General features: G+C 41.1%; 4 protein-coding genes across 5 annotated transcripts; 2 read left to right on the top strand and 2 right to left on the bottom strand.

Annotated features, from left to right (window-relative positions):
- The first annotated feature begins 1,266 nt into the window (after window positions 1-1,266).
- On the top strand, window positions 1,267-20,108 carry LOC308284139 (branched-chain-amino-acid aminotransferase, cytosolic-like). 2 transcript variants are annotated; one of them, XM_080724687.1, is made up of 18 exons: window positions 1,267-1,538; window positions 1,643-1,681; window positions 2,081-2,178; window positions 2,846-2,912; window positions 3,032-3,123; window positions 3,291-3,395; window positions 3,496-3,563; window positions 3,667-3,763; window positions 9,510-9,581; window positions 10,133-10,333; window positions 12,211-12,321; window positions 14,338-14,457; window positions 14,789-14,952; window positions 16,084-16,226; window positions 16,519-16,604; window positions 18,716-18,856; window positions 19,728-19,802; window positions 19,973-20,108. In XM_080724687.1, the coding sequence occupies exons 1-18, from the start codon at window positions 1,448-1,450 to the stop codon at window positions 20,012-20,014; spliced, it is 1,812 nt and encodes a 603-aa protein (XP_080580813.1). In that variant the 5' UTR covers window positions 1,267-1,447; the 3' UTR covers window positions 20,015-20,108. The 2 variants fall into 2 exon arrangements, with proteins under 2 accessions (XP_080580813.1, XP_080580814.1); XM_080724688.1 differs by lacking the exons at window positions 1,267-1,538; window positions 1,643-1,681; window positions 2,081-2,178; ... (3 more) ...; window positions 3,496-3,563; window positions 3,667-3,763 and adding an exon at window positions 7,886-7,940.
- A 9,276-nt stretch (window positions 20,109-29,384) lies between these two features.
- On the bottom strand, window positions 29,385-39,799 carry ifi35 (interferon-induced protein 35). The gene is made up of 10 exons (XM_080723600.1): window positions 39,757-39,799; window positions 39,422-39,465; window positions 37,841-37,918; window positions 36,217-36,375; window positions 35,210-35,326; window positions 34,238-34,385; window positions 32,923-33,032; window positions 31,952-32,138; window positions 31,160-31,269; window positions 29,385-29,814 (listed from the first exon to the last, which is right to left on the bottom strand). The coding sequence occupies exons 2-10, from the start codon at window positions 39,434-39,436 to the stop codon at window positions 29,611-29,613; spliced, it is 1,128 nt and encodes a 375-aa protein (XP_080579726.1). The 5' UTR covers window positions 39,437-39,465; window positions 39,757-39,799; the 3' UTR covers window positions 29,385-29,610.
- A 3,883-nt stretch (window positions 39,800-43,682) lies between these two features.
- Window positions 43,683-46,817, top strand: rpl27 (ribosomal protein L27). Its single transcript, XM_080723708.1, has 5 exons — window positions 43,683-43,721; window positions 44,320-44,403; window positions 45,551-45,720; window positions 46,314-46,424; window positions 46,732-46,817. Exons 2-5 carry the CDS (start codon window positions 44,323-44,325, stop codon window positions 46,778-46,780), a joined length of 411 nt encoding a protein of 136 aa, XP_080579834.1. The 5' UTR covers window positions 43,683-43,721; window positions 44,320-44,322; the 3' UTR covers window positions 46,781-46,817.
- A 3,403-nt stretch (window positions 46,818-50,220) lies between these two features.
- Window positions 50,221-55,730, bottom strand: rundc1 (RUN domain containing 1). The gene is made up of 5 exons (XM_080723593.1): window positions 55,234-55,730; window positions 52,406-52,564; window positions 51,996-52,194; window positions 51,775-51,870; window positions 50,221-51,650 (listed from the first exon to the last, which is right to left on the bottom strand). The coding sequence occupies exons 1-5, from the start codon at window positions 55,624-55,626 to the stop codon at window positions 50,788-50,790; spliced, it is 1,710 nt and encodes a 569-aa protein (XP_080579719.1). The 5' UTR covers window positions 55,627-55,730; the 3' UTR covers window positions 50,221-50,787.
- Between the last annotated feature and the right edge of the window lie 3,147 nt (window positions 55,731-58,877).

Raw genomic sequence — 58,877 nt, 5'->3', positions numbered from 1 at the left:
AAGAGAGCTAAGCTTGTTTGTAGGTCACTATCTGCCGTCTCCCTCTCTCGCTCTCGCTCTCACTCTCTCACGCTCACGGAGCCCCCGGGGAATGCTGTCAGGTCGAAATTCAATCTTCAACCTGCTCCTATCCAAGTGCAGCCTCGTGCAGCCCCCTACCCCACCCCTAACAACCTTCCCACCCTAAAATGTCAACCTCCTATACCCCCCTGCCCCAATAATCCCTTTTAGACACGTAGTAAATACATGAACATGGATCCACACATTGCTCAAAGTGAGCAGCTACTGTACTTACAGTAGACAACAGTGACCCACAGATGTGCACCAGAATTTAAGATGTTAATACAGTGGTGAATAATACTGCAATGGGATGAACATGTCACTTTTCAGTAAATGGGATAATGTTAAATCCACTTCTGTCTTGTTCTCTCTCTCTTTGACATTTACTATATAATTGATAATCCATTTATTCTGATTTCAAATTAGCCCATTCTGATGCTCGATCTTCTCTTCTTTTATTTACAGGGGTCTTCAACAGGGGGTCCGCAACCCGGTCCGCGGGGATACTGCAGGGTGTCCCCGAAGTTGTTGGAGGGAAAAAATATATATATTTGTATTTTTCTTTTTTAAATTAGTTTTTAAATATAAAAAACATGATACTGTCTCATTTGAATAGCTGTATACATGATTTTTGTGCAACTGACAGATTATTAGTGATAGATTGATAGTATTGACATTAGTTCTCAGTTGATAAGGTATGTTTATAAATCGCAGTGGTATGGCCACATAAAAGCATGAATATATGAATCTATTATTTTAATAGCATAGTAGCCTATTGAATGCACACAACATGGTATGTTTACACATGAAACACAAATGTATACTGTACATAAATATACAATATAGGCCTATGTTGTAGCCCCACCCCCACCCCACGAGGGGGTCCCTGCTCCATCTCCCCATCAGTTTGGGGGTCCCTGGCCTGAAAACGTTGAAGACCCCTGATTTAAGACAACCAACATATCAGGCTCATAAAAAAGTAAAGGGGGAGGGGCAGTGAAAATAGGTAGCCATTCATTATTGAACAATACACAAACATATCCGCAAGTGTCTGTGTTCAAGAAAACTACAACTCCCACAAGGGCACGCATGATTTGGGGAACTTTGAACTTAAAGGAATAAAATGAAAGATAAATAAACAACATGTGATGACACGGGAAATCACATGAACTGAAAAAGGAAGCGTCAAGCGTGTCTTTTGTGGAAACAGCAGTGCGCAAAACTTTACGCAATAGCTTGCCTGCAGAGCTAGACAAACAAGTGCAACAGGTAGCCCGTGACTTACTTCCTATGCTTATTTCCCTTTTTAGGCATTCTGCAGCGTCCACCAGCGGATTCTCAGTTCAACTTCTCACCCAAATCATTGCGTCTCTCTGCCAGCATCATAATGTCTGTCAGTTCACTGCGGTACCATAACAAAGTTGCCATTGTCACTGGAGGATCGAAAGGAATTGGCCAGGGCATTGTCCAAGTATTTGGTAGGATATACAATTCTGTCTGCACTTTGCAGTAGTGGCTAACCAGTTTGTGATGACCATCAGGGAATGGAGCACTAAGTAACAATCTTCTTTAATTATTTCAGTGGAGAATGGAGCCAAAGTAGTGTTTTGTGCAAGAGGAGGTTGGTAAAATGTTTTATTTCTTGTTTCAAATATTTTATATATTTGTATTGTTAGGCACAGGATAGCCTATACATTTTCAAATCAGATTTACAAACAGTACTTCCTTATTTTTCTTACACACACACACACACACACACACACACACACACACACACACACACACACACACACACACACACACACACACACACACACACACACACACAAAAGACAGTGAAGTAAAACAAACAATTCTAAATGTACATATGGGGTGAATTCACATAACTAATTTAATTTGATTTAAAAATCATTGTACTACACAACTGAATTAAGTAGTTGTATTAAAATGGAAATGGCACCAATAATTGTATATAGGCTAGGCCTATATAATTATTAATTATAATTATTAATGTTTTCAGCTGCATCAGGTGAAGCTCTAGAGGTGGAGCTCAACAAGGCAGGTCCAGGGTCATGCAAATTTGTGAGCTGTGACATGACCAAAGAGGACGACATCAAGGTAAAGTGGTACATGCTAGCCAACTCTACTGTGGGATTTCCTAGTGATGGTACATGATCACGAGACCGGCTTGGATTCTATCCAACTTATTCATCTGACCAAGGCCAATAAACATTTTGGTTGAAGCTTTCATCAGCTCATATTCTTCACCTTTTATGTTTGTGGTTTCCATCTCCCAAGCATCCATGACTGGTGAAAGGGACATATTATGAATATCATAATTATGGTAGAATCACACCTTGTATTGTTATTATGTTCACATTTGGCCTGTTTCGATGCCATGGTTTCTAAGGAAAGCGACAAGGACAAAGATAATGTCACAGGATCAAGCTGTAGCCAGAACAATAAATACCAGGCCATGGCAAATTCAGACTCTCAGATCATAACATAAGGCCAAAGGTGAACAACATAATATAAGGTATAATTCTACCATACTTCTTATTCTCCACAGGTATCTTGCACATAGTACTGCTACAGATTAACCTACACTGCTCAAGTGTCCTTTCAGGACAATGCACTTCTATGTTTTGTGAGCTTCTGTTTGTTCACCTGGATTATAGTCCATGCTTTGCATTGTGCATTTGACTATGATGAATTATGCCGAACCGGTTCCTGTGCCCACTCCATTCCAGTGCATTTGACTTAAAAAGTAAACATCTCTCCCCAGAAACTCATTGCAGTGACTGTTGAGCATTATGGACAAATAGACTGCCTGGTTAACAATGCTGGGTGGCGTGAGTATCTTATCTTTTCTTCCGAAGAGAATAGACAATGTTGTGTAGGAACACGTGCGACGTGCGTGTCTGTTGGTACTATGCTTGTATTTATGCCTTTATCTGTTTGTCCCCCTCAGACCCACCCCATAAGCCTACTGATGAGACCACTGCTGATGAATTTAGAGATCTGTTGAATCTGAATCTCATCAGCTACTTCTTGGCTTCTAAAGTATATACACATTATTTACAGTACCTGTCAGTATATACTTGCCCAAATAAACATTAATAAGAACACACACACACACACACACACACACACACACACACACACACACACACACACACACACACACACACACGCGATGCTTCAATGACCTTTTCTCTGTATTCCTCCAGTATGCTTTGCCTTACCTGCGACAGCGTGAAGGAAGCATCATCAATGTGTCCAGTCTAGTGGGCACTATTGGTCAGAAGGATGCTGCACCTTATGTGGCCACTAAGGTGAGTGAGATACAAGACCAGACAAAAACTACCCAGATCTATTCTCAATTGTCAGACTTGACAGGGAAAAGAAACTGTTGTGTGAATGTTTTTCCACAAGGGGGCGATAAATGCCATGACAAGAGCAATGGCTGTGGATGAGAGCCGCTACAAAGTGAGAGTTAATAGGTGAGTCAAACTCACAAGTTTACTGGTTTACAGATTGTGATATAGCTAGCTATTTTGCCATTTCAGTAAATGTCATTGTGTTCTATTTGACTTTCCATTGCAGCCTCTCTCCAGGTAATGTTCTGACACCTCTGTGGGAAGAGTTAGCTGGACAGACGACAGATGCTGCTGCAGCCATAAAAGCAGGAGAGAATTGTCAGGTATGTTTACGAGCCAGAAACCCATTGAATACAGGGTCACTGCACAGATCTAGAGAGTTGGGAAAAGTAGGGTCTCTTAAAATTCTTGGGACAAATATGGAAAGATAATTAGGGCCATCTCATGCAATTGTATGTCTACCACTGTTCATACCATAATTATTTCCAATTATTTATTGCAATACCGTAATGGAATAATACTCCCTTAAAAGTAGAAGTTCTACAACCACCACCACTATTTATAGAGCACTGATTGAAACAAAGTTATTAAAGTGCTTCACATAAAATTGAAGAAAATCTAATCCAACAAACAGAACAAAAAGACGAGGATGTATGCAAAACAAACAAAACGTTTTAAGTGTACATGCTGGCAAAATGACATAGCCTACAATCATCAGACTTAATGAAGGTTTTTATACATGTATACTACAGTAAATAAAGTGTAGTGAGAAATAAATGATTAAGAGAATCAAAAATACAATTATAAACATTCAATGTATAGAACCCCAGGCTCAGCACACCCTGCCTGACCTACCCGTAGTCCTGACCTACCCGTAGTCCCAGAATCTTTGCCACCTCGATGGCAGCGCATAATGGACTGTGATGATGCAAAAATGTTATGGCAGGCCATTGAATGGAAAAGGGAATTTGATCCTACCCTGCATCAAGCAAGGCCCTTGGAAACTGAATTCCGGGAACATATGGAAGGGCTGCTCAATACCTTGCTGGCAAAAGAATACACTCACTTAGCACAGCAGAATATGAACGTGCCATTCTTGGATGATCCAAACATATCAAAGGACATCAAATATGTGATTAACAAACAAGTGAAGCCAGGAACTTTAACTGATGGAATACGTCTAGGTCTGTTTCTGTCTGTGTCATAGACAACATTCCAATGTACAGTATATAATTGTTCAACTCTTATCATTGTGGCTAGTTACTATTGAACTGTGCCTCAGCGAGGAATTTTACCAATAGAATTATAGAATAACTCTACCTTGAAGTGTGTTCTGGGTGATTACCTCGATTATTTAATAGTTACAGTAGGCACTGATAGATAAGACATTTTTATTTAAGTGTCCTGCACCAAATGATGCCAGCCTGCATGGGCTTACAAGACACTTACAATACATACATACAGTATACACCAAGATACACCACAAACAACAAGAAAAACACATTGATAGTCCATTGATAGTCCATGCTGCTATTTAGGGGTAAGAAAATACAATGTTCTCCAACGCAACTGCCATGCCTTCTCTATGAATTTTGCTAGAACAAAAACGTCCTTATTAAACAACCAGCATAACATAGAACATTCAGACATCCAAAACTGCGAGTTTCTAAATTCTAGGAGAGCTAAGGAAAAACCACGCCCCAGACTCATTTTTGAAGCTTGTGATTGGCTGAACCGGAGGTAGGGAGCGCTCCATTGTAGTCACTTGGACCGCGGCAGAGGTGCACCAAAACCTGAACCTATCCTTAACCTAACCCTAACCCTAACTCTAACTCTAGTGTCGAAGTGTTCTTGAGCAAGACAGTGAACCCGATGAGCAGTTTGGTGCTTGGTTTCCTCTGCCGGTGGTGTATGTGAATGTCTGTGGGTCAATTGGAAAGCACTTTGGATAAAGGCGCTATATAAAAATGCACCATTTACCAGTGGTGTGTTCTAGACTTTTTTGAGGGCATACTATAATCTATGATCCGCGGCTCTTCGTGTGGCCAGCGCATATGTCAGTGCATAATGCCTATCAGATACGCTACTTTGAAAGGTTCACAAGGGCATTCTCTTTTTCAAAAGAATGTCTTCGCAGCATACTGCGTATACCCGCGTGACAGGTAGAACAGCACTGCATTTACCACTACAACCTACTCTTCTATGAGAAGCAGATCTCCCATCGTAAAAGAAAAGCCATTACAACATGAACAGTGTCGGGCTTGTTAAAAAAATTGCATTGGAAAGGCTTCCCTGCGGCATATGGGAACGTTGTTGAGAGAAACAGATTAACAGACAGCTATCTCCTATAGAATGTTAAACACAGAGTTCTCTCCAAACCAGTCCTGGGTTGGACTAGACTTGCAGGTGTGTAATGTTGGCTTGAGAGTAGTGTCTCAACTTGCACTTCATTATTCATAGCATCAGTCAGGGTTGATGAAGGCCTTTGTTCTATTTACAGGAATGTTTTGTGGATTTGAAATCTAGGGCTCATTTGAAGGGGGGAAAAAAACCCACCATCAAAAGGCCCTTTCCCACTGGGCGCGATAACGATATATGTCGGCGTTCACATCAATTATGGCGGCTTTATTGTTGTGGTGTGGAGACTGTGGACACTACCATCCACTTCAATTTAAAACTATATTTTTTATCGTTATCGCCCTTGCCCACAGTGGGAAAGGGCCTTAATACTTCCTATTGAACTATGGAATAATAGAGCTCTAGAAAACCATTATTTATGATTCTTATTCACAGCAACTGAGACAGCATATTAGGCCTATACTCTTCCACTCACTCGCAGGTGGGAGCTAGCACAACCACTGTTGCTGAGTTTGGGAAATTATGAGAACCACATAGGAATATGATACACTAAAACAGTGGTTCTCAAACAGTTTCATGTCATGGACCCCCAAATTGATAAGTATTTGGACATATTTTGTACCAGGGACTTTTTACAAAAATAGAAGATCTACAAGCTCAACACATTGCAGCTTGTTAGATGTGATATTTTCAAATAGCCAATCTAGCTTGATGTTAGCCTGTTTATCATACATTTTCTAATAGTCGAAAAATGTAAATGGCGCTTAAGTGTTAAAAAACTGTTTCTCATTTTGCTGGGGACCCCCTGGAACCTCCTCAAGGACCCCTGGGGTTCCCCAGACCCCACTCTGGGGTTCCCCAGACCCCACTTTGAGAACCAGTGCACTAAGATGTATGTATGTTTGTACTCGTCATTTCCCTCAAACAGCTGATTGGTCGGATGGGGACATACGCTGAAATGGGGTTGGCTGCCTTATTTCTTGCTGCTGATGCAACCTTCTGCACTGGGATCGACTTGCTGATGAGTGGAGGAGCTGAGCTCAACTACGCTTTCAAGAGTCAGATCCCATCATCATCATAACTACCTCACATGCCTGGACTGGATCTCTTCAATGTGCAATAACACAATGGAAATATGATTTTGCTTAACCCATTAAGACCTGAGGCAGATTCTACAAAATGCCCTATAAATCAGTAGATCTCACACTTGACACTTCCAAGATTTGTCTACCGTAAATTGGTCAAAAAGCAGATGCTTGTATATCTACCATTTTTTAATAGCCCAATGCAATCTAAAATGGCATATAGGCTATTCTTTCCCGGTTTTATCGTAATTAATTTAACTGACTGCTTAGTTTAATGAGGACTAGCTAACCAAGTCAATATTGTTGTTTTATTTTTAGCTTAGGCTATATAGATATAGCTCAGGAAAGATAATAGAAAAAATGAAAGGAGAAAAATAAAGTCTAACATACTATAGAGTGGGACCTATAGTGTACTCTGTTGTGAAATAAAGCTCATATTTCATGTTTCAATACATTTTAGTGGCACATGGTTATTTGTTTTGCTTTGTATTGCATGGTTGGTAGACATAGATCCTCCTTTTGGCAGCCTGTCTCACACTCACACCTACTAAATATTTTTACATCTGCCACTCCCCACTGACAGTCCAATGGCCTGTTTGAATCAACTAACCTCCTCTTTTTGTCCAACCACATGGAAGACAACTGTCACGCCTACCGATTACTTCCATATTAACTCTTTATAGACACCGTATCTCTGTATCATATTATTTTAATTCTAATCATTAAGCAAACATATAGAACTATAAAACATCTCATAAAAACAGAAGGGTAATCTAACGTGAGCTGAGAGCCATATTGCCCTTTTTCAGTGCAATTTCAACATAAAAACAGGTATTAAACGTCATGTAAAAAGAAAAAGACTGATCCCTAAAAAAGTAAATAGTGGTAATAAATGCGTCGTTGTTCTGTCATTTATTTTTGGATGTAATTCGAAGCAGCTTTCACGTGGAGAGAATTGTCAGTTGTGTCAAACCGGAACTTATGTGTCAATGTGTTCCCACACGAGCAGATTTGGCATTCATTACATTACATAGCAGCAATGGCAGCCATCAGAACGGTGAGTCCAAAGATCGCTGTTTATCTCTCAATATTGTCCGTTTTCTTTCCCAGGACGGTCTCCATCAATGAGTAACCAAGGAATAACCCATTAGTCAACAACAGATAATAGCTGGATGATTGAAATTTGGTTAATTGCTTTTAACTTGACTGACCGTCAAGACGCAGAGGAAGGAAGGTTTTTTTCCCCTGCTGTTTAGAATAGATGCTGCTTGAATGTCTTATGACACACATAGTTATTACCTTTACAAGTGGTGGAAAATGTGCTCTAATGTATGTTATTACACAGTAAAAGTATCAATACTGCAATGTAGAAATACTCTGCTACAAGTAAGCGTCCGGAATTAAAAGTACGAAAGTATTTGGCATCAAAATATACTTGAAGTAGGCTACCAAAATAAAAATACAACGTGTTTGAAAATAGCCGACCTACAAGCTCACAACGCCGATCCCATCGACGTGTCGTGAGCTTGTAGATTGGCTATTTTCAAATAGCCTATGTATGTATCTGCAAAGTAATATAGCATAGTAACTACAGTTTTCAAATAACTGTAACGGGGTAAAGTTACAATACTTGCCTCTTGAGAGATGTAGTGGAGTAGAAGTAGAAGTATTGGAAATGGAAAATACTCCAGTAAAGTAAAAGTACTTCTTTACACCACTGTTATTACCTTGACATTGATTATTCACACTCTATAAGGTTTCAAAGCCCGGCGCAAATGTTTATTACGTTTGTCTTATTGCAATAAGTGGACCATATACTGTAGACGTGTCACTGTCGTTATATGGGTGTTAAATATTAAGAATAAATGTCATGCTCCATGTTAGTAAATGTTTAGTTATAGCCCTTGTCAGTGGAAATGCGTTGCTATGGGAACAGCTTGGGTCCAACAACTTTATTTCATGTCTCCTACTGATATATTCACAACGTTATTACACAGTTTACACCCTTGGCCTGGGGGTTTTATGCACAAACTCCGCTGTCTTCAAGGAATTGAAGTTGTGAAAACACCAAGTGTTGTTACATTCACTGATCATATCCATTTGTCCTGTTGATTGTGTACACTGTAAAATACTCACCATTTAATTTAACTCTTTGAGACTAGTGTAATGTAAACAAACAGTCTCAGAGCTATACAACTGGATGACACACTGAGCATTTTAATACATGAGCCACCTGGGCTATTTTATCATGTTGCCTTTTGTCACTCTGTTGTCACTGATCAGACCTGCTGTCAGTCATGTGTGCTTGTGTGATTCTATTTAAAGCTCGCCCCTTGGATGCATTTGTCTCTTTGCCGACAATGTGTTCCTGAGTCCTCCTGACTGACCCACACACACAAACACTCAAACTGGCTTGGTGGGACAGTGGGACATGCACATGAATGAAAATGTCACCTTGGCTGAAAGGCATAGCCTACTTCTCCACTGTTGTGCAAAGGCTTTGCATAATCATAATGTCTTTGCACCAGCACAACACTATAGTAGGCCTATAGTTAGTCATACTACAGTAGTTATTATTACACACCTAATTTCCCATATTAGAACTTTGTTTTCTGTTCTTGTATAGGCACTTCATGGACGGATTGTTCAGGCCCTCCCTTTCTCCTTGGGGTCACTGCGGTTTGCCAGTTCCTTTAAGGTAATTGAAAAAAAAAAACAAAAAAACAACGCAAACATCTCTTGACTGGCCCTGGCTATTGGCCACCCAATGGAATTTATTACCGCCTGAGTGTGGCTTGCGCACAATGCGCAGCCTACGGTGTTGTGTCTTTATGACAGGAAGGAAGGCAGTAACAAACATCACATTCTTGTTTTTTTCCCTCACTTAACCTTGACTTGGATGTTGAGAGTTTGAAAAGTAACATTTGTAAAGTCATGTTTCAGGCCTAACAGTATATACAATTGTGACTGTTCTCTTCCCCCTTCCCTCTTTCCCTGTGTGTACATTGTCATTATTCAATTTACTTTAATTTAAAAGAAATAATAATAATCAAAGTGATTACTCTGTGGCTTGACTGGCTTTTTCGTGACGTAAAAGTAATTCTCATCATAAAGCATGCTGTCAGAGTCCATTTCAAAGCATGCACCATCAATAATGAATAAAATCACTGTGTCCGTTGCTTGCTCTCTTCCTGTGCCGTCTTTCTCCGGGACCTTTTCCTTCTCCCCTTGTCCTCGACATGCCTCTAGGCGGCAGACCTCACTATTGAGCGGAACACAAACTGTGCGCCCAAACCTGACCCCTCCAGCCTGGTGTTCGGCAAACACTTCTCTGACCACATGCTGACCATCTACTGGTCAGAGAAGCAGGGCTGGGAGGTGCCTCAGATAAAGCCCTTTCAGAACCTGTCCTTACACCCTGCCACCTCTTGCCTGCACTACTCCATAGAGGTGAGACGCCAAGCACACACACTGGGTTGAAGTGTGCACACATTGTATCTCTAAAGCAGGGTTCCCCACTAGGTGTCCCGCGGGCCATTTGCGGCCCACGGGGGGCTACTGTCTGGCCCACACCAACCCCAGTAATAATGGTGGTATAAGAGCAGCAACAACACTAGTATATCGTCGTTGTCGGCTGGAAATCTCGTATCTCCAAATGTGTACGTTCCTTCGCAAATCATACAAGGCCGTCGCACAAAAGTAGTGAAAACAGCCGATCTACAAGCACACAACGCCTCGCACCGCGAGGCGTTGTGTGCTTGTAGATCGGCTGTTTTCACTAGTTTAAACAATTTTAAAAATTATAAATTCAAAACGTACGGTTTTGGACATAGATTTTACCCGACAACAACGATATCTGAACTGTCGCTGGAGTAGTGGGAACGCCACCGTCGCCCCCTGCGATGTTGTGGCCCTCGGCTTGGTACCCTAGACATAATTCGGCCCTTGGGGAAAACTAATTGATGAACCCTGCTCTAAAGGGTCATTCCCACCGGGAAAGATAAAGATAAAAAATATCCTTCTCAATTGAAGTGGATGGGAGTGGATGGTAGCGTCCAGTGTGGACACTACCATCCACTTCAATTGAGAACGATATTTTGTATCTTTATCTGGCTCTGTGGGAAAGACCCTTAGTTTACACAGTTAAAATCCTCAGTGTTACTTTAGGGCACGTCCTGATAAGCCAAACGCCGATAAGGCAAACGCTGATAAGCCAAACCTCCTTTTAAAACCTCCTTTTGTTATGGTGAAATGTGAGCTCACCTGCATCACGTTTCATTCCATTCATGCGTTTATTGTGCGCTTGCCCAGGCCTTACGGCCTGGGCATAAATATAACGATTGCATTCACCACGGCTACGTAACTCGCGCGGCGCTCCGCCGGCCGCGCGGCCGGCCTTCGCGCCGCTTGCAATGTCGTGGACAATAACTGTGACATATAACCATTGTATTGCTAAAAATAAGGAGTCTACTCTGTTTCCTTAACGAGATGGCAGAAGATCACTACGGTAGGAGACCCGGGCAGTACATTTGCGTTTGCCTTATCAGCGTTTGCCTTATCGGCGTTTGACTTAGAGGGATTTCCCCTTACTTTATCTATTTTTGTAACTCTGGGAGTGTAAATGGACCCTTTCGGGTATATTTAGTTCCATTTTACCCTCTCAGAGTTAAATGAACATGGAGGATTTTACTGGGCAGTGGCACAGGAGGTTGAGTGGCCACTTGGGAATCGGAGGGTTCGATCTCCGGCTCCCCCTGTGCTAGTGTCGAAGTGTCCTTGAGCAAGACACTCAACCCCTAAATGCTTTCGACGAGCAGGTTGGTGTCTTGCACGGTTTCCTCTGCCATCGATGGGTGAATGTGTGTTTGAATGCACGTTGTAAAGCACTTTGGATAAAGGTGCTATACAAATGCACCATTTACCATTTACTGTGTGCTGGCTAGGGATGGGACGATAAGCGATATTATCGTATATCGTGCTAAAAAACACTTGTGGAGATTTCATTTATCGTGATATTGCTGAGCTGCATATCCAGTACCACTTAAACCCTCTATAATTGGTAAAAGGTACTTATAATATATGTGTCTCTATCAAATGTCTTTGCCAAAAAATAGCCGATCTACAAGCTCACAACACGTCGCGTTGCGGCGATTTCTTTTGTCACAATAATCGTGATATGACATTTTCATATTGTCCCATTTACCATTTACTGTGTGCTGGTAGTGGTTGTCAGCCACTCCAGTGATAATCCATTATCCATATACTTCCATACTGTGCCAGTGTGAAATCTGTGTGTAATCTGTCATTCATTAATTCCTGACCGCCAGCTGTTTGAAGGCATGAAGGCATTCCGTGGGGTTGACAGCCACATCCGTCTGTACAGGCCCATGTTGAACATGGAGAGGATGCATCGCAGTGCAGACCGGAGCTGCCTCCCTGTAAGCATTCAACCTCTTGTTTCCCTGTTAACCCATTTAGGCCTGAACACATTATGACGCAATATTTTATGCTTTAACTATTGAAAAATAGCAGACATACAAGCTCACAGCGCGGCACCAAGTGCCGCGCTGCAAGCTTGTAGATCTGCTATTTTTGAAAAATCGTGAAAATTAGAATTTTGACCCGATTCTATAAGTGTCTTTCGAATCCTTCTAAGATTTTTGGAAAAAAACCTATGTTTCTATGTCAGCAATCTGGTTAGCCATCGTCAAAGAAAAGGTCCTTTTCACTTGACTGGAGCTCAGTTAGTCTGTTCTTGAGAGACTACTATGTCAGTGGTGCTCAAACCTTTTCATATGAAGGACCCCCAAAATTATATTTATTTGGCCAAGGACCCGCATCTCAAAATATTTAGTTCCAGGACCACCCAGAAGCAAAATATGAGTTACAAACGTTCGCTCTAAAAATACATGTATCCAAAGATTTGCACACATTTTCACGACTTTTTTTCAAAAATAGCAGATCTATATCTGCTATTTTTCACTGGTTAAAGCATTCAATCATTTCTAGGCCTAATAATGACGGCTCGCACCAAACTCAATTTGTTGTAAAACAAAAAAATATGTGCTAACAGTAATTGACAGCCAAAGCGTTTCAGTCAATCCAAAATCAGATGTACACCATTTGAGATCACTTGACACATTCTCTTAGCAAGTGTTTACCAGTGAATATATTAGGAGAGACAAGCCTCTAAAGGTGTGTTCACACAGGAGGTGAAGATATTCTTTCGTGCAGCATGATTACATTACAAAGTCAATGCAAAGACAAAAGTACACATTCAAGCACCGGGCAGCTTGAATGAGGCCGACAACAACTTCTGTAAAACATTCGTGTCACAACAGCCAATCATAGTGCCTTTTTAGATACAGTGAATTCTAAAGGATTTTGATCCAACAATGATGAAACTGCAACTCCCCTTAAGAGACTTAAGAATAGGGCTGTCACAATTATTACATAATCGTCTAATCGTGATTATTTGACATTATCGCAATTATTTTGTCATAATCGTCATAATCGTGAATGTTGAAAAATGACAGAAATAGTGGAAATAGCAGATCTACAAGCTCACAACGCGTCGCATCGCGACGCGTTGTGAGCTTGTAGATCGGCTATTTCCACTATCAATGTTATTTTTTAAGTAGTAAGTTGTCAAATATGTCAGTAATTTCTTCGTGTATTTAGGTTTTGTGTCATATTTGCCATGTGCAACTTCAAAGCCTAAAAGCCAAACAGAAATGTAATTGTCAATGACAAAAACACAATTAAATCGTTAATTGCCAATTATTTGAGTGACAATTAATTGTCATGTAAAATGTCATATCGTGACAGCCCTAGATGAAACTGCAACTCCCCTTAAGAGACTTAGGAAAAGAGCTAGGCACTCCATAGCTGGGATGGAGTACCTCGTACATGTAGTTCCTGCTCATTGTGTACCCAAACACAACAGCTGGCATTGTGCCCAGTCTGGGACTCCCACACTAGCTACAACAATGCAGTGATGGTGGTGTTATTTGACATGGTTGATGGCGCAAAGAGAGGCCTTGGTATTATCTGGAAGAGAAGGGGGAGTACAGACTGTACAAATGTAACCAAATGGTTATGGGTCCATTTGGTTACATTTATACACGCAGAGAGTTACATTAAAGGGCTGTCCACACCAAGCACTATGACTATGACTACAAATATAGTCTTAGAATTTGTTCTAAATTTCTCCCAGTGACCAAAATCCCATAAATGAAGTGACTAGAAAAATATATTCAACCTGTATGAATTATTGGAATGTATCAGTGTTCTTTGGGGTGTGGAATAACACGGCAAGGACAATGTTACACCTTTTAATAAGGCCTCGTCCTGTTAACTTTATCTGAATTGAAGTAATTCATCTTAGGTATGAATTTGTTTGCAATATTATGAAGTGATTCATTAAACTACTGTCCCTCTTTTGGTGTATCTAGTTGTTTGACAAAGGAGAACTTCTGGAGTGTATAAGGAAGCTGGTAGAGGTCGACCAGGACTGGGTTCCCTTCTCCCTGGATGCTAGTCTCTACATCAGACCAACCTTCATAGGAATTGAGGTGAGCCTGTTGTAACATTAGGCTAATTCCGTGTACAGGGGAAAAAACAAGAAAAACAAACATTACATTTATAAGCCCCTGTGACAACACTAGACTCATCTTTGTTTTGCTAGTAGCACTCAACAGATGGCCGATGCCTGCTGCTGGTAATGGTACTTGTTGCTAAGGGGTAATAAAATGCTCTCAGCACATTTGAGAACATGCAGTGACATGTCTTTGTCACTGAGCACGTGGTTCTGTAATACAAAACGTTGGAAGATTCTGTATCATACATTGTGAGATCGATTTTCCGAAGAAATATTGAATGTCTGTCCTTCTTCACTGTACTCAGCCGTCCTTAGGAGTGTCCAGGGCAGGCAAAGCTCTGATCTTTGTCATCGTTGGACCTGTGGGGCCATACTTTGCCACTGGTTCCTTCAACCCTGTTTCCCTGCTGGCGGACCCTGCCTTTGTCAGGGCTTGGAGAGGAGGCGTCGGCGCATATAAGATGGGAGGGTGAGTTTTGCATCCTACCCTGACAGATGGCCACACCCACACCCCTAATCACAGGCCTCATTCCACATGACTCTTGTCATGCTGGGCCTGCATTTGCTCAGCTTAGATTATATAATCCTATAACAATTATATAATGCCACTTGACGCGCACTATGCACGTTGATCTCAATTCGAAGGGTTTAGTGCAGGGGTGGGCAGCATTTATTTTGAGAGGGCCATAGTGACTTGAAACACAGTGCTCAATTATGTTAAAGACATGACAGATTAACATAATTCTGCTTTTTTAGATTGTTGGGGGGGCAGTTGTTTTGTTTTCCTTTGAGTAGGGCTGTCACAATTATTACATAATCGTTACATAATATTGGGGCTGGCAGTTTAGGCTGGCAGTTTAGGTCAAACTTAATTTAGGTGAACGAATTTGATCTCATTTCAAGCCAGTAAATTTAGCAAATGGACTGCAGGTTATGTGAGGACTACTGCCACCTTGTGTCTTGTTTGCACATGCACACATAAAGTGGATTTAAGGCAGGGCTAAAGCGAGCAAGTCATCAGCAGTAAGACACTGGTAACATTTGCCATAGCTGGGTGGGTAGAGGCGTTGCTGGGGTCCATATTGAGAAGCTGTAAGCAATCAGAAAAAGACAAAGGGCCATAAGTAATCATCTACACCAACATTTTTTTTTTTTTTTTACATTTATGTTAAAAAATAAATCATGATTCTATCCATTTTGAAAAGCTTGAATACATGATAACTATGCATTTGACAGATTGTTGATATTATTGACATTGGTTCTCAGTTAATAAGTAGTATGTTTAGAAATGGTAGTGGTACGGCCCACCCTGCTCGCTGTAACTTGTACATGTTTAAAATAAAAAATATGTCGTAGCCCCGACCGGGGGTCCCTGCTCCATCTCCCCATCAGTTTGGGGGTCCCCGGCCTGAAAACGTTGAACCTTACGGTGGGCTTGCCTTTTCAGCTAGTCGGTCTAGTTGGTACCAGTCTGCTCACTGATCAAGCCGCAAGAGTAAATGTCTGATCTGGGCTTCACTTTGGTTGCGCATTTTTACCCTATTACACAAGACATTGGGATGATAATATTTTAAATGTGTGTTCTGTTCTCATCCTTCAGTAACTACGGCCCCACAATAGCTGTGCAGAATGAGGCAATAAAGCAGGGTTGTCAGCAGGTGCTGTGGTTGTACGGAGAACAGGAGGAGATCACCGAGGTCGGCACCATGAACCTCTTTATCTACTGGACCAGCGAGACTGGAGGTCAGGCCTGTGTGTGTGTGTTTGTGTGTGTGTGTGTGTGTGTGTGTGTGTGTGTGTGTGTGTGTGTGTGTGTGTGTGTGTGTGTGTGTGTGTGTGTGTGTGTGTGTGTGTGTGTGTGTGTGTGTGTGTGTGTGTGTGTGTGTGTGTGTGTGTGTGTTTGTGTGTGTGTGTGTGTGTGTGTGTGTGTGTGTGTGTGTGTGTTCTCTCGTTTTAAACCGTGACTTGAAAGAAAGGTTGATTTTCATTAATATAAATAAAGTGTTTTTTTTTGTGTTTGTTTGTATCTCTACAGAGAAGGAGCTGCTCACCCCTCCTCTGGATGGCATTATTCTACCTGGAGTCACAAGGCAGTCTTTGCTAGACCTGGCCAGACAATGGGTAACACCTATGTTTTTTTATTTCAAGATCCAGTTTGATATGCATTATCCCAAGTTCATACATTTGATTTGAAGTTTTTTTCAAATGGGGTGCCAAATCTACACTGTAAAATCCTCAGTGTGTAAATAATGGGCCTTGATATGAAAAGGGTTGAAAACCACTGATCAGATCTACACTACAGTATTGCCTTACTGTGGTCTTGCCTTTCTCAGCCACTTGGTCAGCTTATTTACTGATCAAGCCTTAAGAGTAAATGTCTAATCTAATTCTACATCATGATTTAATATCTCTGACAATGCATTTACTTCATGATCTTGGCTGACCAGTGACCACAGAATATGCAAGCCAATCCCAGCTCCACAAAATGCCAAGTGAAGCAAAGAGTCTGTACAGTAATCAATAGTGGCAAATGCTGAACATGGCATTTCTAATGATATTTAAACCCCTGTTTACTTGTTGCTGTTGTTTCTAGTCACCAGGTGTGTACTGGCGGTGGGGAGTGGGGCAGCCTTTTTACTAGTTGTTTTAGCTGCATGTGCACCCACCCACAGACGTGCCTTTGCGTACCCGTGAGTGTATCTATCTCGCATATCGATCAAAAACAACCAGAATTTGGATGCATATCAATGGTCCATTGTGTGACCTGCTAAGTACTGTAGATGTAGGCATACTGTGACTGTCAGATGTTCTGAAGCAGTCCAAAGAGAACGTTTGGATAACAGTGGCAGATGGATTCATGACCTAAATTATGGAGGTGATGTCGGCAATGTAAATGCTAAAGTATCTCCATTATGCAAGTAGAATAGAATTCGATGTGTTGTGGTTTACTTACTAAATAGGCCTACGTTTTGCCAATGTAAGTTTTATAGTTGTGTGTTGTGCCAGTGTGCCTGTAAGGGTTATCCTCATTCAACAAAGCATGCTGATTTATTATGAAGTGTTTTCTCACATTGCCTGGTCACCAACGGATGGTCACCATAGCTCACATGCAATGCTTCACAAGCATTCGCTGTAGTTCTACTCTTGAGGCTAGTGAATGAGGTTGGGGAGGGCACACACAAAGTCACCAAGCCACCAATCCTGTTCTGAGCATAGACATAGAAAAATATGGACGGTGGGAACCCATTGGTTTCCATGCTGCGAAAATGAAGCTTTTTTTGCCCTTGTATGGGTGTCACCATCATTGTTTACTGGTACCCAATTGGAATGCTATTGGCTGCCAACGGTCACGTGCAACCGCAGGGATACATGGGACATTGTCTTGAGCGTGCCAGAATTAAAGCACACAAAGATTAATCATCACAAGGCTACGATCACAAGCCCCTCCTACATCATACCCTGCTTTAACATCAATTATAACATGAATTGGACCATCATTTCACAAAATGCATATCATGTGATTGAAACAAGGCTTTAAACTAGCGACAGGAACCATAAAGTATTTATGACAATGTTTATTAACTCACCCACTGCATATGTCGAGTTTGACGAGCTATAGTTATGGGTCCACTCTGCTTATGACGAATACGACGAGTTATCAATTAGCTTTAATAACTATAAAACAAAAAAGTATGATCGCCGATTCGCCGTCCATAGCGCTCTAAGGAAGCGCCCTATTCACAAAAAACGGATCTGGATATTCCAGAACGGAAATGGGGGGGCGGGACAACGACGCCTGTATCCTGTCTGCCGAAATGTCATCCGGTTCAATGTTGTGCAACACCAGCGTGGCGCTCCGTCGGTTTCGCTTTGAGCGATGGAAGGCTGTAGTGCTTTGTTGCTTACCGTTCCTGGATCGTATTGTGAATGCAATCGGTGAACCATCGCGCAATGGATTCGCGCGCGCCCACGTTAAAGGTAGGCAAAATCCTGGCGGTGTGGACCATTAGAAGGGTCTTAAAAATAGCGGTGGGTGAGTTAAGGTAAGAAAATCAAATGTAAAGGTTCGGGGGAAATGAATAGAATCCTATGGAGAACATGTTGCTTTTGGTACCAGAACAGCACAACTAGCGGCCAATCATAGGAACTTTTAGTTCCGTATTTGCTTCATTTTAAATCCGGACAACTGCCCCCATGGTTCTGAGTCTAATTCCTTCCCTGGTTTCCTTCAGGGTGAGTTTAAAGTTACTGAACGCAAAATCTGCATGAAGGAGCTGCTTGGAGCCCTGGACTCGGGAAGGATTATGGAAGTGTTCGGAGCAGGGACTGCCTGCGTCGTTTGTCCTGTTGGCAGCCTGCTGTACAAAGGAAAGGTAAGACTTTTTAGTGCAACCAACTAGTTTCCTCTTTCAAAAAGACATTACCTGGGCACTCAAAAAAAAACTCTGAGGAAGACTAAACGTCGAAACATCAGTCACCCTGTCGCTCTGCAACAGGGTTCCCCGATAGGGCAAGAAAAGCAGCAAGGGGGGCTACTGTCTGGCCCACACCAACCCCAGTAATAATAGTGGTATAAGAGCACCAACAACACTTGTAAATTGTCGTTGTCGGGTGGAAACCTCGTATCTCCAAATTTGTGAGTTCTTTCGCAAATAATACAAGACCGTTGCACAAAAGTAGTGAAAACAGCAGATCTACAAGCACACAACGCCTCGCACCGCGAGGCGTTGTGTGCTTGTAGATCGGCTGTTTTCACTAGTTTAAATCATTTTTAAAATGATAAAAAACTGTCGCTGGAGTAGCGGGAACGGCACCGTCGCCTCCTGCAATGTTGTGGCCCTCGGCTTGGTACCCTAGACATAATTCGGCCCTTGGGGAAAACTAATTGGGGGGCCCTGCTCTACAATAAATGAACGTGCAGACCAGTTGAGTGCTCCATCATTTTTATTTGGGTAGTCATTTTTGATGTGCCCAGGTAATATGTCTTTTTGATATAGTTTGTCCTTGTTGAGCACCAACGAGCCCTTCTACCAATAACTGCTGGCCGAAGCGCGCAGACATCTCCTACTTGTAGTTTCCTCTTTCATCTTCATCTTCATATTTTAGCTTTCTGTAAACGTTTTGACGTTCCATCATGTCTCAAAATGAGGGTAAACTATTTTCTGTTCTTCCTTAAAATCTGAAAGCACTGATTAAATTCTTTATTCCTGCCACTTTAACTCTCAATCTGTCTCTTTCTCTCAGACGTACCAGATTCCCACTATGCAGAATGGTCCAGACTTGGCCAAGAGATTCCATAAAGAACTTACTGATATTCAGGTAAGCCTAAAAGCCTTAATTGCGCTAACGCTCACCTTCGTACTTTTACGCTCACCACGGATCATACTGTACTTAACATTTGTTGTAACAAAACAACAAATCAAGCATTCAACAAGTTTTAATTTCCTTTTCCTGTCCTTTCTTTGCACTTGCTCCCTTGCTTTACCCAGTATGGACGCAAACAGAGTGACTGGGCTCCATTGGTGGTTTAAATTGGCCACTTGCACATGCCATTTGTATCAAGAAAAGTCCCATAATTCCAGCTTGGAACACCAGCAGTCCCTGCCCCTCCCTCAACCCACTAATGCACGCCTACTGATTGGCTGGCCAGAGAAGACAGACAGCTCCCCTGTTATGCTTCTTAGGCACAATATCGTCGTTGTCGGGTGTCCAAAATCGTTCGTTTTTATCATTTAAAAAAATGAACTAAACTAGTGAAAACAGCCGAACTACAAGCACACAACGCCTCGCACCGCGAGGCGTTGTGTGCTTGTAGATCTGCTGTTTTCACTTCTTTTGTGCGACGGCCTTGTCTGATGAAGCAGGGCTTTACTTAGCGAAAAAACGTACAAATTTGAAACTTGGTTTCTGCCCGACAGTGACGATATTTTAATCACAGTTTCTGACATTTAGATACAGAATCTCCAAGGAATAAGGTTCATCTTTTGAATGTGACAACTTGCATTTGAAAGCAATATTAACAACTATATGCAATGTTGACTGTCTTTGCATTGACGCTAACTTCAAGGGGTAGGCCACAAAGCAGAAATACCAGTGTTAACACGGCTGTGTTTAGAAAAGCTAAATAAGAAGAAGCAAGCAAAAACAACTAACCAATCAAAAAGAAAGTAGTTAATCAACAAAATAAAATGTCCTGTAAGGATACTGCACAGGCTTAATGACATGTGATGGATTGGCCTGGTAGTCATGTCCTTTCTACTTTGAATTGACTGATTCAAGGTTCAAGTCTAATGGGTAATATTTAAAAGACTAAAAAGCTGAACAGCTCAATTATGCTGCTTAGAAAATGTCTACACTCCATTCAAAAGTGCATTATTTTTTGTCTCATATCATCGTATGCATTCGTATCTCTGCACATTTACAGCTGCACAAAGTGTTCCTCATAGCTCATTGCACAAACACAGATTAAGCTAGCAAATATGGTCATTTTAGCAAACAAAATGATATAATCCAATCCTAGGACTTGAAGAACTAGCAATACAAAAGCAGTTACTGTACATGTTTGTTTTGTTGGTTAGTGAAGTGCTTTCTACAGGTACTGTTCTTCATGATTTAAACGTTTTAACATGTTTATCTTAAGTGTGCATACTGTACAACAGCAACATCGTTTTTATTTTCTTATGTTACTAATATATGAAAATAATCTCATAGCAATGACGGGTGACGGCCTTAAAAAAAATATTTGAAACGTGAAATTCAACCTTGAATCTAGTACTGATACGGTCTCATAAACGAACTACGGGGTATGTTAGTGTATAGAATATTGCTTTAGGTGTCATGGGTCCATGTCAATGTGACACTAAAGGTGCTTTTTAAAACAGTGTCGTATAGTAGAACTGGGTTTACTGTGACCTGGATGATGTCAGTCAGTCATGTGAATATGTTTGTTTTACTTTAAAAGTTTTAAAAGAGTGGCTTTAAAGTCCTTCTATTTTGACTGTAAAGATGTTACTGCCGACAAAAAAAATAGTTTTGTCAAATGACCGGGATTTTAAAGGTGAGGTCTAGGTAAACCTACAGTATGCACAAATAGTGGGGTAACAATTAGGCTGTGGCCTAGATGTTGTAGATATAGTTACTCTTTAGCAACAAGAAAGAGACCATTTTAGATTTGCTGGCAAACACTGCACTAGTTTGCGTGTTATCGTTAATGTAAACTTTATTGTATCGAAAAATATTTTTTTCTATAAAAAAGAAAAGACAAATTAGGAGGGGATTTTAAATTATGTTTGTCCTTTTGGGTATGGAATTATAACTATTGTCTTCCCAAGTGTTTGCTTTGCTGTATAACCAATGTTTGCTGTATATTATCCAGCTTTATGTCCTTCTCTTCTCTTGCTGCTTTTCTTGCCCTTGAATGTATTCTTAAGGCTAATTTATAATTCATCAGCTGGGTCCTACGACAAAACAACGTTCTTTCAACAACAATCGACACTTTTTTCAGTTGAAAGGATGTTGTTTTTGTCACACAACGCGGTCGTATCTATGGCCAGTAGCATACGACACGGTAATGCAACGAAGTATAAATTTCCCTTTACGTTGTCATGGGAGGTTATACACCTGTCACTCCATATTACCTGTCTCCTCCTCTGTCTAAAGTGCCTAACCTACGTACGTACGTCTGTTACTGTGTTACATTGATCTTTATCCTGCTTTGTTGGTTTGTTTTTAAGTGACTGCACTAGGGGCTATTGCTGGATTCTTTGTTTCTGTTAGTGACGTGAGTTTAGTTTTATTTGTGGGACTTTATTACTTTTAACGTGCTGTTACTTTTATTTGGTTGTGTTTTTACAATAAAGCAGATCTGTGGACAATGTTTGCTGCTTCCTTTTCTTTTAAAATAGTCAGAAGTTTGAGATTATACTTTTATAATAATAATAATAATAAACTTTATTTATAAAGCGCTTTTCAAAACAACGTTACAAAGTGCTTTACAGTAGCAAAAAATACAGTGCATCAAATAAGCAGCAATAAAATCATTACAACAAAAGAATAATAAAAATAACAATAAAAACAATAAACAAGTAATCTAAGGGAAGGCCTTGGTATAGAGGTAGGTTTTCAAAAGGGTTTAAAAAAATGCTATAGAGTTTGCATCCCTCAGTTCCTGGGGTAGGGCATTCCAGAGGCGAGGTGCCTGGGCTGTGAAGGCCCGATCACCCCTGGTGACGAGGTTAGCAGTGTATGGGGTCAGGAGACCCCTATCCGACGACCTAAGAGGACGCACAGGCTCATATGGATTCAGCATGTCTAAAATGTAACTGGGGGCCAAACCTTGCAGGGCTTTAAAAGTTGTAAGTAAAATTTTAAAATCAATTCTAAAACTCACTGGCAGCCAATGCAGGGAGGCCAGGACTGGTGTGATGTGGTCACGCCTCCTGGTGTTGGTGAGTAGTCTAGCTGCTGAATTTTGTATTAGTTGGAGGCGAGAGATGGTCTTTTTGGGGAGTCCGGAATACAGGGAGTTACAATAGTCTAGACGTGAAGTGATGAATGCATTGATTACTTTTTCAAGGTCTGTAAAGGTGAGGAATGACTTAATTCTAGAGATGTTTCTCAACTGGAAGAAGCAGGACTGAACTACTTTGGTCACTTGGCCATCGAAGGACAGTTCGGAATCGAACCACACCCCCAGGTTGCGGGCTGTGTTTTTAACATTGTTTGATAAGCTGCCCAGCTGTGTCTGAATGAGAGAGGTGGAATCTGGTGGGCTGAATAGGAGGATCTCAGATTTTGACTCGTTTAGTTGGAGGAAGTTTTGGGACATCCAGCACTTTATATCTGAAAGGCAGGCAAGGATCCTGGATATATTGCCTGCGTCGTTGTGTTTAAGTGGTATGTATAATTGGGAGTCGTCTGCATAACAGTGGAAATTGATGTTGTGGTTTCTGATAATATGGCCGAGTGGGAGCATGTATATTGAGAAGAGGAGTGGGCCCAGAATTGATCCCTGGGGGACACCACAGGACAGAGGGACCTGAGAAGATGACGCCTCCCCAATCACTACTGAGAAGCTCCTGTCAGTAAGGTAGGAGCGCAGCCAATTTAATGCTGTGCCCCTGACACCCACCCATTTTTCCAAGCGGTCAATTAAAATAGAGTGTTCTATAGTGTCAAAAGCCGAGCTGAGATCTAAAAGTATTAAAATAGAGCAGTCACCAACATCAGCTGCAAGTAAAAGGTCGTTGGTAACTTTTAAAAGGGTTGTTTCTGTGCTGTGGAATGCGCGGAAACCGGATTGGAAGTTCTCAAAAATGCTGTTAAAATTCATAAAAGATATCAGCTGATTGGACACAATCTTTTCTAAAATCTTTGCTAAAAAAGGCAGTTTTGAGATCGGCCTAAAATTACTTAAAATCAGGGGGTCGAGAGAGGGTTTCTTTAGGAGAGGTTGAACTAGAGCAGCTTTAAGGGTGGAGGGAAAATGCCACTGGACAGGGAGCAGTTCACAATGTTTAAATTATTTTATCTAGAGCTGTTGGGGAAAGGGTTAGCTGTTGGGGAAAGCATCTCCTTAAAGGAGTAGTTCACACCCAAAATTACTTTCTTTCTATTAATTACATAAGCCATGGAGACACTTTTTTGTCGCATTCCAAAGACAATTATTTGATTACAATAAATCTTACCCCCATTGATTCCGGATGGGTAAATCAATCAATCAATCAAATTGTTGTCTTAGGAATGCAACAAATACATTTTTATTTTATTTTGTTGAACTTGAGTCTCCATGGCATGAGTAATCAATAGAAAAAAGTTAACTAACTAACTACTCTTTAAGGGATATTTCACTTAAAAAAAAAAAACGTTGGTCATTCTATTGTCTAATCAGGCTTTTATGAACACCGTGGACAGATTATAAGTTGCTTGATTCGATATTAAGATATTTAATGTAAATGTTATCAGGCCCTCCTCCTGCAGGACGCCTCTCCATACACACCCATTGTAATTTCAAACTTCATTTTTCTGGTGACTCATAATACCCTCCTGATACGTGAGCTGGCCGTGTTTTTTCGATAATCTTTTTCATTTATTTGTAATAAGTAATTTTTACATGTAATTTACACAATAATACACGAGGAGTGAGATATTGACACTGTTGTTCTGTGATGGATTGAGCCGTGCCAATTTGATATTATATTTTACAACAGTATCACACAGGCCTTTGCCTCGGTTGAGCGGAGTGAGGTTCATAAGCTTGCGATAATTAGTCAGCTGCCCAATTGTCCCTTGGGTTTATATAAGGTACAATAATCACTGGGGTATCCCAGTAGGATTATCGATTTTTAAAGAGGTCTGCAACAACAGTATGAGATCCAATCTTCAGATTAATGTCCCCGAAATGTATGCAAATTAGGCATTATTAGCGCATAGAATGCCTACATTGCATATTTAAGCTATCAGTTATTCTTACCTTATTCACCTGCCATGTCTCACCTTAAAGCAAGGCAGGGAAGTCTATCTGGAGGTCCATATTTGGGCAACGTTCTCCCCAAAACCTCCTCCGTAAACTCCAACTGGTCCAGAACTTTGCTGCCTGTATCATTACCAGAAACCCTGCCATCAATCACATCACCCCTGTTTTACACCAACTCCATTGGCTTCCAATCAAACAATGCATTAACTATAAAATTCTCCTCCATACCTTCAAAGCCATCCATAACCTCGCCCCTCCATACCTGTCTGACCTCATCGATATCCACATCCCCTCCCGGTCTCTCAGGTCTGCCTCCTCCATCGAACTGACCCCCCCCTGACAAACCTTCAGCCCGTGTCTCCACCATGGAGTTACGAGCCTTCAGTCGTTCTGCCCCTCGCCTCTGGAACTCCCACCCCCCTGCCATCAGAAACTGTAATTCAATCACCACATTTCAAACCCATCTCAAAACCCACCTGTTTAGACAGGCATATGACTCTGCTCTGCTGCAAACTATTTTGCTTGTTTTTAAACTGTGATTTCTTGTATTAACTGTTGTTTTTAAATTGATGTTCGGCGACCTTGAGTGCCCTGAAAGGCGCCTTATAAATAAAATGTATTATTATTATAACGGTTTGTGCCACTGAGTTACGTCACACACACAGGTCTATATCACGATGTCCAACAGCATAACACTCAAATCAGTTATGTGTTATATGACATCATAGCACTGATGTAATAAACTGCCTCCCAAGTACTCTTATAAGGCGTTCTGACATCAAAGTAAACACATGGTACCTGATGAAAGCCGGGTACTACATTGGTTATGGACAATCTGAATTTCTCTGAAGAGGGAAATTGAGCAACAACTAGTGTTACTTGGGTACAAGAATATACCAAGGCACCTATTGGGTGAAATTAAACAAGATCTTGATGGAATGACTCAACACGTAAAATCAAACATGCAGGCCTCATCCATTGAGCTTAACACCGGATCAGACCCTGGTGATGGGTATTTATTGCATTCTAGTAAGCCAGGCCATATTAAAAGACAAGTGGCGCCCAAGTATACTCTGTCCTCAACAGATCCTACCAGGCTAGAGGTGTTGCCCAGCCAAACAGAGTTAATAGACACCCGATACGCCTTCAGCCAGACATCCATTCCAGACAGACACAGCACATGCACACAGGAGGAGGAACTTCATGAACACAAAAGTAAACATAATGGAAAACTCCTAGTCTGTGATGAATTGGTACAAAACAAATTGCATGCAGTAAACGGTCAGGACGATTATCTAGATGGCCCACACATGTCTGCCCAGGAGAACTCTGAACCAGAGAATGAACTCAGTAGTAGTAGTTTCTCTGAGACTGATGGACTCTCTCTGAGCACATTCGAATCCGACCCCAGGAGCATGACTCAAAGTGAGAATGACTTCAGGCCCAGACCCAAGTCCTTCATCATTTCAGCACGGGGTCATCCTCATACGAACAACCTGAAGAAGGATGACCCTGTCGCAAAGTATTTTCAATATAGGAAATACTGGGAAATGTTCCCACGTCCTGGAGAATGGGATCGGACTGAACTACGCAGGGAGATCGCGGAAAGACTTGCATACCGGGGTCCACCGCCTAGACCTCAACGAGTATTAGAGCCCAATAACTATGTTGTACCAACATTGAAGAAACGCTTGGCCCTGCGTTGGGCTATCAGATGTGATTTGGCCAACTTCCTAGTACCACTATCCAGCCTAAGTTATCTATTTTATTAGGCCTTATTCTGTCCATGGTCTTTAGACTTTTAAAATTATTTTTTTATTTAAACACATCCCTGGATAATATTTCGTGTTCAAAATACAAAAAATCACACCCAATGTGAAGTGAGTGGTGGTCGTGCTTGCATAACGTCTTCAAAAGGCTAGGATGTACAGGGTATGCTACACACACACGTTTTGCTATGGCAAAAATGCTGAGGAAAAAGGCTACAGACACACGCACAGCCACACATAGGAGCGGTCTACCACCACTCAAAAAAAAAAAAGAAGCAAACTAGAAACCCCCAACTCAGCAACAAAAGTTGCTTGTCCAGTTCCTTGTCCATTCACGGAAAGGCAGCCAGTCAACATCCATTCAATAGAGTGACACTCACTCAATGGGATGCACATTTCTGCTTATTTGAAAGTGAAATATCCCTTACATATAATTGCCCCCTATAACTAAACTAAAACACTGTAAATATCCTACATATAAACAAGGAAACCTCTGTCCATCAGTAAGTCAGTCACACACTCTCGTTCTCATTGTGTGTTTAACAATTGATCTGAACTTGCCAAGGGTACAGTATAACAGCTTGTTTTTCACTTTACCAAAATCTAAATAGCTTATTAGCGTTTTTTAGTGTTCAGGGTGTTGTCATTGTTACAGCCCGCAGGCTATGGTACCCAGTACCACTGGTTACACTTGACACACACACACACACACACACACACACACACACACATACAACAGACCTTCCAGCGCTTTAAGTTTAAGTTCAGAAATGAGGCAATCTCTCTCTGAATGAGAGGTCTCTGTGTGTGTGTGTGTGTGTGTGTGTGTGTGTGCCTTAAAAATGCATGGTAGTGGAATTTCTAGTGGAAAGTAGTGGAAAGTAAAAAAGTTAAATCCCCGATATAGCGCATAACCCAAAGTCTGCTAACATTATTCCCTGGGTATAGACTAGTTTTGTTTATTTTACAAATAGTTTATCTTCAACTAAAGGGTTGATGATGTCATTTTGAGTTGTCCAGCCCTATGGAATGTATGGAATGCATGCAAATAAAACCATTTAAAATATTGTTTTGATGCTCACATCAACCTTAAGAAGTTGAAGTTATGTTGTTTTTTATTTACCCTAATGTTTAAAATAGTTCACCCCAAAATGCCTTTTTTTCTATCGATTACTCACCCCATGTGGACTTGAGTTCAATAATATTGTTTTCCTAAGCCAATAATTTGAGGAGACTCTTTGTAGACCTAAATGCATTTGGGTATCCATCTGGAATCAATGGGGGCCCATTTATTAGAATTAAATTATTGCCTTAGGAATGCAAAGAAAGTTTGAAATGTAAAGATACAAAATGGACAATGAACAACCCTGTTGCATGTAATTTACACAATAATACATGAGGACTGAGATATTGACAATTTCATGGTATTATATTTTACAACAGTTTAACACCCAGCCCTTATTTGCCTCGGTTGAACGGAGTGATAAAATGACTGAGAGGTTCATAAGCTTTCGATGATTAGTCAGCTGTCCAAATTTCCCTTGGGCTTATATAAGGCACAATAACATAGCCCTGTTGGGAAATCTCAGTAGGATTATAGATTTTTAAAGTATGTCCATTCAAAAAAATATATACGTATACAATCAAGATTTTTCACATTTATTTTTAATTTCCGAAAAAGGAAAAGAGAAACTCACCATTGGCTATTAACAATAATTAGCCAACAACTTTTCACTCAAATGACAGTGAATACACTGAATAATACCCATCTTTGGTTGGCCCCAAATCACTCACACATCCATCCATCTTTAACAGATGTGACTGTTGTAATTAAACAATAAGGCAGGGGTCTTCAATAAGGCAGGGGTCTTCAATAAGGTAGGGGTCTTCAATGTTTTCAGGCCAAGGACCCCTTAGCTGAGAGAGAGTTGAAGCAGGGACCCCCACTACATATTGTATAGAATTGTGTCGCAGATTAAAGATGTTCATAGATTTCTTAGACAGATTAGACTTGTTTGACAGCACTGTCATCATGTTGGAGTAATGTGTATTTTCAGACATTTAACCACTTTAACCGTGAAATACTTTAGTCTGCCCTTCTTTTCCCTCTACAAAACTATTTACCAAAAATAGCCGATCTACAAGCTTAAAATGCCTCGAGGCATTGTAAGCTTGTAGATCTGCTATTTTTGGCTATGCTGCTATGTTCCACTCAGAATAGTTATATATATATTGTTCAAGTGGTTAATGTAAAAAAAAAAAAAAAAAAAACATGATCCTATCACACAAAGATTTGGAGGACCCCCTGTAGTAACTCTGAGGAGGACCCCCTAGGGGTCCCGGATCCCCTGTTGAAGACCCCCGAATTAAACAATATAAGGCACGTATCCAACACAAACACAAAGCGATGCCACAGTGCATCATCGCTGTTGCTCTACACCAGGGTTCTCCAATTAGTTCTCCCCAAGGGCCGAATTATGTCTAGGGTACCAAACCGAGGGCCACGACAGTTCAGATATTGTCGTTGTCGGGTGAAAATCGAGTATGTCCAAAACCGTTCGTTTTGCATTTATCAGTTTAAAAATGATTTAAACTAGTGAAAACAGCCGATCTACAAGCACACAACGCCTCGCACCGCGAGGCGTTGTGTGCTTGTAGATCTGCTGTTTCCACTACTATTGTGCAACAGTCTTGTATGATGAAGCAGGGCTTTACTTTGCGAGAAAAAAAAAGTACAAATTTGGAGATACGAGGTTTCCACCCGACAACGACGATATACTACTGTTGTTGCTGCTCACCATTATTACTGGGGTTGGTGGGGGCCAGACAGTAGCCCCCTGCGGGCCGCAAATGGCCCGCGGGCCTCCTATTGGGGAACCCTGCTCTACACATTCGGGCAATCCGATTCCTCATGGAAAAGAGCAAAGGCGTGCTGACCCAGGGGATTGTAGAGGATGGCGTCCACCTCCCCTCCACCGTTACTGGGCTTCTGGAAGTGGATCTCCAGCAAGTCCTGCAGGTTCTCCTGCTCCATGACGGCCGGGACGCCCGTCAGCAGCACAGTACGAGCACACACTGTCTGCTCATTCTGGTAGGGAAGCCACACAGAACCACACATCAAAGGACAACTTATAAGACAATAATATTGCATATATTTTACTTCAAGGGTCTTCAATGTTTTCAGGCCAAGTACCCCTTAGTTGAGAGAGAGAGAGAGAGAGAGAGAGAGAGACAGAGAGAGAGAGAGATGAAGCAGGGACCCCCGCCACAACCTTTTCATATTTTGGATTCATGTCAATTTGTGTTTTCATATATTTAACCACTTGAACCGTCAATACTTAATAAACTCTGTACTTGGTCTGCTCTTTTTCCCCTCTACACCAAAGCTCTTTGCCGAAAATAGCCGATCTACAAGCTCACAACGCCTCGCGCTTCGAGGTGTTGAGAGATTGTAGATCTGCTATTTTTGGCTAAAGTTCTCTGAATATGGACACTAGGGTTCAAGTGGTTAGTTAATATAGAAAATCAAACCTCGGTTCGAAGTGAAGCGGTGAACTTTTATTCTATGTGTTCTAGAGTTATGATCTATACATTCTTTATATTCTGAATGAATTAATGATTTTATCTGGAGGGCCGAATTGTCATGTGAAGCTTGACCAATCCTCAAAGTATCCAATCATCAGACCGGGACGGACACTACACACATACGTACTTACGGACGGACACTACACACATACGGACGGACGGACGGACGGACGGACGGACGGACGGACGGACGGACGGGACAGGACAGATAAAATCTGTTCATTCTGGACTGATATGACCATATATGGACATGGGACACACATTTCTTTTTTGAAAAACCCTATTCATTCTGGACTGATATTCTGGACGTACGGGACAGATAAAACCTGTTCATTCTGGACTGGAATGACCATATATGGACATGAGGTGACAGACATTTTGTTTTTGATAAAACCTGTTCATTCTGGACTGAAATGACCATATATGGGCGTGGGACACACAAAGCCACTCATTGGAAGCGGCTGTCACCGCTTCAAAAAGAAAAACACTTTTCTATCACTCAAAGATTTGGAGGACCCCCTGTAGTAACTCTGAGGACCGCCTAGGGGTCCCGGACCCCCTGTTGAAGACCCCTGTTATACTTTATTTACAAAGCACATATACATAAGTAACCCAAGGACGCTACAATAAACACATTTTACAAGTGCCAGAAAAGCCCTCTTAGAAAAAAAGCCAAAACACATAACTAATAATACATTCATAGAGCCTAAACAAAACTCGGCACAAGTACTCAGTTACTCAGTTAACTCTCCAAACAGATGAGTTTGTACAGATGTGGACACTTTTACACACTTCTTAATTCTGCTTTAGTACATCTAGAACGGACATATTTTAAATAAACTGTTTACCTTTAACTTTGTGATTTCTCCATTCAAGAAAGGAGTCACCTTCACTCTGTGCCTCTTCCCCTTGTCAAACTCCACTTCATGGTACTGCTTATCAGCTAACGTTTTGGCAACTGTTGGGAAAGATCATACAGAATTAAACACAAATTAATTGTCCTTAAAGGACGACTTTGCCACTTTTCAACCCATCTTCATGTAATTGGTCCTCACTAATGTTCATGATAAAATAGCACAATGTTTTTCTACTCTCCTCGTCTGTGTCTCATAGGAGGGCTGTGGGAAACCCGTCTGCCAGTGACATCATCGATGGGGAATCCAAGCTAATAGAAACTGTGGGCTTTATATTCCTGAAGTTACTATGTTAATAGTGGAAGCCATTGTTCTTGTCATAATAACAATCTAAATAATATATTTAAAAAATCTTGTAAAAAAGAAAAAAAAAGAAAAAAAAAAATCTGCCTAAAGATGATGTCACTAGCAGACATGTTTCTGAACTGCCAACAGCCCTCCTAAGAGACTTGGACAGAGTAGAAAAACATTTGCTTTAAGGGGGATGCTGATATTTCCGATCCAATTGTCCAAAATGGAATCTAGTTCTATAGTAATGGTTGGTCAAGTTTTGTGAAAAGAATGATCAGTTTAATTCAACTTATAACACATCAAAATTAAACTTTAGTTGAGACAGGTTTCATACAGCAAAATGAGATTTGCTCTAAATCGAGTAAAACTGCACAGATAAAAAGTAAGTAATGTGTAAGTAATTATTAAGGTATGGGAGAATCAGAAGTGGCTCACTATTTTTCTCAACAAAAGTGATGACCACATTGCCAGAGTCATCCTGCATGTCACAGTCCTCCACCTCTCCTCCACCGTTGCGACCCTTCGCGAAGTGGATCTCCAGCTTGTCCAGCAGAATATCACTGCTCGTCTCCTTGGGCAGATTGGAGACCAGGATACGCTGAGGACAGACCTGAGTGTCCATCTGAGAGAAATGGACACATAACCTCGTGGTCGGGTGGAAACCTTGTATCTCCAAGTTTCAAATGTGCACATTCTTTCACAAATTAAAGCCCTGCTTCATCATGCAAGGCCGTCGCACAAAAGTAGCGAAAACAGCAGATCTACAAGCACACAACGCCTCGTGGTGCGAGGCGTTGGCGTTGTGTGCTTGTAGATCGTCTGTTTTCGCTGCTTTCACTAGTTTAAATTATTTTTAAAATGATAAATGCAAAACCAACGGTTTTGGACATACAAGGTTTTCACCCCACAACGACGATAAAATACAGTACCAGGAATACCAAGGTCAATACGCACTGGAATCTATGTTGACTTCAAGCTAAAATGTATTTCTCACAGAACCTTTTCCTTCGCCTTCTAAATCAGGGGTCTTCAACAGGTGGTCCGGGACCCCTAGGGAGTCCTCAGAGTTACTACAGGGGGTCCTCCAAATCTTCCAATCCTTTTTATATTAACCACTTGAACCCTAGTGTCCATATTCAAAGAGGTTTGGTGTAGAGGGGAAAAAGAGCAGACTAAGTACAGAGTAAAAGGTCAAGTTTAATAAGTATTGACGGTTCAAGTGGTTAAATATCTGAAAACACAAATTGACAGGAATCCAAAATACACTGACGATTGTGCCGCCAAACGATGAAAGTATATGTATCTATGGGTTGTGGGTGTCCCTGCTTCATCTCTCTCTCTCAGCTAAGGGGTCCTTGGCCTGAAAACGTTGAAGACCCATGTTCTAAATGAATACAGTACTGTACCTCAACAATGCGGGGCACCATCAACTGAATTGGTTTGGCTTCCAAAGTGATAGCACACTCTTTTTCCAGGTCCACCGTGTGATTCTTCATGTCTAAGATCTTCTGGGCCACTGATCACAAAACATGAGTCATTCAGTGAGTACACATAACCACATGCAAAATAAAACAGTCACTCCCATCAAAGATGCATGAACTCAAAAGATTCCAACAGAAATTACGATTGGGCTGCCAACAGTGTAAGTGTTTTTGATTTAGACTATAGAATGTAAAAGCATTTAACATTTTTAACGTTTTTAAATAGCTGAGTGACAGGTGTTTTCTTCAGAAAATGCACAACTGATTAAGTATGAAAGGTAATAGAACTGATGCCTGTTACGTGTACATTTATGGCGGATTCACACTGCAGTCCGATTGATTTGAACTGTTTCCTGAAAACAGTTGCCTGGTCCCCACTGACAGGCATTCACATTGGCCAAGATTCTTCCGTGCCTGGACTCCCTGGAGTACTCTTCATTCAACTGTAATGGTATTCATGTGCCTCCCGGGGGCACTGTTGACTATGGGGCTTTGGGAGATATACAATCTGAGTTCCCAGAGGTTCTTTTTTTCGCCACTAGGGGGGCGAGAAGAACCTCTGGGCCAAAACTATGATATTCCTGGGCAGGAAGTTGTCCCAGGCTCAGAATCTGAGCTGAGACAATACAGGAAGTAGAGCCCTGTGCAAACCTTCAAAACATCCAGAACAGAAACCAACCAAAAACACTACAACAATCTGCAGCCCATGTTTCAAGGTGAATCCTACCAGAAGGAGATATATAATGTCATGTCACAAAAGAAGCGTCTCTTGTCAGAGTTTAGAGTGAATAATAAAGTTTGACTGTGTTCCTGAAGTTATAATATAAGTTATAATGAGTTGTAATAATAACAACAATACACAGCCAAAGCAGTGTGTGCTGACTGTCTTTGAAACATCACAATGTAACATCGTCTGTAATCATCGTATAACAATAACGTCACTGGCGCATCCTTGGTATCTTAATAGTGACGTCACGGACCAATCCTTGTTATTTTGTATCCTTGCCGGAGCTCAAGCCTGGCTATGCGAGGCTAGCCGGAGCTTTGCCACAGTGCGTTGATCCGCTTCTTAGGACAGCATGCTTCACACTATCAAAACATCTGCCAAGTACGCTCTCGAGACCGCAGTGTGAATCCGCAGATTAGGCATCTGCCCATGTTACCTTTGCATAGACAAGTCCAGATAAACCCTGCTATTTGTTAACATATAGAAAATATCACATTCAAATCACAACCTCACCTATTTCCTCCTCAAAAGTAATCAGTGCAGTCCCCCCCTCCATTGGATAGACTATATGAGCCTTCATGTGAAATGTCTGTGTACTGGTTGCATCCCCAGTCTCTCCAGTGAAGACAACCCTCTTTTCAGGCACATCAGCTGTGGACAACTATGATCAGACAGAATAAAAACTGTGTCAATGGATTAGCCACAGAAGCACCCATGAAAAAGAAAGGCACAATGTATAGCAAGTGGTGATATCGAATCCTTACACAGTAAACATCCTGAAGAGTTAAATTGACACTGAGGAGTGTATAAGTGTATTTGAGGTGTGTCATCAGTGGTTCTCAAACTGGGATCCAGGGGTCCCTGAGGGGGTTTCAGGGGGACCCTACACTATTAGATAATATAGCATCGAAATCAGTTTAAATTAAACCCGTTAGCCCCAATATGCATCGGTCATTTTAAAAAACATTTACGTCCATTGACGCATTCGACGCGTTGTACAGTAAACTGTATTAATCTGTAGCTACTGTACAAAACTTCTGCGGTGACCAAAACACTCCATTTCCCGAAATGCAGCGCGAGATCACGTGACCGGGAGGTCTGTCTCCCTCATTCACATCAATGTAACACTGCCGCACAAATGTGATTTTTCTTCATTCACATCAATGTAACACTGCCGCACAAATGTGATTTTTTCCCCTAATCTAACGTTTAAATCACCTTCATGTTTAAAACGCTGCCTTCTCTACCGACCGTTACAAAGGCACTGATGTCCGCGATTGTTAGAAAACTGTCCTGACTGAAAGAAAATACTATCGTGAAAATAAACAGGACATACTCAGATTACATTTACTCTGGTTACTTTTTTGCCAGGCCTTCAAAAGAAGCTAAAATGGTTGGTTGCCATGGTCACCTGCCGATTACATGTTGAATAATCCTGGGCACCCTTCACCCTATGTGTTAACATAGGTTGCGAACAAGTCTTACTTCAGTCTGTTGTTTAAGACTACTATTATTTGCCTCCGTCTCATCCAGGGCAGCCTCCGTCACCTTGAGCTGATTCCTCAGCTGGCTTTCCTCTCGCTGTAGGTTGTGTAGCTTCTCCTAATGGGAGAAAAAACTTTGGATTTATTGATGTACCGAAAATTCGGCCACCGAAACTATTCGGCCGAAAATGGTTAAAAATGCATGGCGGGGAAAAGAGTATCCACGAGTTTCCTACGCCCCATAGTGCATCGCGCAAACGTTTGCATCGATCTTCCGGCGCCGATTTACAAGCTCTCAACGGGTTGCATCTGCGACGCGACGTGAGCTTGTATGTCTGCTGTTAAACCCGGAAGTTTGGTCCGGATAGTCTCCAGTAAACTCCCGCGGAAACTTGTGGATAGAGCAGCTCCAAGAATCTGCAAAGCACTGTGAGTAAAAGTATAGAGCAGCTCCACACAGACACACGCTGCCTCTGAACTGTTGAATGGAGAAGTAGTACAGACACACGATCAGTGTTGCCACAGAAGTAGCTCTCCCAGAAGTAGCTAGAAGTCGCTAGGGGTACACAAAGGCGCGCGCACGTGAACAGATGAAGGCGCGCGTTTTTAGGGTAATAATTTGTTTTTGATTGTGTGTGTGTGTGTGTGTGCGTGCGCGAGTGTGTGTTCAAACCCACCAGAGTGTTAGAAAACAGTGGTGTGTGAACAGCGCTTGAAAGAAACTCAACAGGATTTTTTATTTCAAAACGATTTTCTTAAATTTGTAATAATTTATACATTAAAAAAACTAAAAAACAAATCGAAGATATTCCATAAATAAAACAATAATAATTAAGAAGTAGTGAAAATAGACTATGTACATGCGCAGAATGTGGTGCGTTGTGAGCTTGTAGATCTGCTATTCTGCCTAGTTTGGGTCCCAGGCAAAAAGTCTAATCTCTCTTTTGGGTCTTGACCTGAAACGTTTGGGAACCACTGCTTTAAATGACAGTAATAAATGTACCTTACCTTCTGGAGATCAATGTCCTTGCTGTGGGTACACTGGTCTTCTTCCAGAGACCTGATCAGTTTTTGAGAGCGCTGCCTGAACTGCTCTGCCATTTCCTTTTGGCCATCCCTGGAATCAGAGAGCTCCTTCTGCTCCTGAAGGAGCTGCTCATATTGCATCTGTCACAAGGGGCGGGGGGGAGGGGGGGGGGGGGGGGGTAAATGGTAAATGGTAAATGGTGCATTTATATAGCGCTTTTAATCCAAAGAGCTTTACATAGATTGTGCATTACATTCACCCATTCACACACACATTCATACACCGGTGGCGGAGGAAACCATGCAAGGCACCAACCTACTCACCGGAGGCAATTAGGGGTTCAGTGTCTTGCCCAAGGACCCTTCGACATTAACTCAGGGGGAGCCCGGATTCGAACTGGGAACCCTACAGGATTTATACCCTTCGTGCTCTAATACCAGTTTCTCTACCCCTAAGCTATGCCACCCCCGGGGGGGGGGGGGGGGGGGGGGGTGGGACTGAGTTACTAGGGCCCAAGGTGGTGGGGCCTTCATTATTTTATACTTAGCTATTGAAAAATAGCAGACATACAAGCTCACAGTGCCGCGCTGCGAGCTTGTAGATGTGCAATTTTTGAAAAGTCGTACAAATGTGTGCAAATCTTTGAATATATGTATTTATTTAAGCGAAAATTTGTAACTGAAAATGTTGATTCTGGGGGGTCCCTGGAACTAAATATTTTGAGTTGGGGTCTGTGGCCAAAAACATATCATTTTGGGGGTCCTTCACATGAAAAGGTTTGAGCACCACTGACATCTATACTATAATTTTGCGAATGTCAGTCTGAGTGAGTGTCTGTCTGTCTGTCTGAGTGTCTGTCTGTCTGTCTGTCTGAGTGTCTGTCTGTCTGTCTGAGTGTCTGTCACAGCGTTTCTCCTCAGTGGCTGGAGCCGGCTTTCAGATGTTGTCATGTAGATCGGTACACAGTATCTCTGTAGCCTTTAAACGAAACGGGTATTTCTTACATTGATGCTCCTACATATTATCATGCAAGCACCAGAAAGTTACTTTCCATCCCTCATATACTGTGTGCACAGTGCACACCCCATAACCCACACACTGCACATCATTTCGGAGCTCATATCTTTGAACGGCTAAGGACTAGTAGAAACAGGTTTTTCAAAAGACAAATGTTCGCAATAAAAAAAATAAAAAAAAAAGCAAATCAACAAGCTCACAGCACGGCAATCAGTGCCACAATGTGAGCTTGTATGTCTGCTATTTTTCAATAGTTAAAGCACATCTGCTATTTTTCAATAGTTAAAGCACAGAATAATGCATATTAATGCATTCCCAGTCTAAATGGGTTAAACCCCCTCTCCCAATGAAGAACATTCATGGGGGGAACGCAGTGAATCCTTGTACCCAGGGCCCAGAATTTGGTGCGACACCTCTGTCTGTGGACAGAGTATGCAATGAATCCTTGTATTTTACAATGCAGTGATCATAACCAATCACCAGCTCTGGGTAAAGAACTGATAAAAAAATAAAAAATAAAATCAATAGAAATGCAGTCATACTACATCATTCTCACAATAATTGTTATTGTAATGTTTTATAATGCACCTTGTAATTGCTGATTGCCTTTTTGATTCCCTCCAAGGACTCCATGGGCTGCCCGCTTTCTACCACAAGTGAAAAATCCTGGAGGGGAGGGGAGGGGAGAGGGGGACAATCACACATTTGTCACTTTCACAATTAACACCCAAGTGTAATGATAGGGTTGACCTTACTTCAACTATCTAGTTGAAATCTGTTATGTTCTTTGTGGGTCCAGAATAAACCTCTGCAAAGGACCTGCTTATTATTATGCTAGAGTGGGATGGCTCAGCAACTTAATGGGCCAGGCTGGTCTTCAAGATACGTGAGAAAACAGGAAAAACAGGGATACACATGTACCTGTCAGACTACTTCAATTCAGTAAAGTAAAAGACACAACGCCAGAAGGAGCCCCAGGCCAGTGCCCCACTGATCTTACTGTCACTGAACTGAACCCAGTTTCAGCACAAAAATGAGGTCAGAACCGGCTGTGGTAGGACGCTCTTGTGCTAGAACGTGGAACCTCCTTCAAAACCATTCTAAAAGAGCACCTTCAGGTGGCTGCAAATAGTAACTGGCCCCTGTAAAAAGTAAAAAGTCTAAACTTCACAGGAAACGACCCCCGCCCAACTGTTTACTGTACATATCTTTCTTTCTTATTACTACTTGTATGATGTTGCATATTACTGTATATTATTGTGAATACAGAAGAGTCACAGGAAATAAACGGGAGTCGCTCTCCATTCCGACATGTCGCCACTCCAAAATTGACTTCTAATTGTCGGAGTGGCGACACTCCCATAGGGGTTAAGTTTAGGGTTAGGGTTAGAGAACTCGCCTGGGCTGATGGTTTATGCCTTTTGATTGATTGAGGTATTTATTAGAGATTTTGGATAGGAAAAGGTACAGTTCACTGATACAAAGTCAACTAAAAGGAAACTTGGGTAAGGCAAGGCTTATTTGTTATTTTCCATTGAGATCCTTAATACCCTTATATAACTCTGTAAACTATGCCTAAACGGTTAAACCTAACCTTAAAAAGGATATGCGTAATCCTAAAGTTATTCTTATAACCTTATTCTCAGTAAAAAGAAATCTTGGCGTGTTTCTTTCCAGCGACTCTACAGGTTACCTATTATTATTTATCTTTCAATACAGAGGACCTTAATAATTTAGAAACAATCCCTGAGGGCTTATTTGGGTTGTCCTTTTAGCATTATTATTTTTTTCATAATCTGTACCACCATGTCTTTTTTGCAAACTGTTTATTCAATCAATCAATGTAAGACAGGGGTAGGCAACCTTAGGCAGGTGCCAAGTCTGCCAACATTGGCACAGGGGGGGGGGGTGATCACTGGCACACTCACCAAGTGTGAGAATATATATTTGAATATCTAGATCTATCTACAAATTACATCCTTCACATATTATACATTCATTCAAACTCCTAACTCTGACTGGGGAGGGAGTCTATTGTCATTACATCCTGAAAATATTTCTAAAGAAGAAACATAACAAAATAAAGGTTGTTATGTATAGCCTATGATGCCATGGACAATAAAAATATATTGGAAACATTTAAGATTTGTCCAATGTCCACCACCTCACCTCATCTGAAGACATGATGGTACAGTGTTGACATTTGACACCATCTGAAAGTATAAAAAGATGATGAATCAATATAACCAACCAACCACTAAGGTCTAATTACAAGCAACGTTGGTCAGAATCCAATAAGTAACGAATAACATAAACAGCTAAAGCTCCCAACCTTTAACTCTTGTGTAGGACTCGTACTTAAACTCAAGCTATAATAGTCCTCAACTCAACACAACATGTAGTTTAACCGAGCGTTCAATTATTCGTTTAACAAGTTAAATCCAATTGTCAAAAAGTATTTGACTAGGGTAATAATTAGGAAGGTAATACGGTCTCAAACTCACCAGTTGTGTGTCTACTGTCGATGTGTAGTTCTGGTCTGCTTAATCCGTTTCGGTTTCTATTTCTCTTTTGCCACAGGATGGCTTTAATACAAACGTTTCTCCACTGGAGGGCGTTCTGAGTCTGTCACTGGTTGAGCCGGTTGGACCTGCAACTAGAATGGGGCACTGGAACCACAGACATTGATGAACAGCTGGCACACAAGCTTGGTGGTAAGTAGAAAGTAACAATACCACAATAAAAATAAATACTCTTTCATCACATTTTTAACACAGGCAATGTACTTGTAACAGAGTAAAAGTTCAAAAGTATTGGTATCAAAATATTTTGCTATAGGCCTATACCAAAAGTAAAAAATAAAGTAAAATGTTGTGATGTTGCTTGCAGATCAGCTATTTTCAAATTGCCTATGTATAAAATAGTGCTAAAGTGGTTAATGTACGTTTTATAATATAATAATTTATATCTGCAAAGTAACTATTTTTATTAAAGTTTTCATGAATAACTTACTAGTGGAGTAAAAGTAGGCAACAACATTTGCCTTTGAGATGTAGTCGAGTGATAAAGAGAATTCTATTGAGTGATTCTATTTTAATCATTTGTATGTTTAAGGTGTTAGTAAACATTTGTCTTGTCATTAAAGATAGTTTATCATTTTATTTGAGTTTGGCCATTAGACTGTGTGACCTGAGGCTGTGACACAAACAGATATACAGTATTTATGACTTATAGTACAGGCAATCTAGGGTTGAACCTTGAACAAATTGCAACACAAACTCTTTCAACTTTTTTTGTTTCATAAATATGTTAGTAATAACATATCAAAAGTCCTAAGAAATCCAAGTGGTGGAACATAGTGAAATGGTGGAACATAAGTTGGCTCCCATCGACTTTCTATACAGGAGGAAAATACCCATTCACTTTTCATCAGTTTTGTGGGCGTTTTCTGGGGCCAAGGAATGTTTTTTGTGCAAAACAAATGCTTGCAATGGATTCAGCATCATGACAAACCCCTAGTTAGACCTCTCACATCCTACTTAAAGCAGATTTTTTTTCTGGGTATTTTCCTCCTGTATAGAAAGTCGATGGGAGCCAACTTATGTTCCACCTCTTCACTATGTTCCACCACTTGGATTTCTTAGGACTTTTGATATGTTATTACTAACATATTTATGAAACAAAAAAAGTTGAAAGAGTTTGTGTTGCAATTTGTTTCAATGTTGGCCCATTTTTTTCTTAGATTGCCTGTACTATTAGACCAGAGTACTAGTTGTCTAGTTCCTATCCTTTCATTAGTTTTGCATATGAACCTTATTCTCTGTTTGATTCCCCAAGGCCATTTTAGTGAACAGGACAGTATGCTTATCTCTATAAATTCCTTGCCTGGGAGGGCATGCCGTTTCTCACAATGATTATGTGTCTGGAGTCTCTCCCTCCCTTGAGGGGAGGGAGACAACTGTATGAAAACTAACCCTTTACACTGTATGCCTATGTCTCAGAATGCATTCTCTGAATAAACCAAGATTTGAACTCTGTATTCTCTTTTCATATCTGACCCTGTGTAACTTTAACTGAGCATTTCAGACTCAGGCTTTTCCCAAGTATTATGGAGTAGAAGTAAAAACTGAAATTGTAAATACTCCAGTAGAGTAAAAACACCTCGAAACATGTACTCGAAAAGAACAGTAGGCTACTTGAGTAAATGTACTCAGTTACTTAGTTTACACCATTGGTCACATATATGTGACACACCTGTTAGTAAGGGAAAGTTAGCCTATTGCTAGACCAATCTGGGATCTAAATCACTAGCTTTCTTCACAAATGTGTTCATAAAGGTGTAGACCTACTATCACTTCTGAACTTTGTCACCCAACTCCCTTGACATACTTTGTGGGAGCCAATCAAAGTTGGGGGTATCGGGATAAAGGGGTAAAAATAAAAAAATGGCCAATATAAACGTATGGGTATTGTTGGGCTGCTGAATCCATTCCAACCTTTAGTTATCAGTAAGAATGACTCCTTGGCCATAAAAAAGGCCTAAGGCTTAGCCAATCATGTCATTCGAGTTCACCTGTGTCCTGTTATATGTTTTAAACCCTGTGTTTGAGTGTTCCTTGTCAGACTGTATCATGTTATCCGTCATGATGTGTGCTGCTTACCCACCTGATCTTGAATAGTTAACCCTACTCCAACTTTTTATTGCCAATATTATATGTCTCATGGACACACAAAAGTAGGTGTGGCCTATTTTATGTACAAGGAGTCATTTTAACTGAAAACGAATGGTTGGAATGGATTCAGCAGCCCCAAAATACCCAAATTACACACCTCATACGTTCATATTGGCCATTTTAGATTTTTACCCCTTTAATCCCAGGCCCTCGGGATACCCAATAACTTTCATTGGCTCCCACAAAGTATGTCAAGGGAGTTGGGTTTGACAAAGTTCAGAAGTGATAGTAGACACCTTTATGAACACACATTTAGTTCCCAGATTGGTCTAGCAATAGGCTAGACTATGTGCTCTCTTGCCTGACTATGTGCTCTCTTGCCTGGAATGTCACAAAGCTCTTCCAGTCAACCCCTGTCCTTGGTGAACTGAAATAACCTGTACAACTTGAGGGCCAAAAGGACCAATGATAAATTGACAAAGTGCACAGACTGATTAAGTATAGTGTAAAGAGTGTTGATAGTGTACTGTTAAGTAGCCTTAGTGTTGATAATTTTAAGTAGAGTTAGTGTTAAGAGTTGGTTTCTATAGTAAAACAGGCAGTTTCTAAGTTAAACTGGCGGTTTGTAGGGGCTACTACTGTAGGTGGTTGTTGGGGTAAAACAAGTGGTAACTACGGTAAAACAGCAGTTACTATGGTCTAATACAGTGGTTCACAACCTTTTCGGGTGACCCCCAAAATAATCATATTTTAAATGTGCAGATACCTTCTATACACTTACATTTTATATTGGTTTGTTTACTGTAGTGAGAAAACAATGTTGCACATTGAGTTAATCATCTGGGGACCAGCCAAAATAATTTGGGGACCCCCTGTGGGTCCCAACCCACAGGTTGAGAACCACTGGTCTAATAGATGGTTGCTAGGGTAAAACATTTGGTTATGGCAAGACAGTGGTTGCTATGGACTAAACACTAAAAGGATGTTGCTAGGGTCTAATTAGTAGTTGCTAGGGTAAAACAGGTGGTTGCTGGACTAATAGGAAGTTAATATGGTCTAATATGCGGTTGCTTTAATAGGATAAAGCTGTTGGTTAGAAATAGTGTTTGCAACGTCTCATCTGTTGCAAGGGTTTAACAGTTGGTTGCTAGGGTCGAATATTCAGTTGCTAGGGTAAAACCTGGTTGCAAAGTGCTGATGCTGGCCTTTTTTCCTTCTACATTGAATAGCAGTATCAATCTTGTGCTCCGGACAATACAACTTTACAGCTTACACATTTAGTGAAAAGTACATTTAGGTGCAAGAAATTATATTAGTTGGATGGATAAAGCCCCATTATCAGAAACAAAGACACAATGTCAAACTTGAATATAAGGCATGAATATGCAGTGAGCAGAGTTGTCTATTGTCTTATTTTATATTGCCTCTTTTATTTTGTTTCCTTTTCTAAGTCCTTTTGATTTTTGTTATTTTAACATCATTGTCTATTTACTCTAAAAGCAAGGAAAACAAAATGTAAATGTGGGATTCAACTTCAAATAAATATTAGCTCACAAGTACATTCTAATTGAAAATGTCTTCAAAATAAAGCGTTCAAGTCATATAGGTTCCAATCTGAGTTCCCAGAGGTATTTTTTTCCGCCACTAGGTGGCGAAAACTGAAAATTAGGTTCAAGTTCTGACTTGACGTTTGTTCTGAAGGTTCAGCAGGAAGTGACGAATACCAGTCCGTGTGAAAAGTCGAAAAATCCTTTTCTACTTCCTTTCCTGATAGCGGTGGCCGTAGAACAGCACCAGTGAGTTACATTCACCTATTAATAATCTCCAATCATCCTCTAAAACCTAGCCCTTTTAATCCTTTCAACAACGACGTATGTGCAGTGAACATACATAAAGCTCAGATATTTGTGGTATTTCCGTGAATTTCGGTTTTTCAGTGGAGGAAAATAAACAATGTTTTAAGAGTTGGTCTCTGTAGCCACTATTCCAACATGGCAGCTTCCTACACGTAGATGCTGTTGTGTTCATTACAGTCTGAACCGAGTGGCGTGTGTTGTTGTTTGACTTGTGGAGTGTGGTGGACAACGACCTCCTTTCAACAAGTAATCTGACCACAATGGACTGCTGTTGTTGTCCACTCAAAATAAAATTACTTTTAGTGGTTTGTTTGTACATCAACATGTAACCGGCATTCCGCAATCGCTGGCTAACGTTAGCTCAGCTGGCTAATCAAGCTAGCTGCTATGCTTGCCTGCTTCAAACCAATCATGTATAAATAACGAGAGCGTTTTTATATATTGTTTGCTTGTGCACGGTATATCAAGCCTCCGGTTAGTAACTATATGCTATGTTTTGTGTGTCAGAGCTCCGCTTACTGTGTTTTGTTTATGCCAGATAATGGGCAAGTTCATGAAACCTGGGAAGGTGGTGATGGTCCTGGCTGGACGCTACGCCGGGCGTAAAGCAGTCATCGTGAAGGTAAAGGCTACATTACAGTACACCATTTATAATTATATAGCCACTTGTGTACATGTGTGTACCACCCCCCCCCCCCCCCTTGCAACTCTATTTTTTCTAAATGTATATGTTGAGTTACAATACCAACCATTGGCAGCCAATGCATCAATGCTATCTGATTGTATTAAACAACATCAAACTCACCAATATTGCAGCTGTATTGAAAGCTTGAAATGTCCCCTGCAAAGAGTTTGTGTTAAATAAAAATCCACTGTTGACATGTTCTGAGCTACTTTCTGGATGGGGGTTATGCTGCTGGAACATGTCGAGCTGTGCCCTCAATGGTCGACCATTTCTAAATTGCACATAATGCAGGAGGCAGCAGGACCTTTTGTTATAGAAAACGAGCGCTTCCCATCTTTCTTGCCAGGAAGTAGCTCATAATGTCTACGGTGGGTGTTTATGAAACAAACACTTTGCAGATGGAGGATAATTCTCTCCCAAGCTCTCCATACAGCTGCAATGTTGTTGAGTTTGTTTTAAAGGTGTATTCAGTGATAATGAAAGTGTCCGGGGGTCATCTTGTCCCTTACTGGCCTTACAGCTTGGAAATGTGTTTTTTATAGATTTTTACACCATTATAATGTTCTCGTTTTGATTATTAGACCCAATCACTGAATATCAGTAGGCCTAAGTCTCCAGCTTCAGGATATGTATGATACTGATTTACAACAAGACTGTGGCATTTTATGAGTTCAGTAGTTTACAATCTAGGCATTTAGCAGACGTTATTAATTCAGAGCGACTGTGGTTCTCAAAACTTAACATAACATAACTACGGCCATACTCGAGGACTGGCTGGCCATCTCTGAAAACCGAATCTACCTTTGCTCGTAACACGGGCCATGGTGGAAGTCCTTATATGGTAGCACACTTTCTAGTGAGGAGAATGAATGGAAAATGTACCAATTATATTTTTATTTGAATGAAATACAATCACTGAATATACCTTTAATAGAATCAGATAGCAAACATATGTTGGGATGCATTGACTGCCAATGGTTGTTATTGCAACTTTAGTCTCAACATAAAAAATGCAATTTGCGGCTACTCTTTGAACTGGGGTAAATTGTCTTGTTTCACTAATACATTATGCTTCTCTTTGCAGAACATTGATGATGGCACATCTGACCGTCCCTACAGCCACGCTCTGGTTTCGGGTATCGACCGCTACCCTCGCAAGGTGACCGCAACCATGAGCAAGAAGAAGATTGCCAAGAGGTCCAAGATCAAGGCCTTTGTGAAGGTGTTCAACTACAATCACCTTATGCCCACCAGGTCAGTACCAGCTTATTGATGGGGATAATGGTTACATCTAAGAAGATGAGATGTTTTCTAGAACAGAAGACAGTATTTCTTTTTTAAACAACCTAACCAATTATGTTGAAATGATATTTAAAGTGGTCATAAACCATCCAACACTTAAAAATCCTGAGGTATTTCTGTTCTTTTGCATGCATGAATGTACCACATTGGTGTGCAAGAGTTGTCCCGATTGTGACATTTCTGTTGGCCATTAATTGCAGTAGGCCTACAAATTGTGATTAACGATTCAAACAATTGCAATCAGGCCAGGATTATGTAATTGCCATAGGTCTAGTGTGCACATACCAGAAAACTTTGGTTTGAGAGTGAAAAATGTCAACAGAAGCCAAAGCCAACATCTACTAAACTTGGATATCTTCAACAACCATGCTGCTGCCTTGAACAATTTAGTTACACCGCTTAATGTTTTTGCCACTTGGCTAGGTAGTGCTCTGATTAGACTGTAAATGTAAAGAATAGAAAATGTGCACGATCAGGAAATGCATTGAGCAAAGGTGTTTAAATCAATCGACAGGCTTTTAACAAATGGACTAATTATTTTTCAGATATTCTGTGGATATTCCTCTGGACAAAACTGTTGTCAACAAGGATGTCTTTAGGGACCCTGCCCTGAAACGCAAAGCCAGACGGGAAGCCAAGGTCAAGTTTGAGGAGAGGTGAGACTAAAGTTCCCCTTTAATGTGAAGGTCCTCACACAAGACCACATAAATGCACAACATGAGTTCTAACAAGTTAAAGGGAATCTGTTTTGTCTAATGCTTGATTACATCAAAATTGTTGAAAGTTGTGTGATGCTTTAAAGGGATATATAAATGTATAATTTGATGACCAGCAGTGGTTCCCTATGGAGACGCAAAGAGTGCTTTGTTCCCCTTAGAGACAGTCTCAAATGATTGTCTTAGGAATGCAAAAAAAGGGTGATTAATCAATAGATCATGTTCTAAAAAATATGTTCTTCCACAGGTACAAGACAGGCAAGAACAAATGGTTCTTCCAGAAGCTCCGATTCTAGGCTCCCTTGGTTCTACAAATAAATGTGTAAAAATTGATCTCATGACTTGTCTTTTTTTCTTTTATATTTGTTAAAAGTGGTTTGAATAAAATCTGTTAATTGTATTTATCTTATGGTTTTACCAGTTCATTGTTCCCCTAGTGCCCCAGATGAACTGGTCTGATTAGTCTTACTGGTTGGCGGCTGCTAAAACTTAACTGGCAACCACACAGTGGTGCATAATGAAATGGAATTTCATTAGAATTTCTTTTCCACTGACTTGTAAAAATGGCGTATGATTCAATAGTGTCACGAGTTAACAGAAGTTGCTGCATGCGACGTATCGATTATGTGAAGATGACTGTAAAATACAAAATGGATTTCTTAATGGAGAAGAATATTCAGACATTGTTTAAACAGTAAATGTTTACAGGTGCACCTGTTACAATTTACTATGACTAAATTGTGAAAATAGTCTGATCTACACGCACTAAGAGGCTATTATCACTATCTGTGGAACGGGGTCACAACTAAATTTAATAGCAGCCTTAACGACTGGCACCCCTCCCATAGTGTTGTACTGCTATGCCACTAGAATGAGTTATGCCTGCCAACAGACATCACAAAGTGACAACTCCTTGGTTTACCCTCCTTCAAAACCACCCTAAAAGAGCACCTGCATCTGCAAAACTGGTCCCATCTAAGCTTAACACCAGAAATGATGTCTGCAATTTCATATTTGTTATGGTTATTGTAGTTTGATATACATAAGCCTGTTAGTTATTCAAGGAACTGTTCATCAGAATCTCACACAGTACACAAACCTTTTCTTTTATTGATTTATTATAATCTACAGTAGATTAAGAGGATGAACTAGGCCTCTTATTGAAATGTGTTGAAATTGTGTCTCATACAAGTCACACAGAGGATCTGGAGGCTGGCTGCACCACTGATCAATCCATATCCATCCTTCAGAATGTTGTCAAAAGCTTTCATAAATGATGCTCTTGGTTTTAAACTTTTTATTCTGCTGCTGCTGCTTCCGTCCACACGAGGGCAGGGTTGGTCAGTGCAATTTTTGCAGTTGCCTTTATCAGCACTTGTATCTATAAACATGAACACATTGGATGATTAAAAGCAATACATTATACTGTGTCTGCGAGAGGGAGAGAAATCCCACATATTTTATTATAATGTAATATAATGTAACCTCTTACCTTGTGTTTGGGGTTCTCCCATGGTAATGAATCATCTGTTGACACCTGGAAGGGTATACACCTGACCTGTGTGCCTAAAAGGGACACAGACTGACAGATAAAGATCTACTACTCCATATATGGAGATCACGGGGAGAGAGACAGATGGGTACAACGGGTACGACACCGCGGTAACGTGAGCCGCAGGGGACCCTCTGTTCAAATATGAATATTTTTGGGGGGTCGTGCCTGAAATGGTTGAGAACCAGATAGAGGATCAGTTCCTTGCTTCAGAATTAACCATTCAATAGTCAACACTTACAGTACAGTATAAGGGTGATATCTGCACATTTCTAAAGTGACAATTTAAGGCCTTTTTAATACCTCTAATTTAAATCATGTTCGTCCTTTGCTTGTGAAGATGACCAAGTGACTTCACAATGTCTTGTGGTTGCGAAGATGGCTGATGAGGCCTCATACGGATTGTCCGGTTGCAGTGAGGGCATGTTGGGCTATATGATTGGGGGTTGGCTGGGTGAGAGGGAGGAACAGGCTCTGGTCTTGGTCAGTTCTGCTTCCTGGATGCGCTAATAGAAAAATAGACAAGAGTTTTAGTATACTGCACAAAAATAGCAGTGGTGACTATTTGGTCTGTATCTGCAGATGGAACCATTCATCCAGGTAAAATAAAGCAGGGGTCCCCAGCAAAATGTGTTAATATATCATCAGAATACTTTTAAACACTTCAACCACATGTTATACTTTGAATATTCACAAATACAAAATACCAACATACAAGCTCACAGCATGCCACCCGATTATAAATCCTAATAGTTTTCTGAACCAAACTATTAGCGGTTCTCAATCTTTTAAAATCAAGGACCCCCCCAGAATGTATTTGGCCGCAAAGACCCCCCATCTCAAAATATTTTGTTCCATGGACCCCCAGAAGCAAAGATTTGATTAAAAAATGTTAGTCAAATGTATGTCAGTTAGGTTAGGGCACTGATGCATCTGTCACAGAACACTTGAAGCTCACCCATAAAAGTTTTGCTGAATTCACCCAAGTCCATATCTGTCAGCCAACCAGACCAAGTTGTGTGTAGTCTGTGTGTAGTCTAAGTCATAACCTAAGGAGAGAAACATTTGAAAACTAGGATGAATGTTAGCCTATAATCAGCCTAAGGACAACATTAGGCCTACTCGTGGAAAATGTAATTACTAGTATGCTTAAAATAAAACAATAAAATCAGCAGTAGCTAAATAAATAACTAATCTTAATCTCCATCAATATCTCAAAAGGGCATAACTGTGTTTAGGAGGGAAGCATTCACAAATTCACAATGTATGAAATCCACTACAATAGGCCTATAGCTTTCTTATGAAACCAATGAAAGTAGAACTAAACCTAATAGAGTGTGTGTGTGTGTGTGTGTGTGTGTGTGTGTGTGTGTGTGTGTATGTGTGTGTGTGTAAGCTATGAATATAGGGGGTTTCTTTACTCAAAATCTAGCCATGGTACCTGTTTAAACACAATGGATAAAATAAACGTATACAATACTCCTACTACAGTAGGCTATAAAGTACCGACATACAGTACCACAAAAACAGTAGTTATGAACAGAACTTTAATGTGGCACAGGCGCAACATAAGTAAGTTTGACAGCATCTGTGGTTTTTACATTCAGTATTTCAGGATAGACTACATGTGATTCACATGTCACAAGAAGATAAAATATTTAATTTCCTAATTTAAAAGAAAACTAACAAATAAAACCTCACATCCAACAATCAACTTAGATTTTGAATGAAATATGTAGCAATAAATATTTCTTTGTGTTGTTTACATACTATCATTTTCTTTCAAATGTTAACATTTAGAATAGAAAAAAGCAGCAGTTAATACAGGGTCAAAAGGTCATCCTCCCCAACATAATGTGTAAGAACTGACAAAATCTAAATAGTAGGAACATCATTCTCCAAGGGTAATACCTGTGTAGTTGTAATTCACTGAAGACATTTTTACTGCACTTTTCTTTTACATTTCCTGTAATGTACCATATACCAGTTTCCATCCCCTATTGTCCTGAGTGCACTGTTTAGTCTACCGGTAAATTGCTACAAATTCAAGACCTGATTTCCCACAAAAAGTAATTCCTTCCACTGTAGTAATCTTTGCACATTATCTTACCATCTAAAAAGAAGTAACACCACAAGCACCAGAATATATGGCAAGCTTTTGTTTTCTATGTAGCAGCCACAGCATATACAGTAAATGAAATGTCTTACTGGTGACCATGCATCCCATCAGATCTTTAGTGTGTGACAAACCTCACCCCACAACATCTGTTGTATAGGTCAGGATAATATAATCTACAGAGGGAAATAGCATAATAAGCACAGGTCACAATGGTTTTACTAATGAAGAGGTACTCTCATTCGTCATTATAAGGCATGTAACAGTACAAGTATCTATGCTATTCCAGACCCTGTGACATCTCAGAATTGTGGGCTAGTTAGTGAACATGGTTGGAGACACGTCAAGCTGATTTACATAACACACAGTTGAATCATCCATGCAGGTACACATAACATTACGTTACCTTAGCTGATTGGCTGTTTAAGTAACCGCTTTAAGGGGGGTGGTATAGTCAAAGGTGCAATACTTCAGGAATAAAGGCATTAATAGTACAGTCTTAATTTCCAGGTAAGGACAGTACAGGATAACCATGATAAATAACATAGATGTTACGGCACATAATAGGCCTAAAGGAATCAAATTTATAAACACATGTCTCTCTTCTGCTGTTGTGTTGGCCGCTTTGGTCCGTTTCAGAAAGCGTCTTTAATGTTATTGAGTTGCCGAATAGCCAGGTCCACTGGGAGGTTGAATTTGAGGTGGCTGATGCGACCGAGGGAGCGTAGGGCCCCTTCGAAACCAGTCTGGGCCATATAGCTCCATGGCTGATAGTGTGGGTATATGAGTGTTCCTGACTTAGACAACAGGTTAAGCCACGACACTAGTCGTTGCTCATTTAGGGCCATACACACTAGTGCCTTAAACTCTGAGTCCGCGCTTCGTTTGTAGCGTCCATGCTCCTTAAGCACAGTGTGAATGGCCCACAGCAAGGACTGTTTAGGAGTGATGGTGACTGGGCCACCTCCCACAGGCAGACTAAAAGACTGTGACAGCTGGCGAGCTGGAGTCTCCACAAAGGCCTTTCCATTCTTGGAATTGTAATAGCTGACAAAGAGCTCCCAGGGGTGCATAGTTTGTGGACCAGGTCTGAAAGGAAGCAGGCAGGAGATGGGTGCAAGCACCAGGCTCATGCCCTGGGAGGGTGTGTAGAGGCCGTGGGCCAGCAGATCTCTGAGGGCTATGGCCAGCTCCTTCCTCACAGACGTTGTCAGCTCATCTCTGGGCCCCAGGGAGGGATTACTGGTGTAATTCACCACATGCTCGACAGAAGATTGTCTGCACGAAGCTTGCACGCGCACCTTGTCCACAGCTGCTTCCAGACGCTGCAGCAAGGGGCCATAATCCTGTCCTGTCTCCCCCTGAGACCACATATTCTGTGGAACGTGCCCGGATGCACAGCCAAACTGGCTAAGAGCAAAGATCTGCAGCACAGCCAGTGCCTTCTGGATAAGCTGCAGGCCTGTTTCCCGTATCTTCTGGGCCTGCTCTGGGTCCACTACAGCAGGAAGAGGAGATCGTCAGAATATGTATGTCCACAAACTGTGCAGAGGACTATAATACAATGTGAAGAACATTGTGCATGCTGACTATTAGTGTGAGGTATACATTGACTAACTGACCTCTTTTCTTCACCCCTGGAGCTCTGGGGTGAGTCCCTGCTGCCTGTGGCTGCTGGCTCTGTTCGCAATCAGACAGAAGAGGGTTCCCCACCTCATCTGTTGGGAAAGCAACAAGGTACATAATGATGTAATCAAACTATGTCAAGAGTCATACACATGGACAGTGTCAGGATATATAAACAGCTAAATGACCAACATCCGATTCAAGTGGGTCTACACACCCTGGATGAAGTTAATGAACATCTCCAGGTCCCTGATCTGGGTTTTAAGCTGATCCACCAGCTGTTCTTTGACCCTGGCTGGGTTGACGATCTGAGCAATGGCAGCATCTACTCTCTGCCTCAGCTCCTCAGGCGTCAGGTTCCCAATGTCCTCATTCAGGTTCACATCCAGCTTTTTAATCAGCTCATCAATGATGACCTGAAATGTGCAATACAGGTTTAGAGTAGCCAATACAGTCAATGAACTGTGACAGATGACTTGTTACAGAACAGGGAAGCAATATATAACATTGAATGCTCAATGTGTTTTGCCTTAACAAATTGGGGGCAATGTAAAGCCTAACTTGTAGGATTTAACATAAACTATACGTTTCATTCCCTCAATAGACTGTGCTTTGGTCTGTACATACCTTCTGTCTTTCCATCACGACCGACTGCGGTAGGGAGTCGTAGCTTCCCTCCTGGTAGGCAAAATGTTCAAGGTCATCAAGCTGAGTCTTCAACTGGACAATGAGGTCCTTCTGTTTCTCTCTCTGAGCCTCCAGGCGCTCCCTCTTCTCCCTCTCACTCTGACAGGACAAACAGAACAGCACAGTCAGAGAGACAACATTTACAAAACTAAGTGACAGCAGGCTTTTCTCTAGAGGAGGCACAGGCAGACGTGGTCTCCTGCCAAGAGAGGAAAGGTCCAGTGTCTCGTTTATCACAGAGAGAGGTTGAAGAACTGCACATTCTTTTTTTTACTTTATAATTTTTATCCCACAATTTTGTAACCCATTTTTTCACCCAGTGCCAATTGCCTATGTAATCCTGGGCTCTGCTCTCCCTCTGCCAACCTGGGGAGGCAACGGACTGACCTCATGCTTCCTTCTATGCATGAGGAGTCCAAGTTGCTTCTTTTCACCTGACAGTGGAGATTTCCCTGGTTTGGACGTAGCGCGTGGAAGGAACACGTTATTCCAACCAGTTCCTTTCCCCTCCATCAGGCGCCCCGGCTGGCCAGGGGGAGGCATTATTGAGACCAGGATTACGTGCATGTTTTTGTGAGGGTATCAACCCTAGGAGACACGGGGAGAACATGCAAACTCCACACAGAAAGGCCCTATCGCCAACCCCACCTAGGGTGTGGGCGCTGATGACGCGGAGGAGGAACACGCCGCCAGTGCCCACAGCGTCCCCCGGCGGGAATCGAACCCAGGACCTTCTAGCTGTGAGGCGAAGCGCTAACCACTGCGCCACCGTGCCTCCAGAACTGCACATTCTACTACACTGGAACAAATGCATGACGTACAGTATGGGGGACAGAAAATAAGGGGATACACCTAAATAGATTGTCTACAAAATATGTATAATGTTCCAGGCATTGACACTAAGGCTTGCCCACCTGCCCCTGGCAGGTAAATAAAACGCCAGGGCAGGTGAAGTTGGCTTTCAGGTTGCCCGACAGGGCAAGTGCTCATTTGAGAGGGGACACAAATGTCTATAAACACAACACCAGATAACTGTCTAAACACCTGAACGTGGCCAGAGTGCTCTGTCTTCTGGTCTGTGGAATGTAAAATAAGAGCACTATTTACCTATAATGTGCTGTTTTTACATTTAAAAATATAAAATATAAATATAAATGAAACCATAGACATTCAATCATAGCTAAAGTATTTGGTATTTGGATTTGGAGGTATTGATGTATGACATTTTATCGCACAGCCCCAGAAAGTGAAGAAATAAGTGTTAAATTGAGCGGTAATTAAAATCGTACCTATCATTTTATAATGTACAATTTACTTTTCGGGCAAGTGGGCATTACCTTCGGGCAAGTAGAACATGACCTGTACTTGCCCGATAGGCAAGTGCCTCTAAGACCTTAGTGTCAACCCCTGTGTTCTATTCATCACTATCTAGGCTAATAGTATAATTTACAGATTATTGGACATATTCATCCAAATGTACCAAATGACCTCCCACAAAGTGGGCACAGCAAGTTGAATAATAAGCAAAATTAAGTTTAAATGTAGTAATTAGTACCATCAGTTTGAGGGTTGAAAGGATTTCCTAATATAGTACTTCTTGAAATGATGCCAATTTAATCTAATCTACCAATTTTATATAATCTACTATGCTGGGCATTTGGGGGCATGGGTTTAGACTAAGGCTATAACATGAGCATTACAATAAAACCCTGAAATCTACTGACACAATCTATAGGTATCATACTCACCAGGTCCTCCTACATGTAAAGCATGTGACAAGAGAAAAACACGAAGAGAGATAATTGGAATATGATTACAAAAGGTGGTAAAGTCCTACAGGTTAGGTCTCTCTAAATGGAAAGAGGCAGGGACCGGGAAGTAAACAACGGCAGGGCCTAAGTGCTATGCTGTACACATATAGAAGCTATTAGGCTCATTATACAGGTACTGCAGATCTGCTAGAGGCATGTTTGTTGAGCCTGTGCTCTGAGTCACCCGCTTTTGTCAAACACCACCATTTTGTGATTTCCTCCACAGATAAGAGATCTCAGGGAACACAAACACAGCCTTGTTGTGTGACGCAACAGGCACCGACAAAGCTTTAAATCAGAAGCCTTGCACCCACCCAGCTGGACCATTTCATTTCCTGTGAACAGTGGCCGCTGCTCTCTGTGTCAGTGTAATTCATTTAAATGTAAATTGCGTGGGTTGGTGTGTGTGTGTGTGTGTGTGTGTGTGTGTGTGTGTGTGTGTGTGTGTGTGTGTGTGAGAGAGAGAGAGAGAGTGTTTGTTGACATCTTGTCTGATCATTTGGCAGCTGTCAAGATGAGGTCCACTGGGTGATATGGCAGATGCAGCGAGATTGAATCATTTATATTCACTAAGGTGCCTCAGGGGGCTTGCTTTGTTTGACAAGACAATGCAACCTGACAAAGAAAGTGTGGACACAAAAGAAACATGTAGTTACAGTCTAATAGACATTATGCTCATTCTGTGGTTTACAGGAAACGGCACAGGAGTTCTGCATATATTATTTATTTCAGCAAATTATTTTAGAAAATGGTACCTATGTATAGCCTACTGTATGCCTAACCTGCTATTGATTGGTTATCCACTTAATTAACTCACATTCACATATGTTAACAACTTGTAACTCAGAGAGTATACAATAACATTCATGATCATGGTTAAACGAACGAACAACACACACAGGACTTTACTGTGTAAAATGAATGAACAAACAGAGAGACCACATAAAAAACACTCACCGCATTCTCCAGCTGTTTGGCATCCTGTGCCCTGCAGCCCACAACGTGAGGACACCCTTTGAACGCGAACTCCTCCAGCTCCACCAACATCTTCTCCTTCTCCTCGCTCTGAGCGTGAACGATCTGCTTCAGTCTGAACTGCACCTGTGCGAAGTGGGACGTGAGAGCCAGGAGTGACGAATTGAGCAGCTGCTGTTCCTCCACCAGTTTCCTCATCCTGGCGGACGCTTCCTCCTCGGTGGCCGAAGACGAGGCTCTGAGCCTGGGTAAAGGAGTGTCTGCACTCCGGCTCTCATCCTCGGGACTGGCGACAGCACCGACGGGCGCCCATCGCTCCCCAGCGCCAGCTGTGACGCCTTCGCTGTCCGAGGTGGACAGTTCTTCTGTGGACATGTTGTCAACCGAGGAATTCAAGTCCGTGTTTGGGCTTATTTACTTGCTGTGAAAACGGTTTCTTTCCACTCGTTTTCTACGGTTGTAATTTGTATCAGGGATTAGCGCCGAGGATGAAGCAGGTGCATCGCCATCTTGAAACTAGGGATGATTCATACGTCAAACAGGGGGAGGAGCGAGGAGTTGAAAACAGTGCAATGTCAACTCTCCTTCACAAACAATGGGTCAGGACCCATTTGTGGGTCACGGACCGATTTTTATGGGCCACGACTTCCTATTTAATTTTTACCTACATTTAAAAAAATATTGTCCCCTCCCAAAATATATATTTTCAAGTGTCACGACCCCTATCTCTTGTGGTCCTTGTGGTGAGAACTAAGTAAGGTCTGCACATGGCTTAACGACAACAAATTATCAATTCACCTGGGAAAAACTGAGTCCATCCTCTTTGGATCAAATCATAACCTCAAAAAAGTCGATAACTTCACAATCAAAGTTGATGACAAGGTCATAACACGAAAAAACTAAATCTCTAAAGGATTTAGATCTAAAGACTTAGAATCAGTCTAAAACTATTCAAGGACAAAATGTTCACGATTTTTGGTCCTGTTTAGTGTGAAGTCCTCTTGTCCTCTCTTCTCGCTCTCTTTATTGTATCTAAAGATAATCTCTTGTTAATTAAGCAAGCAAGCGTGTACGATGCTCGGCATTGCAAAGATGTTTGTTTTATCCAATCCACATTTTAGCATTGTTTTCCCGTTCTCGGCCAGGAATGTCATGGTACACCTTTATGTGGCCTTCATAAAGGATACTTTAGCACCTCTTAGAGGTGTCTGCTGGTAGCACAACCTGCAATTTGTGCTAAGCCTTTTCAGTTGTGTAGCCTACTGTAGATTAGCTCAATTGATTCACGCACACCTGCAGCATTGATTTGTTTGGTAGAGTGTCTTTGTCGTGTACACAGCTCCTCTGTCTGCTTTGGAGAGCCTTTGCTTGTAAGATTTTAGTTCAACTGTTGTATTCTTTATTTTTATGAAATTGTGCATTTAAATACTGTCTATTTCATGTAAATTTAAGTTAAAAACATTTCATGCTGAATAAAAGCATAGGCAAAGCTCTTTGTAACCTGTTCGCTTGTAGATCTTGTCCTTGTGCAAAGAAAACTTGCTTCTTGTCTAGTCATACAAATAAATGGAAGTTATAAGTAGGCTAATTCATATGAATATTTTCAGAATACTGTATGTGCTTGGAGATTATTGTAAGCAGTAGATATTTCTGTTTGCAAGAATGTTTTGTGAGACATTGCATGTTGTTGTTTATTTTCAGTTTTACAAAAATAATTATTGATGGATGATCACCAGAAGACAGTAAAAGATGGAACCTGGTTAGACCTGTGCTTCATTTAATTGATAATCTGTTATATATACAGATAATCTGTGATATCACTATCCCGACTATCCGCTGTTCCGACATGGTCGGCAGGTTAGTTACTTAGCGTCGGCAGGTTAGTTACTTAGTGTAAGGCAGGTTTAGTTACTTAGCGTAAGGCAGGTTAGTTACTTAGCGTCGGCAGGTTTCAGGTGAAGGAAGTCCTGAAATCGACATGTAGCCTATCATCAGCAAGCAAGGTCAGGGCGTCTTACTTGGCTATCTCCTCTTCACAGGCTATCTATGGCACATTCGACGGCAACGTCCATGGCCCCCGGGATGAATATAGACGCACTAGTGGGAGAAATATGTTACAAAAAAAGGCAAATGTGTTCACTTACGGCAGAAAGCGTGAAAATTTGCACCTAGGGATATTTTTGTGCGCTGAATTCAAAAATTGACGGTCCCAAGCACTTTTCCCATGGGATCTGGTGGCTCTCATTCACTTAACATACTAGGGAAAAAAGACCCCGCAAAAAATCTTCAAGTAGCATGTGAGGGGTCAAACTAGGTGTTTTTCGGGATTCTGAATCCATTGCAAGCATTTGTTTTGCACGAAAAACATTCCTTTCCGAGAAATGGACACAACAAAACTTTGAAAAGTGATGACTCATCACTAAACCATAGTTTGTGGGGTCCATTTCTTCCCCAAGGAATGTTTTTTGTGCAAAACAAATGCTTGGAATGGATTCAGAATCATGAAAACCCCCTAGATAGACCCCTCACATGCTACTTAAGTAAGATTTTTGGGGGGTCTTTTTTCCTAACCCTAACCCTATGGTAAGTGAATGAGAGAAAATTTAATTTGAGAAAAGTGTTTGGGACCGTCAATTTTTGAATTCAGCGCACAAAAATACCCCCAGGTGCAAATGTTCACGCTTTCTGCCGGAAGTGAACACCTTTTTCACATATTTCTCCCACTACACCATGATGCTGGACATGTTTGGCTTAATGAGTGTTAATGCAGTTTCTGCAAAGTTAATGTATTCTCTTTGTACCCCCCTTTTCTGCCTAAGCCAAATTAGTGCAGACCAGCCGCCGTGCACTGCAGAAGATAGAGCTCAAGCTCATGGGTCATGGTCGCTTTCAAACAACAGTGGAGAAGGCAGCAGGTATGGTAAGACTTCTCATTGCAACACAGCAGCTTTCAAGATCTCAGGACTCGTTTCCACTGCATAGTACTAGTAGTCTGGAGTCTGCAGTATGAAATTTGGTATATCGTTTTCTTTTTATTGGCCTATAATGTTGTAGTCTGTCAGCATTGAACAATGTATTTCGGGGGGATAACATTTTGGCCATTCACTATTTACTATCAGTGTTGGGTAGCGTTACTTTTTTTAGTAATATAGACTGATTACATATTACCTTGATTTTAAAGTAATACATTTTGTTACATATTACCCCCCGAGTAGGAGTAATATATTAATATTACTTTACTTATTACTTTTTGGTTAAAAAAAAATTAAACGCTCAAATTGAACAAATAATTATCTAGATATTTTATTATTATATTTTATATATTTTATTATTTTATTTTATATTTTATTTTTATTGTCTGTGTTTTCATATGAAACACAATAGACCTACCTTCTTAAATGTGGCCTATAGTTGTGTGACACTGCTGCGTGCTGCTGGGGTTTTCTGTGTTTCTGACGTTAATTTGTGGGAGTGATGGCTCTTGTTTTGGGCATGTTTTATCTGACAGCCCGTGCGTCGGAGAAAACATCCACCAACACAGCGCTACAGTTCATGGGTGGGAGATATAAACCAGGCATTTGATAGTTCTTAGTAATGCATACATTTTAGCGTGTGTTTTCCCTTCA

This window comes from Nannobrachium achirus (genome assembly GCF_963921795.1).
Source record: "Nannobrachium achirus genome assembly, chromosome: 4".
Lineage (NCBI taxonomy): Eukaryota > Metazoa > Chordata > Actinopteri > Myctophiformes > Myctophidae > Nannobrachium > Nannobrachium achirus.
The sequence above is the reverse complement of the archived record's forward strand: the minus strand, read 5'-3'. Positions and strand labels throughout refer to the sequence as shown.

Coding starts and splice junctions, on each gene's coding strand:
- LOC308284139 (XM_080724687.1), top strand. CDS start 1,448: ATGTCTGTCAGTTCACTGCGGTACCATAACAAAGTTGCCATTGTCACT. Junction 3,396..3,495: donor CACCTTATGTGGCCACTAAG/GTGAGTGAGATA, acceptor TTTTTCCACAAG/GGGGCGATAAATGCCATGAC. Junction 3,564..3,666: donor TACAAAGTGAGAGTTAATAG/GTGAGTCAAACT, acceptor TTTCCATTGCAG/CCTCTCTCCAGGTAATGTTC.
- ifi35 (XM_080723600.1), bottom strand. Junction 33,033..34,237: donor TACTTTTGAGGAGGAAATAG/GTGAGGTTGTGA, acceptor TTTTGTGATCAG/TGGCCCAGAAGATCTTAGAC. Junction 31,270..31,951: donor CACTTTTGTTGAGAAAAATA/GTGAGCCACTTC, acceptor CTTTCCCAACAG/TTGCCAAAACGTTAGCTGAT.
- rpl27 (XM_080723708.1), top strand. CDS start 44,323: ATGGGCAAGTTCATGAAACCTGGGAAGGTGGTGATGGTCCTGGCTGGA. Junction 44,404..45,550: donor GTAAAGCAGTCATCGTGAAG/GTAAAGGCTACA, acceptor TTCTCTTTGCAG/AACATTGATGATGGCACATC. Junction 46,425..46,731: donor AAGGTCAAGTTTGAGGAGAG/GTGAGACTAAAG, acceptor GTTCTTCCACAG/GTACAAGACAGGCAAGAACA.
- rundc1 (XM_080723593.1), bottom strand. CDS start 55,626: ATGTCCACAGAAGAACTGTCCACCTCGGACAGCGAAGGCGTCACAGCT. Junction 51,871..51,995: donor GTTCATTAACTTCATCCAGG/GTGTGTAGACCC, acceptor CTTTCCCAACAG/ATGAGGTGGGGAACCCTCTT. Junction 51,651..51,774: donor TCCAGGGGTGAAGAAAAGAG/GTCAGTTAGTCA, acceptor TTCCTGCTGTAG/TGGACCCAGAGCAGGCCCAG.